This window comes from Saccostrea echinata, unplaced genomic scaffold (assembly GCF_033153115.1).
Source record: "Saccostrea echinata isolate AGI-Se365-2 ecotype Australia unplaced genomic scaffold, CSIRO_AGI_Sech_v1 ptg000013l, whole genome shotgun sequence".
In the NCBI taxonomy this organism is placed as follows: domain Eukaryota; kingdom Metazoa; phylum Mollusca; class Bivalvia; order Ostreida; family Ostreidae; genus Saccostrea; species Saccostrea echinata.
The window spans coordinates 6,729,597-6,801,685 of NW_026889762.1; the positions used below are offsets into that span (position 1 = coordinate 6,729,597).

The 72,089-nt window shown below is 34.4% G+C and overlaps 2 protein-coding genes, 1 long non-coding RNA gene and 1 pseudogene across 3 annotated transcripts; 2 read left to right on the top strand and 2 right to left on the bottom strand.

Moving 5' to 3' along the window:
- The first annotated feature begins 12,198 nt into the window (after positions 1-12,198).
- On the top strand, positions 12,199-22,283 carry LOC133186297 (uncharacterized). The gene is made up of 8 exons (XM_061321519.1): positions 12,199-12,294; positions 16,323-16,409; positions 16,773-16,859; positions 17,508-18,470; positions 19,118-19,345; positions 19,977-20,125; positions 21,159-22,177; positions 22,267-22,283. Exons 2-8 carry the CDS (start codon positions 16,389-16,391, stop codon positions 22,281-22,283), a joined length of 2,484 nt encoding a protein of 827 aa, XP_061177503.1. The 5' UTR covers positions 12,199-12,294; positions 16,323-16,388.
- A 52-nt stretch (positions 22,284-22,335) lies between these two features.
- Positions 22,336-24,589, top strand: LOC133186397 (uncharacterized). The gene is made up of 3 exons (XR_009721031.1): positions 22,336-22,639; positions 23,014-23,033; positions 23,090-24,589. It is a non-coding gene; the product is annotated as an uncharacterized LOC133186397 (long non-coding RNA).
- A 6,657-nt stretch (positions 24,590-31,246) lies between these two features.
- Positions 31,247-34,943, bottom strand: LOC133186298 (uncharacterized; annotated as a pseudogene).
- An 18,411-nt stretch (positions 34,944-53,354) lies between these two features.
- Positions 53,355-55,473, bottom strand: LOC133186299 (multiple epidermal growth factor-like domains protein 10). Its single transcript, XM_061321520.1, has 5 exons — positions 55,382-55,473; positions 55,228-55,292; positions 54,484-54,615; positions 53,601-53,659; positions 53,355-53,369 (listed from the first exon to the last, which is right to left on the bottom strand). Exons 1-5 carry the CDS (start codon positions 55,453-55,455, stop codon positions 53,355-53,357), a joined length of 345 nt encoding a protein of 114 aa, XP_061177504.1. The 5' UTR covers positions 55,456-55,473.
- Between the last annotated feature and the right edge of the window lie 16,616 nt (positions 55,474-72,089).

Sequence of the window (72,089 nt, forward strand, 5' to 3'; positions counted from 1 at the left end):
CCCTGGGGGTCAAATAGGGATTCATGAATCCACCTAGAACATGTATAAATTCAAGGTTATCTCGATTCATCGGATATCTCAAACTTTAATAGTGGTCCCATATAGTTTGAGATAATGAGGTTTGACTGTGTCTATCTTACTAACCATGACAACACTGTTCAACTAAATCTCTTTAAAGAAGATAAACAGAATTATGTATCTTAGTATAATCTACTTGTACAGTCTCATTCAAATTAGATAAAACGGTAGGAGGAGTAGTGCTTTGTAAGAACAACTTTGATTCCACACTATGTAATGAAGCTATCACAATAAGTTTCCATTGCTCTTGCCAAGTGGGTCTTGAAAAGTTTTTATTTCTTATACGTTCCAATGTAAAACTTTAATTGCCTCTTATGGCCCGACTCTATCCCTGGGGGTCATGTGTGGACAAATTAAATCTACACTATGTTATGAAGCTTTCAAATAAATTAAACTCTTCTGACTCAGTGGTTCTTGAGAATAAGACTTTTGAAATTTTCAGTCATCTTATATCTCCTTAAAATGAGCTTTACCCTTATTTGAACAAATTTAAATCCCCTTTACCCAAGGAAACTTTTAGGCGATTTTGTTTAAACTGGTCCAGCAGTTCTTGAGAAGATAATATTGTAAAACTTTTACGCCAAGGACAACAACAACAACAGAGATTTTAATCAGAATTGAAAGCTTATTTGATCCGTCAGATCAAATGAACTAAAAATAAAGGCTGTGGGGGGGGGGGGATTGGGGGGTGCAACATTTGCTTAACAAAATACTCAATATAAAGCTGTTCCCAAAATTTTGCATTCATAGGATATATATATGTTAGCAAACTTTTTCAAAGTGCCATGAGATTTGGTTCTTGTCGAAGGGAGGGACCAAATCGACGCAAGGAAATGGTTTAACAACATACAAAATATAACGTTTTACATAGAATTTAACTCTTTGTTTCTCTATATATTTTATCACACCTGTGTGTTTCTTGTTATTTTGATTAGAATAATGATGATTAATTGCTGCCTAGTCCAATTTTGTACAGGCCAATATGGTAATTATACCCTGTTTACCCGTCTGCACAAGTCTGGTGAGGGTCTATGTGAGTAATTTTCGAACATAATTTGGTTCATTTTTGCATACTCAAAATATGAAAACAGTCATGTATTTTGTAATTGATTTAAGCCTTGAACTCAGTTGTAGTTTTCTGTGTGACCAAGATGGAAGGAAAAATGATCAAGAAATTTATTTGCAGAGGTTTTCTATAAACTTGACCACCATCCTAGAAAATAAATGTTTGATCCAGGTAGGGCAAACGGGAGAAAAAATAAACCCTGGACAATGATTGTACAAAAAGAGTTTACTTTGACCTTTCATCTATTAAAATTAGAAAGAACGTTTGCTCTAGACAAGTATATGTTGATGCAAAGAGATTTTCTGACCTTCACCTTTCATCTAGAAAATTGATTCAATGTCACCGCAAAACCTCTAACCAAGAGGACTCTATGTATAAAGTATGAGCTCAAAAGAGCCAAGCGGGCAGAAAATATGCTCTGAACAAGGATTATACACAATGAGGTTTTCTTTACCTTGACCTTTGTTTGAAAAAAATGGCATTGAACACCCTCCGTCCATGAGTAATCTTTGAGTAAAGTTTGAGTTAGGTAAGGCCAAGGGGAGAGAAGACATACTCTGAACAAATTTTTCTTATGCAAAGTTATTTTCTGACGTTGATCTTTCATCTAGAAAATTGATTCAAGGTCACTGCATAAACTCTACCCAAGGACACTCTATTGTTTGAAAGAGTTAAATATCAGCATTATCAACCTTGCCTTTGAATAGTGCATTCAACCATGACTGAGGCAAAATAGGGCTTTCGTTTCCCACTGTCACATTTGGGTTGAAGGGGTACCATTAAGTAGTGTTAACGTTAAGGTTTGGAACCAAATTGTTAGCATTTTTTTCTTTGTCATCTTTGGATAACATTTAAAATAGCACTGCTATGTGTAGGTATTCTTATTAAGTATATCTTGTCAACTTTTTGAGGGATCTCCGGCTCTCTGGCCCTGGAAGGGACCAGTAGACTAAACCAAACTTTTTTTTACATTGCATTGTGAGATGAAGTGTAAAAACAACAAAGTTCAGGTTAGCTTACTGGCCGTTTTTCTTCCCAGGGACCCTTCAAAAACCTGGCGAGTTGTTCTGCCTAAGGTCCTTAACCTTTCACTAGTGTTACTTTGTTCTAGTAGCCAAGGTTGCTTTCAAAATGAATGCTTGAAATACGTCACCCACCCATGGCACCACTTGGTGGTACCACTACAGCCCCATTCTGATAGCGGGAAATGATAGTCCTCGGGGCCCTCTACCTTTCCCCAGTAATGATTTGAAGCACACTTCAAAGGTAAGGGGTATAATAGCTGACCATTAACCTGTATATTAAAACACAAAGTGAAAAAAATAACAAAGTTCAGGTTATTTTACTGACCCTTTTTCTTCCCAGGGACCCTTCAAAAACCTGGCAAGTGGTTCTCCCTAAGGTCTTTAACCTTTCACTAGTGTTACTTTGTTCAGTAGCCAAGGATGCTTTCAAAATGAATGCTTGAAATACGTCCACCACCCATGGCACCACTTGGTGGTACCACTCAGCCCCATTCTGATAGCGGGAAATGATAGTCCTAGGGGCCCTCTACCTTTCCCCAGTAATGATTTGAAGCACACTTCAAAGGTAAGGGGTATAATAGCTGACCATTAACCTGTATATTAAAACACAAAGTGAAAAAAATAACAAAGTTCAGGTTAGCTTACTGACCCTTTTTCTTCCCAGGGACCCTTCAAAAACCTGGCAAGTGGTTCTCCCTAAGGTCTTTAACCTTTCACTAGTGTTACTTTGTTCAGTAGCCAAGGATGCTTTCAAAATGAATGCTTGAAATACGTCCACCACCCTTGGCACCACTTGGTGATACCACTACAGTCCCATTCTGATAGCGGGAAATGATAGTCCTAGGGGCCCTCTACCTTACCCCAGTAATGATTTGAAGCACACTTCAAAGATAAGGGGTATAATAGCTGACCTTTATCCTGTATATTAAAACATAAAGTGAAAAACAACAAAATTCAGGTTAGCTAACTGGCCCCTTCCTTTCCCAGGGACCCTTCAAAAACCAGGTGAGTGATTCTCTTTAAGGTCCTTAACCTTTCACTAGTGTTACTTTGTTCTAGTAGGCAAAGATGCTTTCAAAATGAATGCTTGAAATACGTCCCCCACCTATGGCACCACTTGGTGGTACCACTACAGCCCTATTCTGATAGGGGAAATGATAGTCCTCGGGGCCCTCTACCTTGCCCCAGTAATGATTTGAAGCACACTTTAATGATAAAGGGTATAATAGCTGATCTTTATCCGTATATTAAAACATAAAGTGAAAAACAACAAAGTTCAGGTTAGCTAACTGGCCCTTTCCTTTCCCAGGGACCCTTCAAAAATATGCAAGTGATTCTCTCTAAGGTCCTTAACTTTTCACTAGTGTTACTTTGTTCTAGGAGCCAAAGATACTTTCAAAATGAATGCTTGAAATACGTCCCCCACCCATGGCACCACTTGGTGGTACCACTACAGCCCCATTCTGATAGGGGAAATGATAGTCCTAGGGGCCCTCTACCTTGCCCCAGTAATGAATTGAAGCACACTTCAAAGATAAGGGGTATAATAGCTGACCTTTAACCTATATATTAAAACACAAAGTGAAAAACAACAAAGTTCAGGTTAGCTTACTGACCCTTTTTCTTCCCAGGGATTCTTCAAAAACCTGGCAAGTGGTTCTCCCTAAGGTCTTTAACCTTTCACTAGTGTTACTTTGTTCTAGTAGCCAAGGATGCTTTCAAAATGAATGCTTGAAATACGTCCCCCACCCATGGCACCACTTGGTGGTACCACTACAGCCCCATTCTGATAGCGGGAAATGATAGTCCTTGGGGCCCTCTACCTTTCCCCAGTAATGAATTGAAGCACACTTCAAAGATAAGGGGTATAATAGCTGATCTTTATCCTGTATATTAAAACATAAAGTGAAAAACAACAAAGTTCAGGTTAGCTAACTGGCCCTTTCCTTTCCCAGGGACCCTTCAAAAAGTGAGTGGTTCTCCTTAAGGTCCTTAACCTTTCTCTTGCGTTACTTTGTTCTAGTAGTCAAAGATGCTTTCAAAATAAATGCTTGAAATACATCCCCCACCTATGGCACCACTTGGGGGTACCACTACAGCCCCATTCTCATAGCGGGAAATGATAGTCCTCGGAGCCCTCTACCTTGCCCCAGTAATGATTTGAAGCACACTCCAAAGATAAGGGGTATAATAGCTGACCTTTATCCTGTATATTAAAACAAAAAGTGAAAAACAACAAAATTCAGGTTAGCTAACTGGCCCCTTCCTTTCCCAGGGACCCTTCAAAATAGGCAAGTGATTTTCTCTAAGGTCCTTAACCTTTCACTAGTGTTACTTTGTTCTAGTAGGCAAAGATGCTTTCAAAATGAATGCTTGAAATACAGTCCCACCTATGGCACCACTTGGTGGTACCACTACAGCCCCATTCTGATAGCGGGAAATGATAGTCCTCGGGGCCCTCTACCTTGCCCCAGTAATGAATTGAAGCACACTTCAAAGATAAGGGGTGTAATAGCTGACCTTTAACCCGTATATTAAAACACAAAGTGAAAAACAACAAAACTCAGGTTAGCTTACTGACCCTTTTTCTTCCCCGGGACCCTTCAAAAACAGGCAAGTGGTTCTCCCTAAGGTCTTTAACCTTTCACTAGTGTTACTTTGTTCTAGTAGCCAAAGATGCTTTCAAAATGAATGCTTGAAATACGTCCCCCACCCATGGCACCACTTGGTGGTACCACTACAGCCCCATTCTGATAGCGGGAAATGATAGTCCTCGGGGCCCTCTACCTTTCCCCAGTAATGATTTGAAGCACACTTCAAAGATAAGGGGAATAACATGTGACTTTTAATCCATATATCAATAGACAAAGTGAAATACAACAAAGTTCAGGTTACCTAACAGGCTTCGGGGCCACCAACGCTGAGATTTTCTCAAATCTGAGATTTCTCAGAAAATTTGAGTTTTTCTCACTGAACTGTGCCACCAAACAAATATTTTCTCAAACTCAGACTAGCCATTTGAGTTTTTTCTCAAATCTGAGATTTTTTCTCACGTCTGATATTTTTCTCAAACATGCGTGCCACCAACGTTTTTTCCGACTCAGCTGAGAAAAAAATCTGAGATTTCTCAGAAAATCTTGAGATTGATGTATACCAGTCTCAAACAAAATCTCAAAGAATATTTTTATGGTAAAATGATCGCAAATGTTGTGACAGTGCATGTTTTAATCCATGAATACACGAAATTAACATACAAGCACAGAAATAATGTTAATTTCTCCCAAAACTTGATCATCCTGTGAGGAATGGGGGGGGGGGGGGTCTTAATTACGCACATGTTAATATTCTTATTATTTTAATATTGTCCACGCATGGAATCAAACACTTTAAACTTTACTAAAATAAAGAAAAAAAAACCAGAGAATAGAATATTTTAGTGGCACGTTATACATAACATCTATATCTTCAATTATTCATACAGGAATTAATGTATTAATTAATTCATATTTTAATGATCTATTTGTGACAAGACATTTTTATTGCATGTAATTCACGATGTTCATGTATATCAGAAAAGGAAATATGACTAGATAAAATATCAAACCTCCTCGTTCCCGTCTTTGTTTTTTCTCCGGTAGTTATATTTTACTGTTTATTCGTGTAAATTATACGAAATATTAAAAGAAATCTGTCTAAAATTCCATGTATGGTTCTTTGCAAAATCTATAAAAATCTTAATTGAGAATTTGGATTGACTTTATACTCACAATGTATTGTGCGTAAAATTATATCCTTGACCATTTATATTATTTTTAAGAATAAACTTCACTTATAACCATTCTGAGATACATGTATAAATCACAATAAGAACTGTATCTATTCAAATGTACTTGCTAGCTATAGTACTTGTAAGAAAGGATTTTTTTTAACAAACAGTATTTTTTAGTACGACAACTTACATTTTGAAGCAAAATAGTATGATCTGTAGTTTTTAAAAAATTTACATCACTACGCAGTGAAACTTTTATTTACGATATGATTAGAAATTAATCAGTTTCTCATTACTCAATGAGCGTGTGCTAGATTGATTTGGATTTCCAATGTAACGATGATTATTTGTCAAGTGGTGCTATATTCGTTATTATTTATCTTAAATAAGACTTTCCGAGACATTTTGTGACATTTTGTGACAGGGGATCATAGACAAATGCGATGTTTTACTTAGTCTGCCGTTTCCTATACACGCCCTTAGTTCCTTCTGGAGGAGGGGGGGGGGAGGGGGGTATGAACTGAAATTCACCGACAATTAAACAGTTCTTCGAGAAATTTCCTTCATAAATAATCCTGTAAAACTAAACATGCGTGTGTTACCCGCTCCCGGATATGTTCTCTGTTCATCGTATCACACTTATACACAATTATGGTGTACTCGCGAAATTTATTACAGCATGTGAGAAATTTAGCTATATACATGATATATTGAGCTTTTTTTTTTTTTTTTTTTTTTTTTTGATCTGCTAGCAAAAAATCACTCAGGTTTACTCTAACTTTAAATAGTCCCTATAGCTCAAATATTTTTTTTTTTTTTTTTTTTTTTTTTTTTTTGGTACGGAGAAAAAAAAAATAATACAGATATATCTAACATATAACAAAATAAAGAAAAGTGATTTATTTTAATCGGTCTGGGAAATATAGTCTTGATCCGCCTACCTGCTACACGTAACGTCACAATGGCGGAAGTGACGCCTCGTTGTATGTTTTTGTGTGTTTATGTCGACAGACGAGCCGAGAACTACAAAGTTTAGATATGCTTTTGTGTTATTCTTGTAGGAATTTTTTACGGGGGGTTCGATGAAGTTATTGTCGCAAATGTCGAAATGGAATCCTTTCTGTTGAATGACTCCAAACAACAAATAAAAGACGAAGGAAGTGTGGGATGTGTTTTTTTTTTTGCGATCTACGCCAAAATATTGCATAAACAACTGACTAAAAGGTAAATTCAATCATTAATTCAACAAATTCGTGCATTGTCAGAAAAAAGGTCGTATATAACAATGAGAATAAGTCTAAGATTTTTCTCAAATCTCAGCTTACGTGAGACGAATCTCGGAAATGTTGGTGGCACGGTGTTTTAAGAAAATCTCAGGTGAGGCAGAAATCTAAGATTTGAGGTTGAGATTTGAGCTGAGATTTTTATATGTTGGTGGCCCCGAAGCCAGGCCTTTTCTAGTCATTGAAACCTGTCAAAAAGTTGACAAGGGATACTCCCTAAGGCCCTTAACTTTTTTCCAGTTTAGTGTTAGTTTGTTCTAGTGGTCAATGATGGTTGAAAAATGAAAGCTTGAAATATGTTCCCCACCGTTGGCACCACTTGGTGGTGCCACTACAGCCTCATACCGATTGCGGGAAATGATAGTCCTAGAAATCTATCTTGCCACAGTAATGATTTAAAGCACACCACTCTTATAAGATAAGAGGTATGATAGCTGCTTGAAATATGTAATCCACCTTTGGCACCACTTTGTGGTACCACTTCAGCCTAATTTTCATGGCCGTATATAATAGCCCTGTGGACCCTTTACTTTGTGCCATTAATTGTTCGAAGCACATTTCAAGGATAATAACTTAAAATAGATTAAAATACCTTCAAACCCTTATCAATGTAAATATTAGGAGTAAGCAAATTCCAGGTTAGCCTTTTGGCACCATCATGTTCCTGAGACCCGTAAAAGAGCTTAAAAGGGATTCTCCCGGAAGTACTTAACCTATTTTCAATGTTGGTTTGTTCTTAAGTGGTCAAAGATGGTGACATTTTCTCTTTTTTGTGTATTTGTTTTGAAAGCGCATAATTTTCCTTATGCAGGTGAGCTTAACTGCCTCCAAGTGTTTGAATTATTAAATAATAAAGTATTGCATTAATTATCTAATTATTAATTATAAATTGTCGAAAATGAGGCATTAAACAGTATTGCGTCAGAGTACTCTCAGTCCTTTGATGAATTTCCTTATTGGCTGCTAGCTTCTACGGGCTTAATGGCTGCTGTTATTGGCTGCTAGCTTCAGTCTAGTCCTAAAATCGTTCGTCACAGATCTGCAAGAAACGTTTGGTGATTTCTAAAGGTATTGTATTATAATCTAGTAGGCTTCTGTCTAGGCAATTTATTCTCAGATAATTTAAACAATGAAATGTGAAGATAACGAACGGTGATCATGCTCTAAGTCCACTCAAACAATACAAATCATAAAAAACACGGACCTCTGAAAAGAGAGGTGGGATCAGGTGCCATGGAGGAGTGAGCATCTTATATTGACCAGTCACACCCTCTGTGTGTTCTTTCTCATGATCGGATAAACGAAAAAATCTGCAGACAATTCAGTGCGAACATAAGGGCCTACCAATTGTATGAAAGACGTCAGTTAACGTACACGATTTAAGTTTTGTGTTTTTTTTTCTTTCTCCGAAATATGCCTTAACATAGTAATTAAACATATTGCACCATTAGAAAACATTTAAAAAGGTCGCAAATATAATAACCTTTCTTCACTTAAATCCGAATTCTTTCCGTCTGCAGTATAGTCGTTGCTTTTCCTATGTTAATGAAACGTTGAGTGAAAAATTAATTTTTTGCATACAATACCTCATACATCATTACAAAGAAAACGGCATCTTATTATAGTGGTAACAGAAATTGACTTTGACTTAAATTGCTAAGTTGGAGCAGCATGGGAAATTTATTATCTGACCAATGATGACGTAGTAGGGTATTTCGAAAGACATGTATCCAGCCACAGCATATATATAATTGTATGACTGTACAGGCTTTTCGTTTTATTAGAGAAATAAAAATACTCGTTTTAGACAAATTTACTCTTTAAAGAAATGAAATAAATAATGTGGACTATACAAACTTGGGAATTTAGAGTTTAAAGACGTACAACACACTGGGGGAGATAACTCTTGCGATTTCAATAAAACGTTTAACATAACGTTAAATTTGACGTTAATTACGAAACGTCAAAATGACGAGCGATACGATCCCGATGTAATTAATGTAAAAAAAAAAATAGAATAGAGGTTTTTTATTGTGATTTCTTTAGGAATACCAAATCCTATCCTTGATCATTTGCGCAATTGCAATAAATCTCCCCCCCCCCCCATAAAAAAAAGAAAAAAAGGACAGGTTCCCTAAACTTCTTTAATTTAAATTTAGTTAATTAATTATTTATGATATACACTAAGGCATTTTTTAAATCTAAAAATGTTAATGGTACTCTACATTGCTTTTTCCCGTTACAATCGGCCGCATAACATTGAGAATAAATATTACCGGTATGTCTTAATATTACCATATTACGAAAATAAACATTTTCTTTCTTTTCTTTTCTTTGAAAAAAAAATGAAAAAGAGTAACCGTTTTCAGAAGGTCACTGATCAAAGAGAAACAACTCTAAAAATGTAGAGGTGTATGTCTTTCCTCCCCTTAGCTGAGTTATTCCTCCTGTTTTCCGACGAATTATGAGTTTTTTCCCTCACAAATACACAGATACATCAAAGATTTTACAGTGTGTTGCAAGGAACACAAGAACTAAAAGCCAAAGTTTATAAAATTACAGTAAGTATCAACAGTTTAAAATTATTTACTGAAATTAATACAACGGTTGCATCCCACTGAGAAAATCTTTTACTGTAAACAGTATCAGTTCGCATTTCCTCGAATAAAAACAAAACGATTGATACCAATGTAGATGATACCATTGTAGATGATTAACATGAATAATTTTAATACTGATAAATAATTTACAATTTGGTACGATTGAACTTAACGTGGACGAATACATCATTTCCATTCATTGAAACAACAGGAGGATACAATATCGGGGGGGGGGGGGGTACCCCTCTCGTTTGAAAACAGAAATAATTTAAAACCTAAATGTACATATATTCCATTTTCATCACAAGAGAGTTGTACATACACCACTGTTGGTTCACTTAAAAAAATAATATTCAATGCAAGTAGGTCATATAAAGGTTTGAAACTGCACCTGTGTGCATGAACTCCAAACCGGACACGTGGTCATAAAATCCTTAGAAAAATGGTTTTACTAAATATAAATACAAAAAAAAAAAAAAAATAGTATTTAGAATAACAAAAAATATTAGTAGTCAATATCTAATCTGTATACACGAATGAAGGACATTACTTTAGAAGTTCAATATGCCAATTATATTTATCATGCAGACGTAACCGATGTTTTTTTTTTTTCAAGATCAAATGTACTGCATTGCAGAGAAGAATGGAGGGGGGGGGGGTCTTAAATTTGCAGAAATTGCTTATTCATCTTCATTTAAATGCAGATGTAAAGTTTTATATTTGTGATAAATATAATGTACATTACATTTTTTAAGTAAAATATACTTTCCAGCTAGGAATTTTTATTTGTATTTGTAGAATCATAGCATTGTTTTCGTCCCAAGTCTGAAAGACGCTGTGAGAAATGTAACTTACGGAGAGAGGGGGAGGGTAGATTTTCCTCTATAAATTCAAAACGCGTCGTTTAAAAAATTTTTTAAAAAATTATCAAGAACATTTTGATCATCAGTTACAAGAAGTAATAATTTTTTTTCAAAATTAAACGACAGATTTTTTCATAAAAAAATATTTCATTTGAAAATCACGCATTTTTTAATGAGAAAATGAACCATAGTTTTTCAGTTTAAATTCTTCAAAATCGTTTTTCTCGAAGTGTACCTCTACAAATTCACTTTGTTTGTGTGTTTAATAGTTAAACGAACGATTCAGCAAATTTTGACAGCTAGGCTAACCTTAAATATTTTAAAATAAGGGATTTTATAGTTTCTTTGTTGAATTTTTTTGTACTCGTGATCAGCCAAAGGGGGGTAACTTTAGGAACTTCCTGTCCAAATTCGGCTCGAACGATTTTGACCAAAATGTACCTACACATAGTAGATATGGTCATGTATAAGATATACAAAAATAGCGAAAATTAAACGACAGGAAATTTTTGGGGTAGGTGTGTTCTACATCCTTAATTACCATTTTTTCGAGAGCTATAACCGCATGTCATTATCAATTCCTACTTATTTTCCTGAATTCTGATCCAGAATCATTTGCATGTGAAATTATATCTCCATCATTTCGTTCTTATTCACAATGAAATAACAAACACTTAAAATGCATATTTCCATCCCTAGATTCTGACAAAATACTGTTTACACTTGGAAGCAATATGCCCTGAAGGCGTCATAAAAAGTAAGGGTTGAAGAAAAAACGCGATTACTGTATCTCTTAATATGGCAGCATCCAACAGTGTGTTCAAACATAAGTTTCCTGTCTAATACCTATATATCTAAGTAACATCAATTGACAGTACATTATTCCAGGTAAAATTAATCAATGACCATCAGATGAGTGAAATATTAGGTCCCCTTCAACATCCTCTCTCGAAGTAATCTTAAGAGGCCGTGTCAGTAACCATTGAGTATTGTATATAAAATGAGTGGAATGTGAAAAAATTATTTTGCTTTAATATTTGGGTGCATGGAAGCATAGATGAATGTCCTTTCAAACATGAGTTATTTGGGTCACGTGTTTCTTGTTACCATAGCAACGGCGATTTAAATGCTTGAAAAGTGGGAAATTTGATTCTTGATAACCCTGTCAAAATTAATTACAGAATTAAACTATGTTTTTCTTAATTTCAATATATAAGGCAGATTTAATTTTTCCCATATTTATTTTAAAGCACTGGGGCCTACTTTGCTTTATTTCTATCAAATGCTGTAAAATCAGCATAATTTTTATAAATATTTTACGCAAAAACGCAACCAAACTCCATCATAATCATACATGCAATAGGAACTACGAGCTTTGCAGTTATAAATCCAATAATAAAAAATGGTAGTTGGATACTCTACAGCAAATAATTTGATTTAGAAAGTATCATAAATATGAAAGCGCGTAAGCAGATTATCCCCCCTTTGTGGAACTCTCTTGCTGATGACTAACAGAAAGTTGGAGTTGCAGCAGAAGTTGGAGAAGAAAAACACCATGTAAGCAGGTTTTGTGCGGTTACAGAGGACATGACTGCATCAAGCGATTGTAGGTGACTGAAATATCTGACGTTTTCCTGGCTTTCTGACTATTTTTATATTTTACGTGCAAGGACAACGTCAGAACCGGCGCCTTTACGAAAACTGGGAATTCCCCGCCTCCAACCAGAGGCGGCATTCTCGGGTTGATTTTCGATACTTGCAAAGCGAATGAAATGTCTAACTCACAATTTATCAATAGTACAATGCTTCTAGTACTCACCAACGTCGTTTTTATGGTTTGTTTATAAAATATATAATCCGATGGAAACATTTTATCTGACTGTCGAGATATGTTTTCATTTCGTGCATTTATACATTTTTTTTTCAAGTCCTGTATCGAAATGATGAGTGATGTTTTCTTTTCATCGATATTGTCGAGTACTAGAGGCATTGTGACAACGGCATTTACTCTGACTGGAGACGGCGAAATTTCCAGTTTTTGTAATTGCGCTAGTTCTGACGTTTTCCTGGCACATAAAATATCAAAAAGCCTGGAAAAAGGCCAGATATTTCGGACTGTATTATTTAGAGCATATTCATTAATCACTGATAAGGTCAAATTGGTAGATTTACACTCTGTATGTCTGTATGTTACTGTTCTTTTGACATGTAATATTTCAAACAATATTTCACAAAATTCATAGTCATACCCGGTATACCTCATTACCTGTACAGTATAGCATTCATTTGCATTCAACAACAGCAGTCTGTTATTCCAGATCCAGTACACCAAAATATGATGTTAAGGTATCAGCACCACAACAAGTTGACAAAACTTTAGGTGGCCAATATTGATTCGAAAAGGGGGAGGGCAACTAGGATAACAGACTCAACTCTGGTTTCAAAATTTGCTCTTGTCCTAAAAGTGGGAGGGGAGGAGAACCAGGATTTATAAGTGTTTACTATAGGAAATTTTGACTTCCCAAAAACGTGGGGGGAGGGGGGTGCTATTCCTCCTACGCCCTTGATCAGGTTGGGCACAATTGCTGAATATGAGACTATTCCACAAATGTGAGACTGTGTCTGTTTTGCAAGATGAATTTCAGCCATATTTGTCTGTTTTTCAAGTACTAAAAAAATAAATTTCCTAATTTTGATCTCAAAGTTAAAAGGGTTCATGTTTATGATATAATATTTACATTTGCAAATGTTTTCTTTTGTATAACACTATTAAGAGCAACGCGTATCTATATCCGTATAAACACGGTTCCTCGCGTCATAAACATTCGACGTAATTTCTCAGTGACATCATAAAAGGTCGACGCACAATCAGTGGATCAAATACGTGCCGTTGAGTTTGAAAAATAAAATATTTCACGCGTTAAATATTGTAATCAGGAAAATATAAAATATGAATAAGTCATAAATGTGAATATAAGTAATAATGTGACCAACCTGTATTTATATCCCGATAGATGTTTAAAAGTGATACATTATTTCTTAACTAAACAATGTTTACAAAAGAAGAACATTTGTAAATTTGCCGTTTTCGAGATTATAGCTGCAGAACATGTGCAGCTATAATCGCGAAAACTGTACATGAAATGCATGAATGCTTTTTGTAAACATTTTTCAGTATGTCCTAAAGATGAGCCTTTATAACTTAGAGAACAAAATTCGGACATTTAATTTTTTATTATAAAGCAGACAAATTTTGTTGAAATTCATCTTGCAAAACAGTGACAGCCTCGCATTTGGGATACTCTCGCATTTGTGGTGTTGTGCCCAACCTGTTGATTGGTTTCAAACAGTACAAGTAGATAGAACGTGCCGAGATCTATTAAATGGCATGTTCACTTCTGACCTTGACCTAGATATTTGACCTTGAACTTCTGAATTTTACATTTAGCTCTGTTGTGAGAAAACCATAAGGTAAATTAGTTTCAATTATCACATGTAAATAGATCGTGATGAAATCTACTGAATGGCATGATCAAATCTGACGTAAACCTTGGTATTTGATCTTTACCTTGAAATTCTGAATTATATGTTTAGGTAATTCTTCACTTCAACTAAAGCTTCACCATGGGCTATATCATCTTTAGTGGTTTTTTGTCACACATTCATCATGGGTGATGAGAGGAAGACATTGGTACATTTTGAGGTCAAAGATCAAGCCTCATATCACAATTAGACCTTGTCAAAAATCACATTCCACAAAAACTATACTTTGTTCTATCAGAAATTTTCCAATGGAGCCCTTCATGACTTTTAATATCAATGTTTTAGTTCACCGAATTTTCTTAAAAAATTTTTCAAAGGATTTTCAATTCAAATTTTGTAAAAATAGTTTATCTTCATCATAGTTGTGTATTGTTTTCTAGGTGTGACCCAGTTTGTGTGCAGTTTCAGATCATCATCAACCTCTGGATGTGGACTGATTGATTACAAGAAGACTTGGCCCGAAAAAATATTACCCTTGACCTGCTGCCAAAATTCTGTAGATTCACATCTACAGAAGCATTCCATCAATCGCAGAAGTATACAAAATGAATGTGACTTAATAAAGACGAGGGCAGGCCTTTTTAATGAGGACGATGAAACACTTACCATCTGCCCAAAACACAGGTATTACACTATACATTTGTATATGTTACATGTATTATGTATGTAATTTCTGGTAAATATACAAGCTTCTTGAGCATGCAATATATATTGTATTCTCAAACACTTGTTTATTTTATTTTGATATGTTGCCCTACATCAACATTATAATGATTTTTGCCTTCATAAAATGTCATATACTCAAGTGCATTCCAGATTGCTTGTGTTATTTATTTTTAAACTGTTCTTGAATTATAGATACATTCTTGGGGTTGGGTGGAGATCAAGCAAGATGTGTTCCTTAGGATGGAAATGTGCCAAAAAGAGCCGGAGCAATTCAAAAGGAACCATTACAAAAGAACAATCATTCTTTCTCAAGAAACATCATGATGTCCTTATACAAATTGGTTCAGGTTTGCTGCTGTTTTTCTTTTCAGTATAACTACACTATAATGCATTTTTATTATGCCTGCTGTTAGCCAGCAGAAGCATGTAGGGATCACTTTGTCTCAATGCTTGAGCATGTGTTTAGCAGGGTCATTCGTGTTCTCAAACACTTATTTTGATAAGAAAGGGATTTTATTGCAATCACCTTGTCTCTCTGTTCCTTTGTCTGACAGACAAGTGCATGCAAATATGTTGTATTGTGTATCTTGAAGCAAATTATCAGTTTGTATGTCTGTTTTGGTAAAATATTATTTTCTATCATATCTTTTGTTTGAAAGTAAGTAAATGTATTTCCTGGACTGTGCTGATGCAGAAAAAAGGGAGGCTCTGCTTCATTAATTTTTGTGCATGCATTCAAAATTTTTGCATTTTCATAATTTTTGCAGGAGTATGCACCAACTGCAGGAAAGAACTGGTACAAAAAATGGTAACAGCTTCTGCAGAAATGGAACAAGAAGAAAGTACAAAATGTAATGTAAGTAGTGACAACAAAGAGTGTAATATTTACACAAAACCAGGATATCCTTGCAATTTCTTTTTTCTCCAAAACAATGACACTTTTGTGTCTTCTGCAAAGCATAGCAAACTTAGTGAAAATTTTGTAAGGTGTCTGTCTATCAGTCCATCTGTCTGTCATACTGTAGATATCACAGCCCATAACTTTTGAATAAAGTGTGATTGGATACTTATATTCACATGTGTGTTGTTTGTGACAAGACCTTTCTGCAGTTACAAAATGGAGATATGATGTTCTTTTTTAAAAGATAACATTGACCATAACTTTTACATGGGAAGTGATACAGGGAGTTGATATTTCACATATTGATTTCTTGTGATAATATCTTTCGCTGGTCAAGGTAAATATTAGAGTCAATAGGAATGCAGGTGACACATGTACCTTTAACACTGTAGTTATTTCACGTCAACAAAGTTGAGAAGAACTAATTTGGAGTATCCCCTTTGTCCAGTTTAATGTCTTGTATCATATCTCAGCCACTATATGCTATAGGGTCAAGTAAGTTTGTAAACAGGTGTAAAATATTTTCAGGAGAATCATGATGATAATGAGTTGCAATGTGAACTACCAAATGACCATGAAGTTCAAGCAGATCCAATGGATATTGAACAAATAAAGGTTTGTGTTGAAATTTTTACATGTACTGAATTATTATGCCCAAAGAGCAGGGGCATATTTTTGTTTGTCCTGTCTGTGTATCTGTTGTCAACTTTAACCTTTGCCATGACTTTTGAACTGTGAGAGATAGAGACTTCATATTTGGTATGCATACTCCACTAATGAAGCTCTTTCAGTGACCTTGAGACCTTGACCTTTATGCTAAAACTAGCTTTTCTAAATTTGTTGCCGCTGGGGGCATACTGTTTCACAAACTTATCTTGCTTTAAATTACTTTTAGCATCAGCTTGTTTATTGTAAAGTATCAGCCACTATATGCTGTAGGGTCATGTAAATTTGTAAACAGATATGAAATACTTTCAGGAGAATCATGATGATGATGAGTTGCAATGTGAACTACCAAATGACCATGAAGTACAAGCAGATCCAATGCATATGGAACAAGTAGAGGTTTGTACTGAAATTTTTACATGTACTGAGTTGTTTAAAATTACTTTGAGCATCAGCTTGTTCATAAGAGCCCCGACTCAAAGATGCGGGAGCCCTATAGTAATCACTTTGTTCATCCATTTCTTTGTCAAGCGATAACTCAAGTGCTATTTGTCCTGGAAACTTCAGACTTGAAAAGCCATTTGACCTATGAACTTCATATTTTATACACAGACAAGAGGCCTAAAATGGGCCTATATTGCTCACCTGAGCTTGAGTCAAAGGTCGTGAAGGACCATGATATCATGAGGCACATTCATGTCATGTATGAAGCTGTTCTTTTGAGGCAGGTAGGAAATACATTTCAGACAAGAAAATTTCATTGAAGTCTACTGTGACCTTGGCATCAAAGTCTGACCTTGGGTTAGGGTCATGGCACACCACCTTATCATGAGGAGCATTGTATGCCAAGTATGAAGCTGTTCCATGAGGCATATAGAAATACAGACCTGACAAGAAAACTTCATCAAATTTTACCTTGACATTGAAGGTGTGACTTTGGCTCAGGGTCGTGAAACATTGTCTAAGCATGAGTAACATTTGTGCCAAAAATGAAGTTGTTTTAAATTAAGTTGTTAGTTGGATTTATTTTGTATCGTTCTTTTGTAGGTGGAATCAACTACAGACGACAACTTTTCCCAACCAACACCTTTTGGAAGTCAGTTATCATCTGAATGGCAGGATTCTCAAGAGCATGAAGATAGTCCATTACGTAAAAGGAAGGCCTTGAATACTTTTCTTGATGCCATAGGTGTTAGTCCAATCAAAAAAACACTAACTGTTGAATTTGAATCTGCATCAAAAAGGACACAGAATGATTATCTAAAAAAATCAAAAGATATTATTCACAACATCATTTCTATCATCGCCCCTAACCAAGAGGCTCTGTTAGAAAAGGCTATTTATTCAAGTAATCCAGACAACGAAGACACAAGCATTATTGAATCTATTTCAAAAGCTTATTCTAGCATGACCAGCTGGGGAACTCAGAGACAACTTCTTTCTTTATTGGTGGAGGACCACAGTTACAATGAGATTAAGGAGTACATACCATCTCTGTCAAAATACAAGTATACTGCGGCTCGTAAGCATGCTGCGATCAATGGCATTGGCATGCCAATAGAGAATAGATCACAGACAAGAGAAAAAGCTACAAAGGAGCAGATAGAACATTTCTTAGAGTTCATAATGTCTCCAGCAATAATGACTGATTCCCCATTTGGTACTTGTTCATATAAAATCTCTTCAGGAATCACTTTGAATGTTCCCAAAATAATTCTGAACAGTGTACGGACTAGAACTGTATCATTATATATGAAGTTCTGTGAGGAAGTAGAGTTTCGAAATGTTCTTTCTGAAAGGTCATATATGAGGATCTTGGAAGCAGTTGAACCAGGTATCAGGAAGTCAATGAGAGGACTTGATAATTTTGCCGCTGGTGGAAGCCAGGCTTTTGATGACCTCAAAAACGTTGTTAGAGTATTAGGTCAGCTTGGAAAAGGACACGAATGGTCAGAGAAGATGACTGGCATGCTTAATGAAGGAAAGCAGTACTTAAAAGTTCAATACAAGGTAATACTAACTTTTAAGATGAAATCGTAGATTTGCTGTAGATTCATTTAATTTTGGGACTACCAACATTCACCTAAACCTTCAGCTCAGGTGAGCTAAAGTCATAGCGCGTAGTCTGTCTGTTGTCTGTTATCTTTTCACGTTTTCCACTTCTCCTTTGCAAGTACCCAAGTCCTTTAAGAAGTTTGTGTTTTTTGGGCTGAGCCATCAACAGATACAGCTGCATGGCCTCTGATTGGCCGACACATTTTCAACTTCTCTTCTGCAAGCACTGTGACCCAATTAAGATTTCTATTGATTTTAGGGTCAGTCGGTCAAAATTCAAGCTCTCATTGTCCTTGTGTATGAAAATAATTTCTTGACTCAAAGTATACTTTGCAGTTGTTTTCAATATAGGATCAGTACATGACTGTGGGTCAAAGGTCATGGCCTCATTAACTTTTGTTGTGGCAGGGTATTTGTCCTGTGGGACAGCTCTAGTTTGATTCTGATAACATACAAAGACAAATGTGAAATGGTGCTCACTACATGTAAAGGTTTCTTGAATTGTCATAAATTTTTTCTGTGTGTTTTGATTTCTGTATGAATTATTATTCACTCACATATTCATCAGATGAAATTAAACATTTTCTTGTTGTTATTTTCAGTTGCACATCAGTGAGAACTCTGAAATACCTGACCACTGCTGTACTCATGCGCTGTCATCAGAGGACACTGCTTATTCAAAAGCATGTGACCATTCACATCAGAAAGTTTGTGATGAATGCAATGGCATCACCAGTCTATTGGATGAGTTACAGGGAACAATTAGTTGCCATGAGGTTAACTTCACTGATCATGACCAAAAAGATGACATTCAATATACAGTTGCAGAGGTATTTAAACCAGAACATAAAATCAATATTTGACTTGTACCGGTATTATTACGTACCTAGTTGTCAAGTGACCAAGTACGGAATTATATCTGGGTAGTAGGTTTCATCCTGTTCCTGGTCACTCTATGACTAGGTACCGATTTTACCCCACCGATGACCATTTTGACATTTACCATCTTTTAAAAATTTGTCATTGCTTCATTATTGCCGCCTGAAGTTTACCTGCTGTGACGTCAAATAAACAATGGAAATAAAGTGATGTCACAATATGCTCACAATTCATTTGAAGGTTACAGCTTATAAAGTTGAAGGTGACCAGATAAAAGATACACACTGCTTTCACGTGACTATTATGAACCAATCACTGACCGAGTTGTCACTGCAAACTAGTGAGAGGTGGGGTAAAACTTACAAGGTGTTTTTTACTGCTGAGTTTTATTTAAGGTATTAGATATTCCTGGAAAATTTGCACATCCATCCAGAATCAAACACCTAAGAGCATCCAGTGTTAGACATTCATTGCCTCTATTTACATTGCTACTGAATTTTAGATAACCTAATTTATATAAGGGAGATGTATGTTACATGTAACAACATCAAAACTTAATGTGATACACTTATCTACTTGCAGAGTGTGAAGTTGATTAAAGAATGGAAAATGCACATTATTCGCACAGTAAACCAAGACAGAGCAAGAACGAATATTTTGAAAAATATGAAGTCGGATGAAGCACTTCTAGAAAGAGATTGGGCTATGAAGTTCCTTCCCCTACAATACAGGTATTTTCTCAGGGTTTTGCAATACTTTTAGGCTGATTACATACCTTCACGTAATTTTTCTCTTGTAATTCATAGGTCACTATCCCCTCACAACAAGGTTGCAGGGGGATATTGTAATGTCAGCGTTCATGGGTTCTTGGATTTGTCTCTCTGTGTGTATGTGTTTGCATGAAAATACATTGTAAGCAGGATACAGGTTACAGTTTTGATCCAATAGATTTCAACTTCATATGAACACTGTCCTTGCCTCCATAGCTGAGCTGCCACCCCCATCACCAAATCTCCCTAACACTTATCATTTTGAATACGTGAGACTTCCCCCTACCCCCGCTTTCCTCTACTCCACACATGCTCATACTTTATATATATATATACATACATACATATATATACATATATATAAATCTATATATATAACTGAGCACCCTCACCCCTTTATAATTTCTAACAAATTGTCCCACTTTCATACCCACTTTCTTCTTATGGTCCCAACTAATAACTTCTAGTTCCACATGATAAAGCTAATCCTCAGAAATGAGTTTGTAATTGGAATGATATTCTTCCCTTCATAGACCAGGTTTTGTGTGAAAAATCTTCTCTATTCACAACTAACACACTTCAAACATGTATCCGTGTTTATTCTGTTCATTGTCAAGCAAGTGATCAGGTTTTCATGGAGTGAAGCTCAAAATTTGTTTTCAATCTAGAAGTAAGACAGTGCTTCATTTTATTACCCCCTCCCCCACAAACAAGTTTGGGGGTGGTGGTGTTACATTGAAATTACCATGTCTGTCTGTCTGTCATCTGTTTGTCCAGACCGTATCTCTGCAGTTGTAAAATAAAATTGCATCATTGTTCTCAGGATTATTGCCCAGGACCTAAGGGTGTGGGTTCCCATGGGCAACTTAAGGGTCTCTTGTTACAATATTTTAAGAAATTTTGAGATTTTGAGAAACATTTCAAGTGACAAACTTACAGTGTTTTTGACTGTAATGTAAATACATTGTAACTTAGTATTGCTCATTTATTTCAGAGAATCCCAAGCAAAATGGTTTGCTAAAAGAGGGCTGTCATGGCATATCAGTGTTCTGTCATGGAAAGAGGAAGCCTTAAGATCAGCTACCTTTGTTCATGTTTTTGATATTGCAAATCAGGATGCAATAACATCAGCTGCCATTCTGCAAGATACTCTGGGTCGAATAAAGAATCTTAATGCAGCAATACAGAATGTTTATGTACGGTCTGACAATGCTGGCTGTTACCATTCAGTTTATGGCATTGGAGTTGTTCCTTGCATTAACCAAATGAACAGAAATGATATGAATATAAAACGAATGGATTTCTGTGACCCACAAGGTGGTAAATCAATTTGTGATCGAAAAGCTGCTCATATAAAATGGTACATAAAAAGATTTGTGAATGAAGGAAATAATGTCTTGAATGCCAGTGACTTCAAGGCTGCTCTTGAAAACAAGATGAACAATGTTCAAGTTATTGTGTCTTTGCCACCAATTTCCAAATCACCAAAAGTGTTGCTGAAATTACAAAACATCAGTCAGCTTTTTGATTTCAGTTATGACAACAGAAATTTGACTGCTTGGAAGCAGTATGAGATCGGAAAAGGCAAAACAATAAATTATGACACTGCAGGAATTAATTTAAATTGGGTAATCCCTGAAATTACTCCTAAGTCTGTATCCGAGGTCACATTAACATGTCCACCCATGGAAACACAGACAAACGTAAATTCTTCATCACCCACATGTCAAGAACAAGATGCAACAGCATCCTCATGTATAGATGTCAGCAACCAAGAAATGGTGGAATCGTCGTGTGCAGATGACTGCAGCAATGTATTCACCTGTCCAGAGGATGGATGCATATCTACATTTTTAAGATACGGCCATTTGTGTAACCACTTAGATACAGGAAACCACACTTTTTCAGTTGAGAGAATGGACTTGCAGGATCGCTCAAGATTTTCGTATGCTATCCTAATTGAAAATAGACTTACTGGTCCAAATTTGAATGGATCAAAAGATGCTTCTTCAGGTGTGAGCACTTTGGAGAGAGGATGGGCTCTTAAAAAAAAGAGAGAAGTCAAAAGATTTACTGAAACTCAAAAATCCTTTATGACCAAGAAATTCAACCAAGGTGAATCAACAGGATTCAAATGTGAACCTGAAGAAGTGGCACGAGAGAAGTGTAAAAAATGACAATGGTGAACGAATTTTCCACTATGGAGATTTTCTCTCAGCATCTCAAATTGCAAGTTTTTTTAGTAGACTTTCGTTAAAGAAAAGGCAGATGTCTAACACTGACTATGAAGAAAATGACTTGACAGCTGAAGGGAACATGAACAATTTGAATCAGATTTCTGATGTGGCTCTTAAAGCAGTGAACTAAAATACATTTTCTAACTAAAATAAAGATTTTAATATCAAAGTTTTTGGAAGGGGATATAGGAATCACCCTGTTTGCTTGTCCATCTGTCTGTGGACAACACTTGGATACGTTCAGCGAATCAGTGTTTAGGTCTGTTCCTGCTTATGGCAAGTGGTATACAAACCAACCTTGTATGGATGGTTTGTCTGTGGATGGTGTGTCCATTGAATGCTTCGGATGCTGCAAGTGACCTACATTTTATGCTTTAGTGACTTTGGTAAAGTACAGCTTTTATGTCTGTTCCCACATTATTACAAGTGGTATATAAACCAAACTTGCTTGCATGGTTTGTCTATGACTGCTGTGTAAAATGAATGCTGCTAATGCTGCATGTGATCTTCATTTTATGCTTGAGTAACTGATTAAATTCATCATATAGTACTGTTGATAGTGAGTGATGTTGCCCCATAAGGGGGGGGGGGGGGGGGCATTTGTCCTGTTAGTACTGCTCTAGCTCTAGTTGGTTGGATAAACATGATAAAGAAAGAAATGCTTATGAAAGAATTTGCTTAAACTTAGACTAACATAGATAATATCTGAAATCGAATGTGTCATACTTCTTGTTTACTGTGCATAAATGTACATTGAAGAACATTTATAATTATTTCTAGCAAAATATCTCTGTAAAATATTTGACTGTACACTTCAGAAAACATTTAGTCTCAGAATCAGATACCAGATATGCTATAGTGGTGCCTAGTTGTGTCGCGTGCATAGCAAGGGAACACTTAGGGATCACTTCTCCATCGTCTGTCAGTCTGACCGTCTGTCCATCAGTCCATCTGTCTGTCACACTTTGAAATAAGTCATCCGCAGGAGACACACATATTCGATGGAACACTCTTGTTTTACGTTCATATCTGTGATACTTTTAGTGAGCATTGATATTTGAACCAGTTGATTGATCTTTGATAGTAAAACAAGATAAACTTTAATATGAAGTTGCTTTAAGCTACATTTTCACAAGGGAGCCTTGCTGATGTTTAGGTTTATGTTCATGTGAATAAGTATAAGGTCGTCTTGTGTTTCACCGACACTACCTCTCGTTGTTTTTAGGTTCATAACGAATAACAAACATGGTATAGCAATGAAAATTAGCCAGAAGATAGAGCTTTGGAGTCCCTTTGGGTTGTTGCGTCATTTTGACATATAATTTCGGTTTTCGTTATATCATATATGGTGAAGTTTTCGCGTATTTGGTCCACATTTTGACTATATTGTATGAGACATTGTACAGCAATGATACTTATTATTACTTATATAGGGTAAGTACAACAGGGTTGACAGTTGATTAGTATGCCATGACCCAAATATTCCACTTGAGAGGCTTTATTTTCCTGGGTATATGTTTCATGTTTTGCTGATCCCAGTCAAGTCGGTTGCTAGGGTATAAATTTCGTTGCTATGGAGATTTCTTTTCCTATTGTTTTGTAAAAAAAGTCATACATTTTGTGGAGATTATTGTACAGTACTATGTTTCTGTAAATTTGGTATCTAACTGTCAAATATCTGTTGTAATATTAAAAAAAATTGCCAAAACGTGCGAAAATCCATTGAAAGTGTTTTGAAAAAATTGCGAATTTTGATTTCTGAAAAAAAAAATTGGGACATCCAACTACCAATTTTTTTCATATTACTTCATAGTATTGGGATATATCTTTAACTTGATATGACACACAATATCTCGGGTTGTTGCGTTTTTAAGTATTCAACTTTTGAAAAACTTAATTTTCCACAGATATTCACATCATGAAAACCTTGTCATTTTTCGGTTACCATAGCAACCATATCAGAATTTCAAAAAATACTTACAGACATACAGATATTTTCTCCTTATGCATCTTTCATTATTTCAGTATCAAAAAACAAATTTAGACCTTCCAATTGTTCCCCCTCTGCACTTGAATATGTCTAAATTTGTATTATTTTACAATGTTTCATTGAGAATTTACTATGCAAATCACATTTGTTGCCATGGAAACCAATGATAATGAATAAATTTGTTAAATTTGTCTAAAATGTGTTTTTTGTTGTTGTTCAAATGTTTTAGGGTGGTTTTTGCCCAATTCAAAATTTTTGACTTTCCATGTAAAGCTCAATGGTTACTGACACGGCCTCTTAAACATACTGCTATCTGTATTGATAACCTACGTTAAGTTTTACTTTACATCATGCATTAAAGTTGGCAAGGACATTCGGCTTACTTCCTAAGTAAATACACACCAAGATGTTTCTGATAGGACATTCTCTTTATATCCAAACACAAATGCTCTCTAAAAGTGAGCAAAAAGAGAAAATTCGAATATTTATTTAGAAAGGTTGATACTTGAGTCTGAGTTTATGATTAGAAGATTCCTCTTTTTTCATTTTTACAAATTAAGCAATCGAGAAGATCGAAACAAACGAAGGTCTTTCGGAGTCGCTAAAATTAATACTAATATCGCGTTTTGTCAGAATTCGCTAAAAATCTAGCTTTTTCAGGGACATCGTATTTTATTTGAGAATTTTTTCCGTAGGCTGCTCTTCTTATTGCCAAACCTGGAAACCAAATCTCTTTTTCAAAAAATCTTTCTCAATAAAAACTAATTCTTATTCATAATTGAATTCTATGTATAACTGTAGCCGTGAGGTCGCTGTTGCTATAATAATTAAGTGGCTAAATTTGTAAGTAGATATATGGAATGAATATTTTAATATGAATTATTAAAAATTTGCAATCCCTACAGTTGAATTTAAACTTGAAACAGTTGTATTATAATGAATCGTTAACTGTTGTTACAGACCTTGTGTATGTTGATATGTTCTACAAACTTACAGTGTTTAACCAGATTAGACAAACACAAGAGAGAAAAAAAAAGAGATAATCATTATCACGGCCACCAATCGCTCTAACTTAAATCCAGTTGATATGAAAAAAAGATTTCGTTTTCGGGACTTCCGGATATGCGTTGGAGGGACTTTATGCATTCGCTTCGGAGGTTAGTTGAGCTCTTTTTCTTGTATTCTGACCATTTTTAACAAACAAAGAATGTGATTTGACCCCTTCGAGGTGCTCTGCTTCCATTTCCATCATGAATAAAAGAAGTGAATGTGATCATTTTATGTGAATTTGTCAGCACACTTTTTTTTCAGGGGGGTGGGTGGGTGGGTGGGTGTGTTTAAAATTATATTTTCACACCTTAAATTATGTATAGTTCCTATATTTAATACATGTACAAAGGACTGTATGCAGAAAAATTGATTAAATTTTTAAAAGCTTGTTCATCCATAAATCCGTATTCATCATGTTCATAAATTGACATTTTCTCTTTTGCAAGTTTATTATTACTCTGTATACAATTTGTACTTCGGGTTCGTTGCCACGATGCTGTCAGTGGCGAATATACACATTTTACTGTTTTACTGGTAAATTTGTTAGCACACATTTACTAACAGTCTTTCGATATATATAAATATATTCACAACTTCTAGTGTTATCAATTGCTTTAGCATTATTTCCATGCCCATTCACATCAAAAACATTTTTATTAATCATCCCTCGGGCTGACTTTTTACGTTGGGATGAAACTGCAAGCGCGCTAAAGAAACTCGTACTATTTCCTCCAACCAGAGGGTGTGCTTCTTCATGCACTCTCCGGTTAATGTTAGATGAAAAACTAGACCTCGATGTACGTATCAACTGCACTGTTCTTCGTCCTCAACGAGAAATTTAAGACATACATGTAGATTGTTCTAAGTTGGAAATTTGTACTGTTTTATATGGATTCGGAAAATACTTCAGGGCTTCTGTATATATATTATAGAAGATGAGACAGTTTATATCTAGAGGCAAATTAAACACTTGATATATAGACCCCTCGATCGCTGTTGCAAGTCACGGCTTTGTGTGTATTCCTCTGAATACGTGATGCAAGACTCCCTCGATCAATACCTTGCATCAGGCATCCAAGGGTCGAAATTCACACAATAATCCACTCCCCACAAATGTCCCCCAAAACAGTGAAAACAAGTTGCTGTCCTTTAAATAAAGACTGCAATACATGGACCATATGCATGTGTTTCTACACGAAATTCAAAGAAAATTTCTAGATTTAGTGATTTTACAAAGGTGTAATTAAATTTAATTTTTTTACATGCATCTTGTAATTTTCATCGTTATTTAAGGCTGTAATGATAAAAAAACCATGATGTTGAAATTATGTGAATATGAAATGTTGATCTAGGTATCTATCACAACTGTAAACACTGGTAAAGTACTAGTAGCCTTTAAAATTAACAACAGAATTAAAAGAGGTCTAAGCATGCAGGTGTCGTAAGGGTTGAATTGTAACTCCGTTGGCGGATCCAGGAAAGGGCGGGGGTCGGATGTTGTAACCCCATTTATTTTTGCAGAAAGAGGAAGAGAGAGTGTTTTTTTTTCCTGTAATATAGATATTTTTACGTCTAGTATTTTCAATAAAATAATTGAGTACTTCAGTCTCTGCCCTTTCTGCTCTCTAGATAGAGTTTTGCTCATTGCTTTTACTTGTACTTTCACAACCCCGGCCCCGGGCCTCGACCACCCACACACGTACGTTACATGAAAGATTTCACTTCGATATCATCGGAAGATTCCGGCGAACGTACACAGCTTTTTTGGACCATCTTCTGAAGTAACTTACTTTGAGAAGTATGCATAAAAAGTCATGAAAGGGAGTATGTATGAGAATATTTTTCTCCTCATATATTATGGGGATATTTTAATCAATAAAAAGAAAGGTTCAAAATGTCCCCGTAGTATGTTGAGGAGGGGGCTCACTTTTTCTTTAAAAAATAATTTTTAGTTATAATTTGAATATATAAGTTTTGATTTGCATTGGAAGCTCCCCCTCACTTTTTGTTGCGGGAAGGTTCAAAATAAATGTACCGAAAAGTTTAGACGAAGCCCACCTCCCCCAGAAATAGGATTTTACAGTGTGTTGCACAGGTTGTTATTTTAATTTATTCATTTATTGTTGCTTGTCAACTCTTTTTTTTTCAGGTTGCCCCCTTTGAAAACCGTTGCTACGGACTTGAATATAAGTGTCTGCAGTGTGACCTAGAACCCCCCCCCCCTTTTCAAAAACTGCTGAATCCGACCCTGTACTGGAGCACTAAAGGGTCTCGGCACCAGGGGGTCCCGAGTTATCTAAAACGATGCGAGGTTATCGATTAACTCGATCAAATTAAAAACACACACACAAAAAATTAATTTTGTGTAGGTTTTTTTTTCTCTGTCCCTTTTAAATAACGGAATGGTTAATATACAACACCTGCAATTGTAACTTCTCGGCAAAACAACGTGTTTTTCCGAGCTCGCCAGAAGATCTGAGAAGATGCGATTGACAATCTCATCGCACGTATGTAGACCTATTTGGTCTTGCAAACACAGGTGTGTGCACTGTTTGCTAGTGACGCTTAGACTGGTGACGGTATTTGCTATGGACATGGAGAACTATACACCAGTTTCATAACATTTCTAGTGAAAATTGGAGTAAATTAAAATTTTAAGTCGAATATCCTGGATATGGGGTAACCCATATCCTGGATATGGGGTAACCCATATCTATTCTTGTTACAACGACCGTCAATGCATCCATGGACGAGTTCATTGGTTACTCTGAAAGGTGGCACAGGTCAACCTTTCGTTAACATTTTCTACAATGAACGGCCTTCTTTGAGTGATTGTACTTTCATAGCAAAATTGTTAAATTTTATTCCCGATTGGCCTATAGTTTTGTCATTAAAAAATCGGGCTATTTCGATACATGTATCAGTGTAACCCATAACGGCTGGGACTTGACATATGCACAAGATTTATACGGAAGATATCCTATCATTGGAAAGAGAGATGGTACACATGTAGCACAGATATGTGTTTCTCCATCTCCCCCAAATGGAGAAACGTAGCTACAGGCCTTTATCAAGCTATATTTGGATTGCTGTCAATCAAATTATTTTGCGAACCTTGATGCAAAAAACTAATGCCGGTAAATCTTTTAAAACCTAGTAGTTGCATTAAGTTTTTAATTCAACATGTTCAAGCTGTTAAGCTATCTATAAAAGTTTTTCCTACTTATTTAAAAAGCTTGTTCCATAGAATTTAATTTGTATATAAGGATATATGTATTAAAGAGAAATTCAGATCTTGGTTACGCCAAAGAATAAATAAATACGATGTGCAGATTTTAGAGCGAGGTTTGCCAATGATTGGCATATTCTAATTCGAAAAGGGCGAATTGTTCTAACTACAAATTGTCTTTGAGGCGAACTCTCTAGCATTCTCGCGCATGCGTAGCCTGACGTAAGCCCATGGCATCCGGTTTAACTCCACTTATATATTTTCTGCGTGGACCTCAGGGTCCACGCAAAAAAGAATCTCTTTTCAGTTAAATGATGAAAGTCATGAAAGCATCAGAAGATCACTAAGACAGTAAATTCTTATAATTTACATGAGAACAGTCTTGTAAGTGCCGCTTGTGATCGTGAAGCGCGCCCACAGGTGAGAAATTGACCACAGTAGAACTCCGATAGTCGAGAGATTCACATGTGAAAAACTGCGCGGATTTATAGACAGGGGCGAACCCCCCTCCCCAAATGACGGAGAGAGAGGGGTGAGAGAGAGAATCCAGTATGTTAATCTAGTTTTCTTAGATGGTAAACGTCATTGGTTACATTGTAGAGTATACGTACTACATGTATAAAATATTTTGAATTTCCATGCAGTTTAAATAGTTTTCCATGGCTTTCATTAGTTTATTTTGAAGGCAATTCCTTTTTAGCTCACCTGAGCACATTTTCTGATCACATTTTGTCTGTAGTCCGTCTGTCCGTCTAGCTGTCCGTCTGTCTGTCCTTCCCTCTGTAAACTTTTAACATTTTCGACTTCTTCTCAAGAACCACTCGGCCAATTTCAACCAAACTTGCCACAAAATATCCTTGGGTGAAGGGAATTCAATTTTGTTCAAATGAAGGGTCACGCCCTCTTTCAAGGGGAGATAATAAAGAATTAGTGAAAAATTAATAGCATCATTTAAAAATCTTCTTCTCAAGAACCACAAAGCCAGGGAAGATGAAACTCATGTGGAAGCATCCTCAGGTAGAGTAGATTCAAATTTGTCCAAATCATGACCCCCGGGGGTAGGGCGGGGCCACAATGGAGGATCAAAGTTTAACATAGAAATATATAGGAAAAACCTTTAAAAATCTTCTTCTCAAGAACAGCAAATCCATGATGAGTCATATTTATATGGAAGCATCCTCAGGTATTGTAGATTTAAGTTTGTTCAAATCATGACCCCCGGGGGTAGGGCAGGGCCACAATGGCGAATCAAAGTTTTAGATATAAATATAAAGGAAAAACCTTTTAAAATCTTCTTCTCAAGAACAGCAAAGCCCTAATTGGTCATATTTATATGGAAGCAACCTCAGGTAGTGTAGATTCAAGTTTGTTCAAATCATGACCCCCGGGGTTAGGGCGGGACCACAATGGAGGATCAAAGTTTAACATAGAAATATATAGGAAAAACCTTTAAAAATCTTCTTCTCAAGAACCACAAAGCCATGATGAGTCATATTTATATGGAAGCATCCTCAGGTAGTGTAAATTCAAGTTTGTCCAAATCATGACCCCCGGGGGTAGGGCGGGGCCATTATGGAGGATCCAATTTTTACATTGAAATATATAGGAAAAACCTTTTAAAAATCTTTTTCTCAAGAACAGCAAAGCCATGATGAATTATGAAGTTAAACGAGACTTACCTGGAAGGTGAAGTTTGACTGTAATTTTTCCACCATTGAGAGACGTAGGGATCAAATGAGATGAAGTTCAAGGTCACGTAATCATAATTCAGAGGAGTAGTAATAAATATTGGGGCATCAAGTTAATACAACAATAGGGTGGGACTTGGAAGAGAAAAAAATTTTAGGGCTGGGCATTTGATCCCTACGTCTCTCAATGGTGGAAAAATTACAGTCAAACTTCACCTTCCAGGTAAGTCTCGTTTAACTTCATAATTTTTCCCCATTGAGAGCCTCAGTCTCAAATGAGCCTTCAGAGTTGATGACCCAATAATAAAAACATTACAAAAACCATTATTAACATTCTAAATAAGTCTCAAACAAATTTTTGAATTAACTTTATTTTCGCCAAGTCAGAACGATGAACATATTTACATACTAGTATATAATATGCTACAAGTTATCCTTATGAAAGTTGTCCAATAAACCATTGCTGAATTCACAAGACAGTTTAACTGGTTTATTATAAAATTTTCTAAAGGTACTGTCACTTGTCCAACCTGCTGTTCTAAGAATTGTAGCAACATACACCTTCGCTTTTGATGCAGCACTAGTTGCTGCTGATCGTGTACTATGCGGTGAAAAACAGTTCATGTCTATTCCAGCATTTGTCATAACCGACTTGATCCAGCGACCAACAGTATCCACAGAAATCGAACTGTGAGGCTTTTGAGTACTTATAAACAGTTTACATTCTGAACCTCTCAATTTTTCAGTTCTATGAATATATTCCCTATATACATGCACTATACATAAATCTGTGTCATTTGGATAAGCAGCAATAAAAATTTCATCTAAATGATGCCCTGGTCTTGATTGCTTCATTTGTGTCATTTGGATAAGCAGCAATAAAAATTTCATCTAAATGATGCCCTGGTCTTGATTACTTCAGCATGTCACCATATCTAATGATTAACATATTATCTCTTACAGAAATATTTCTAACATCTAAAAGATGTAAACCTTGTTTTCGCTGTCCAGATAATAAAGCTAATAACATTGTCAATTTCTTTGACAACTGAAACAAAGACAAATCCTGTACAGGAGACAGTGTCTTAAGATATCCTAAAACTTTATTTACATCCCATGTAAAATGATATTTGGGTAAAGTTGGTCTTGACAAAAATACACCCTTCATAAAACGTTTAACTAAAATATGATCACCTAATTTCATACTAGAGTGCCCCAAAAGAGACAAAAATGAACTTAACGAGCTTCTTTCCGTATTTAAAGCACTGTAACCAAGATTTTTCTTATACAAATCTGTAAGAAATTCTAAAACTAAATTAACATCTGCTTTAAATGGATCACTCTGTTTTTCACAACAAAACTGCAACCATTTTTGTTGATAACCCCTATATTGTCTCTTTGTGGATTCCCGCCAAGATCCGCAGATAATATTGACAGTGTCTTCTGGTAACTTTCTACTATACAAGCATTGCCGGACAAACTGAATGCACCCATCTTCATCTTTGTCAAAGGATGTCGTCGTTTAGGATCCTTTGGCAATTTCAAGAGGATCTCTGCTTTCGGAAGAAGATAACACGGACCTGCAACTTGATGCATCAACTGCGGAAACCATGTCTGTGTCTTCCACACTGGAGCTATCAACAGAGCAGACTTCACTTCTTCCTCCTTGATTTTCTTCAAGACACTGCTTATGACACTAAAAGGAGGAAATAGATAACAGTCAATATTTCTCAAGAGTGTGCAAAAGCATCAACTCCCACAGCATTTGGGTCTGATGTATATGAATAATATTTCTCTAACTGATGATTGTCCTTAGATGCAAATAAATCTATATCACATTTTCCACACAGATTTGTCAGTTTATTAAAAACCACTTCATCTAACTTCCATTCCATGTCTACATTTTTGCGAGATAACGAATCAGCTATAATGTTTGATGCACCCTGGACATGTTCTGCACTAAGCCAGATGTTTCTAACTATACACCAAATCCATAATTCACGAGCTAGTTCATTCAATGTTGAGATCTTGCCCCCTTGCTTGTTTACATGTGAAACAGCTACTGAATTGTCCATACAAAGCCTAACATGGGAGTCTCTAATATTCTCTCCCAACCCTTTAAGAGTATAAAACCAGCCAAAAGCTCTAAATAGTTAATGTGTGACTTACAAATATTCTTGTCCCATAATCCACTAATTGCTTCACCTGAATCTTCATTAACTCCACCCCATCCAAACTTGGAACTATCACTTTTGAAAAGAAATTTTGGAGAGTTTCTAGTTAATGATTTAAAAAATTTACACACATTCAGGGACCACCAGTTTAGTAATGTCCTATTCTGATGAGAAATAGTCATATGGGCTTCAAAATTACCTCGATTAAGTTTTAAAGCCAAATCTTTTTTCAATTTCTAGGGTCTTGTAATAAAGTCTGGCATATTCTACCCCTGGTTCAGAGGCTACAAACATGCCTACAAGCTGTGCCACCTGTTTTATTGTCACTTCATTCTGATTCAAAACCATATCACAAAAATCTTTAATAGATTGCGCTTTGTCTGGTGTAAGTCTAACAGTCATTGTAACCGAATCTAATAAAAATCCCAAAAAGACAACATTCTGGCTTGCATAAAACTGAGATTTGTCTGGATGAATGGTAAATCCAAGACTATCCAAGGACTTAACAGTGTCTCTTAAATTAACTTCACACTCATCTTTTGTATTGCCCAATAACAAAACATCATCTATGTAAATAACATTCAAATGACCAAATTTCCTAAGTTCAGAAAAAACAGGCTTCATGATTTTGGTAAAAATACGTGGAGCACTAGCTAGTCCCATAGGTAAACAGGTGAACTGATATGTTTTACTTTCCCACTTGAACCTAAGATATTGTCTACTACATTCATGAATTTTCACGGAATAATAAGCATCTTTGATATCCAGTGAACTAAACCAACAATTTGGTATAATTAAAGATAATGCGGACCTTAAAGTCTCCATCTTGAAATGATGATTGTCAACAAACTCATTTAAATTCTTTAAATTCAGAATTATTCTAAAAGACCCATCTTTCTTGGGACGCAGAAAAATATTTGAATAAAAAGAATTCTCATATAAATTCTCATTCACATGAACTCTTTCCACAATTTTCTTCTTCAAAAATTTTTCTACTTCTCTATGAGCAGCTTCATATTCAATTTCAGAAAATTTTAATGAATTTGGCACGTGAAATTGAAAAGGTTCATATTTGAATTCTATCTTGTAACCTTTAACAACATCAATAATCCAATTATCATGAGTCAATCTACACCAATTATGTAAAAAAAAATTTGATTTTGCCTGCAGTAAAATTTTCAGGCGTGTTCTTCAATACAAACTGATCTACAATTGTACAAATATTAGACATACTAACATCATGTGTAACTACTGATTTGACTCCCCCTTCTTCTTTTTCTTGTTGAAACTGAACTGTTTGGCCAAAAAATTGCTCTTTCCGGCCCCATGCCTTGGCTTCTTCCCGTAGCTATTGGAGAATTTGGGGATCCTGTATTTCCCACCATAATCTTTGTTCGATATCTTTTGTGCAAGTTTATTTGCCTCTAGAACATTCTTCACTTGACTGCCCAAGTCATCTCCAAATTAATTTTCTGACGAGCTCTCTGCGGAACATAAACTAACAAACTGTTTGTTTTTCTCAGGCTGGATAATTTATTCCCGCCTCTTGTAAGACAAGTTATGGAAAACACATTTCTGAAACTTCAAGATGTCACCACACAGCTGTTTTGCCTTCTTAACATCAACCAACCCTTTTTTCGAGTTGCAATTAATGAGCATATCAAACAGGCTCAATGTCGGAATCATGGCTTTTCCTACAAGATTCTGGGTAGTCTGTAATTTAATGTCACTTGCTCTGTTTTTGGATGACATGTTTTCCCATATGACTTTGTTGACTTTTGGTGCAGAAACATTGTTCATGTTTTTTGGCCTATCATACTTGCTGGAGATTTCTTCAATTTTCTCCGAGTTAGTTTTGGTCATGAACATTTTCTCCATTATCTTTGCCAGTTCAGAACTTAACGGCTCGCTTGTCTTATCTTCATCACCGAAAAATTCTGACAGTTCATTAAGAAAAAGACTTCATCATCATCTGATGAACCATGAATACTATCGTCTCCCTCAATAAGGGAATTGAGTGCGTCATCGGCTTCCGACTTATCTGAATTCTCTTCATCAGATTCATCATCGCTAAGTTCGTGAGAAGGCCGATTACAAACTTTAGACAGTTTTGTTTTCTTGCGAGGGGGTGGCGAACTACTCTTGTTCAGTCCGCGTTTCTTCGAATAGTCCGGACTTGTATCCACTGAGGACCGATCAGACTTCAAAGCAATAAGTTCTTTTTGAATTGATGACATATTCGTTGACATATCTGCAAAGTTACGCATGAACATGTCGAACATACCATTCACAGAAATATTACTCTGCATGGCAACTGATGTCGAAGAATTCGACTTCGATTGCATCGTGTGATCATTACGAGCAGCATCCTCGTCAACTTGATCTACGAAGTCCACCGGCTCATTAGCCATGACGAAAAAGAAAGAATACAGACAGTAAAAATCTGATTCGTTTAAATGCTAACTCCACACCACATGGCATGTAAAAGCAAATGGCGCAAGGGGCTAACAGTCCCTGCATCAGTGACGTCACTGAAAACAAGTACTGCACATCGTGATCAACACGTGTTGAACAAAATGTGCAACGCTAAAATATTCCCACATGGGAAAAAGTGCAAAAGAACATGTGTTCTGATTAGCAAAATTGCTAAAATCCACCGGTTACAAAACCAGTGAAAAATTTAATTGATAAAATCCGAAAAGAAGGACCTAACATAACTCGCGTCTGAACTATGAAAAGACACCAATTTCTATGATTACGTGACCTTGAACTTCATCTCATTTGAGACTGAGGCTCTCAATGGGGAAAAATCATATTTATATGGAAGCATCCTCAGGTATTGTAGATTCAAGTTTGTTCAAATCATGACCCCCGGGGTTAGGGCGGGGCCACAATGGAGGATCAAATTTTAACATAGAATATATAGGAAAAACCTTTAAAAATCTTCTTCTCAAGAACAGCAAAGCCATGATGAGTCATATTTATATGGAAGCATCCTCAGGTATTGTAGATTCAAGTTTGTTCAAATCATGACCTCCGGGGATAGGGTTGGGCCAAATGGGCGATCAAAGTTTTACATAGAAATATATAGGAAATTTTTTTAAAAATCTTCTACTCAGGAACAAAAAGCCCTGATTGATCATTGATTTATCTGGAAATATCCTCAGGTAGTGTAGATTTAAGTTTGTTTAAATCATGACCCCCTGGGGGTAGGGCGGGGCCACAATGGAGGATCAATGTCTGAAATAGAAATATATACAGGAAGGTATCTTCTGATGAAGAACAGCAAAGCCATGATTAGTCATTTTGATATAGAAGCATCCTCAGGTAGTGTAGATTCAAGTTTGTTAAAATGATGACCCCCGGGGATAGGGATGGGCCACAATGGGGGATTAAAAATTTTAAATAGGAACATATTGGAAAATATCATCTTCTCAAGAAATGAAAATCATGTTTAGTCATTTTGATATAAAGCATCCTCAGGTAGTGTAAATTCAATTTTTGTTCAAATGATAACCCCCAGGGGTAAGGTGGGGCCTAAATTGGGATCGAAAGTTTTACATAAGAACACATAGAAAAAATTATTTCTTCTCAAGAACAGAAAAGCTATGTTTAGTCATATTGATATGGAAGCATCCTCGGGTAGTGTAGATTCAAGTTTGTTCAAATGATGACCTCTGGGATAGGGAGGAGCCAGAATGGGGGATCAAATTTTTACAAAGGACTATATGGGAAAAAAGTTAAAATCTTCTCAAGTACAAAAAAAGCCATTTGTTATATTGACATGGAAGCATCATCAGGTAGTTTAAAATCCCCCCCCCCCCCCCACCGGTAATCTTTTCAATACTGAACTGATTTGTGTCTAGCCAATGTGCTCAGGTGAGCGATGTGGCCCATGGGCCTCTTGTTTTCCTAATAACACTAAAATGGATGCTTAAACTTAGAAATTGATTTAAATATACATGCAGTATAACCCCCCCCCCTCCCAACTCTCAAACATTTGTTCTTTCTTTCTTGTTTGTTTTTTTCTTTATCAATTTTTCATCGGCAAAATGTAAAATACTTGCATTCAGCTTATACACAGACATCTTAATTTTGTTAGAGAAAAAATTGTACTTGATACTTGTATTTCGTAATACATGTAGTATATTAATATCTGTTTAGAGTGTCATAAAGGTCCGATATGCCTGGTGTTTGTATGAATTTATTTTAACATGCTAAATGCATTTCACTGATAAATCAATTCCTTGCTAGTCTGCATTTAGAGAACGACTTTATAAGATTCAAAAACAAAATAATTTTTTTAAAAAGAGGAAAATGCATGCAAATAAATTTCATCCGTTTTTAGTGTTTAGGATTGATGTTATCCTAAAAATAACAAATGTGTGTGTGTGTTTTTTTTGTTTTTGTTTTTTTGTTTTGTTTTTTTGTTTTTTTGCTGTAATGAGCAAACACGGTGCATTATGCATCTTCCCTTCGTTGCAAATTTACGTGCATACATACAGCCTTTCAATTTTTCGGCTTAGCAATTTACGGTTACTTTCATTTTGCATGCCATATCTTTTTAACACTGAATCATTTTGATTAACCATTAGTAGTTTAGTATCATTTTCAATATAAATTATTCCATGAATTTTGCATCACATTTATTATGTTTTATAAGTTTGTTCTTATACATTACACATATAATCAGAGCAGAATTCAAACTTATAATACTCTGGGTTCATACAGTTACGATAGTACAATTACGGACAATAACACGTACTTTCTACACTTCGTACGGACTTGATTCTATTGATATTTAGTAATTTTCAGAGAAATAAACGGGAAGCAATGCAACGTCGCCTTTGTGACGTAACTGAAGTCATAATCAAAAGTGCACAAAACAACCGCTCGAATCGTCGAAATTGTGTACCAAAATTGATGACAAAAGCAAACCCGCGACCTACCTTAAAAGTAAAATAAAAATGTATACATTCATCAATGTTCAACGATTGGAATCTGAGTGGCTTTGGTCATTTCTGAGACGAACTTTCTCTGATATTCGCGCCCAAAAGGAATCAGAATGATCACGATGCAGTTTAACTGAAAGTTATTCTATGCTTTATTATTTATTTTGTACAGCATTATATTACAAATAAGAAAACGATTAGGCGAATTTAGATTAGATTACAATGACTTTTAAGGAAAACAACATGAAAAACAAAACAAATCATATACCATTATAAAACATGAAAAAAAATTCTGTATTCCACTGGCTGACTCTCAGCTTTTTAAAAAAAGCTAACCTTGTAGCCATGTAGTGTTATTCTTTAAACATCGGATTCGATGCCATCTGATGGTCTAGAAATTTCCGTGAAGATATAGAGGTATAAAACTAAGATAGGATACTGGCGAAAACGATTTGCACATTTTGTTTTTTAATTAGTAATCTTAACTAATTTCTTCTGTATAACCTAAATCAAGTTTTTTACTGAATAATTCATTAATGACCTAATAGTTGATACATGTATGTATCATATGTATAAGTCTCTACCTATGCATTAATTTTGCAACAAGGCCAACAAAATCATATCGTAGGTTTCATTCACAATTGTGACCATAAAATTGATATGGTCACATACACAGAACAAGATATGAAAATGGCAAAATAGAAATGCATAAATTTCTTTTTAATTGATGATAAGTTGTAAATACCACAGTGAAATGTTCTGAAGATTTATTAATATCAGCTTAAAGCATAGATATACGTACTTGCATGATCAGCTTGGTACTGCTAAAATAACTTCTAATTATGTTTCAACAAAAAAAAAACATGATCATAAGGCGACTATATCAAGATTGTATAATTAACTTTTAGAATCAAATGATTATTAAAACTGTAAGATGTCTCAATCAATCAATCAATCAATTTATTCTCTAAAAACATTGTAAATGGTACATTAATTACATAAACATATAAAAACATATATACATATAATACAATGGGTCAAGCAAAAAAAAGGGGGGGGGGATAAATTAAGCTAGCTAAGGAGAACAGACCATACTATAAATTATAGAAATAAATGTACTTCATTTTTTTTCAAAGATTCAACACCATTTGGCACATGACTTCACAAAACTTCACAGTGTGTGGGTTAGGACAAATTTTTTTGTAAAAAAAAACTTTCCGGTGGTTAAAAGTACTACATTCTAAAATATAGTGATATTCAACTACTATCTGATTACTATCGCATCAGCTATAAAATCTTTCATTTCTTTGAATACCATTCCGTCTACCCCTTTAAATCTAAAGATGGTGGTTTATGGTTCTAAATTTTACAAAGTTTTTTTTTTCTATATGATAACAGCGTTAGATATTTTTCACATTCAAAATTGGTTTTAAAAATTCTATAATTTTACTTTAAGCTTTTTGGAAGATTCTTGAACTGCACTATTCCACTTTTGAATGTATTGATCTTCAATCTTTGTTTGACTTTTACAGTTATCCAATTTACATTATAGAAATACTACCCGTACCATATATTTGATAAACCACAAAAATATTTAGCAGAAAGGAAATGCAGGAGTTTGTCATTTGTCCTTTATCCTATTGCTTATGTTAATACATATATAAAATTCTTCATAATTTGTTTTCTTTTCAATACACAAGTTTTGCCTAATATATTTTATAATTCTTAAGTATATATTTATTTATAATGGAAGCCGTCTAGTTTTTCAATAAACATATAACATGGAGTGTTACTTTTTGAATTCAATATTTCAACAAACGTAGTTGTGCTCGATCAATAATATCAATATTTTCATAACCCCATATTTCACAACCATATAACAATACTGGTAAAACTATTTTGTCAAACAGATAATCTTGAGATATTTAGTAGAATGAGTTTGTGTTATTTATTTATTCATTCTTTTATTTTTTATTTTTTATCATTATTATTATTATTATTATTATTAAGGTCTTCCGTTTTAGACGGAAGACCTTATAGTAATTCTACTGTTTCTTCTTTATTATTATTATTTTTTTCCCCTTTTCTTTCCGGGGCGATTTCTCAGAGATGGCTGGACGGATTTTCTTGAAATTTTCAGGGATGATAGAAAATGAAAATACCCCCAGGCGTTCTTTTCATTTTTTCAAAATTCACTTCCGGTCGTCAGATATGTCCGATTTCCGTTTATTTCAAAAATATTTTGTCCCAGTCATATCTCAGAAACGGTAAGAGATTAAGACACCAAACTTATATGGTTAATAGATCTTGAGGAGTAGGCAAAACCATTTGGGTTAAGAGCGTCAGCCGTCACTTCCGGTCGTCACAGGAAGTGATCAAAGGAATCGAAATTTTTAACTTTTCTTTTTTTCTTTCATCACATTGTTGCATCTAATTTGCAGATTCGAAATATGTTGGTCCTACCGGAAACAAAAACGTCAACTTCCGGCTATAAGCGAAAAACTGCATCATTTGAGTATTTTACTTTCCCATAAATATTTTTTTATAGATAACGTATTTGAACTGATTTTTGAATATGTTATCAAGACTGCAAATGTCTAGAGTAACGTCAAATATCTTTGTAAAATTCACTTCCGGTCGCGCATTTAAGTGTCCGCAAAATGAGAATTTGTCCGAGTGAGATCTCAGAAACTGTATGAGATTTAGACACCAAACTTATAGGAGTATTAGACCTTGAAAAGTAGACAAAACTATTTGGGTTAAGAGCGTCAACCGTCACTTCCGGTCGTCACAGGAAGTGATCAAAGAAATAAAAAAAATTATTTTTTCTCTTTTTGAATAAGACTTGCATCATATAATTGTATTTTTTTCACAGTTACGATATGTTTTGGTCCCACCTGAAACAAAAAATGACAACTTCCGGTTATAAAAGAAAAACTACATAATAGGGTTTTTTAATTTTCCCATACATATCGCTTATAGATAGAGTTCTTTAAATGTTTTTTATATATGTTATTGAGACTGCAGATGTCTAGAGTGACGAGAAATATCTTAGTAAAATTCACTTCCGGTCGCGTGTTTTCTTGTCCTCAAAATGAAAAGTTATTTCAGCGAGATCTCAGAAATGGCATGAGAGTAAGACACCAAACCTATAGGAGTAATAAACCTTGGTGAGAAGGCAAAACACATAGGGTTAAAAGCGTAGCCGTCACTTCCGGTCGTCACAGGAAGTGATCGAAGAAATCAAAAATTTCAACTCTTTTCTTTTTAAAATTAAAACTTTCACCACTTTATTGCTTCTCTTTCGCTGTTTTCGAATATTTTAGATTCCACCGAAAACAAAAACTTTAAATTTCCGGTTTTAAGAGTTAAACTACGTTATTTCGTGGTTTAACTTTCTCATAAATATCACTTATAGATAAGTATTTGAAATGTTTTTTTACATATGCAATGCTGCAGATACTGCAAAAGTCAAGAGAAAATTCAGAGATTTTTATTCAGTTCACTTCCGGTCGTGTGTTTTCCTGTCCTCAAAATTAGAATTTGTTCTCACAATTGTTCGGCAACAGTAAAAGACTGAAGTCTAAAACTATCAGGACTTATAGTCAGTCATCAGTTCATTTGCATCGTGTAAAAATCGTGTGTTCTCATTACTTCCGGTCGTGACAGGAAACGAAGCAAAAGAAAAGTAATTTTTTAAGTTAATTTGTTTCTACATAAGATTAAGGCTAATACCGAAGTTGGAAAAGACATGTTCATGCAAACAGGAAGTAGTATAACGGAAGACCTTCTCATTACTAGTAATGAGCTTCTAGTATTCTTAATATTATTGTATAGACGAAATTTTGTAAAGGACTTTGTCCGCTCCATTTCTCCAGAACAGCTTAAGATATGAAAGTTAACTTTGTCAGATATCATAGATAATGACTTGTAGATGTCACCATGGGTATTCTTTCCGTCGTCAATACTTCCGGTCGTCACAGAAATTGGATTAAAAGGTCGATTTTTTCTATTTCTTCGTCTTTCTAACTTCTTTTTTCTGTAATATTCATAGGGTATGTAAAGGCCCCTCTTTGACGATTTTACGTATTACCAGTTTCTTGATAGGATTAAGAAGGAATTAAGAGCCATTCTCTGTAATGACTTGAACTTTTATATAGGAGATGTGGCACGCATAGTCTCAGAATTTCTCCAAACTCTCTATGATAAAAGTCTTTGATACAGTAAACTCAAATCAGGCAAAAATTGGTTGCTACGTGTCATGGTTACCATAGCAACATGTTGTAAAGTTTGAAAAATGTCATTTTTCAACATGTTCAGAGTCCCACAGTTAACGTTTGCAGCAAAGCAAACAAGTGGCAATGACTGTTTCTGAAAGTTGAAGGTCTGATGTCTTAAATGCATGATAAACATGTTTGGTAAATCAACTATAACATACGTTACTATGGAAACAAAGTATTCAAAAGTAATAATTTTGTTCAATTAATTTTATAAAGTCATACACTTAAGAATAAACACAATTATAGGTTGAAATGCAAGCAAATAATAGACAAGAGATCCTTGTAACATATACCAAGGACAAAATATGATATTTCTTATAGGTTGGCAATGGTTGCCATGGTTTTAATACCATGAAGGGATTTTAAATTTACTCTCTTAGTGTTTTAATCTTATCCTATCTTTTTAAAAAGCATATTTCTATATAACTGATGATCAATTTTTAAAGGCCTTGGTGTGACCCTAATTTTCACATTTCAAAAAATTCAATTTCAATTCTTTAAATAGTGCGTTGCTATGGAAATAAAGGCAAAAAAAACATTCATAAAAATCTGAAAAATACTCTGTTTCCTTGGATACGTACCCTTGTATGTAGATTCCCAAAACTTTTGTGATTGATATATGTGAACAACTAACCTGACTTTCAATTTTGACTACCACCCAATCTCTAACAGGATGCAAAAAGCTGGCACATAGGGTCTAATATTGACATAAAATTAACAAAATCGAACATTTTCTCTTCTTGGTAACCATAGCAACAGTGTTGTATTTTTCAACAACCTTTATCAATATATGATATTCAACTTTAGTTCTATGAGATAAGTACTATTCAAGGTGATTCAAATAATATATTTCTTGATTAAAAGGTTAGTAAATTCCTAAGGCAGCAAAAAAATATCACTTTAAACAACTAGTACGTTGTTTCCATGGTTACACTGCAAAGTAACAATTAATCTCACTTTTTCTTATGTTGTCGGTGTTGCAAGGTCCTAAGGATGTATATGTGCCAGTCATGAATTTTATTGTTTTTCCTCAAGATAGTAGCATTAATCCAATCATAGCAACAGATTTTGCATGGTGACACTGTGTTACCATGGCAACCATGAAAGTTATTTTTAGAATAATACTGGCAATACCTAATTACATAAGGTAAATATTTTTCATTGCTTTTCTTTAAGGTTTTTGATTGAGTTTGATTATGTAACATCTATCATTTGTGAATATTGAGCGTTTTTCAGCATTTTTCAGCATCTAAAATGTATTCCAAATGTACCCATGGTTACCACTTACTTAGAGATAAATTCTAAATAGTTTCTTTATAGCATAAGTGGCAACAAGGTGTCATGTTTTTGGGAGAATAGTGTGTTTGTTTTTCTTAGTCTTTATTAAGGCTTAATAAAGATTTAAAGTAGCTGAAAATCTCAATTTTTTCAACTTTTCTGGCTGTTACCATGGCAACCAAGACACATAGCAACGAAATTTTATTTGATATATGTTTCTGGTGTCAAGTTGTAATAATGGGTAAAGTTTCATCAAAATCGGTGACCATGCGTGGCAAAGAAGTTTAAGTGGTTACAGAGAATCGCTATTAAATATCTTTAAATATTTTAGCATTTCCGAAATCGTAGGACCAACGTTTCTTAAACACTACAAAATATTGATTTTTCCCCCGTCTATATAGTTTGCGGGGACTGCTCAGTGCTCATTCACGTAGGAAGTGGTGTACAGTTAACACCTACCTGGTGATTGGGATAGGCCAGAAAAACCTTCCTGTTGCTATGGAAACGAGTTTATATTAAATAAAAATGGTTGTATATGATATGTGTGGGCATTTTATTCGCCCCTATTTTTTATCAACTGTAGGAGACATTATCATCTTTACCCTCCCCTTTTCTCTTTTTCGCTTTGATGTTTTGCATTCTTTATAAAATGACCTTGACCTTCATATCACAAGCAACTCTTCTTGACGTTTTCAAAATTATAAGCTTTAATTCTTTCTACAAAATAATGCTAATTTACATGTTTATGTTCAAGAACTCCCCCCCCCCCTTTCCTCGAAGCAACCAGGTAGAATACACAGATATAAAATTCACAACTCATAAGGAACTTCTTAAGAGTTTAATTAATAAAATTCGATTCCCCTGATGTGATTTGATATTTTGCTACCATTCATTCTTCTTCTGTTTTGTCTATAGAATTTATAATTATTTTATTTAGAATTAATTTATCTTTAGAAAGTAGTGATTGTCAGCTACATTCATTAGCATTTCGCGTTTTCTTCTATATCTATTACTTGCATATTAATAATTTCATTAAATAATATTTTTTAAAATATTAAAACTTCATTTCTATTAAATTTTATTAATTTGTAAATCCTTGGATCCGCTCCTGCAGGTGCGCGAAAGCCTCATCACTACTGTAAAAAAATTATTCATCACGCCGAAAATGTTCATGATTCCGCTAAAGTAAGAAAGTTTACACATAGTTTTTCATCTCATAAACAACCATCAGCCCTGTCCAATGCAGAAATGCTCGAATTGAAGGGGAAAATTCAGGAATTGTTTTGCGTCAGCCATGTTTTGACGTGAACCTTACACGGCATTCTGTTATTAAGGTCTTCCGTTTCAGACGGAACACCTTATAGTGATTCTACTGTTTCTTCTTTTTCTTTTTAAGGTCTTCCGTTTCAGACGGAAGACCTTATAGTGATTGTAGTGTTTATTATTAGGGTCTTCCGTCTCCAACGGAAGACCCTTCTATTATTCTATTGTTTCTTTTTCACTTTTATTATTATTATTATTATTATTATTATTCTTTTTTTTTCTTTACAATTTTTGTGCAGAAGATTTCTCGGAGTTGGCTCGATCGATTTTCTTGAAAATTTCAGGGAAGATGTATCTTTGTCTGAACCTTATACGTTTTTTTCATTTTTTTGAAATTCACTTCCGGTCGGAAGTTATCGCCCTTTAATCAAAATTCAGAGGACCTCCTTGTCTGCAATGGAACTCAAAAACGATTAAAGCTAGAGGGCTGAAATTTTCAGCGATGATAGAGGACATGTTGCCATTGATCACCTGGGTTTTCAAATCTTCCGGAAGTGCCTAGTATGGAAGCTCGGTAGGGGTCAAAATTTAGGACACGAATCATGAGTGAATTTTAGAGACATTTCTTACGATAACTTTTTAACTATGAGTATTTTGTTAAACCATATTGAACAGAAATTGTGTAGAATTACAAGATCTTTTATATGATATCAAAGAAAAAGGGCTGACTCATCACATTAGGGGCTGAGAAGGGCCGAAAGTCTTTAATCTATAACTCTTTAACGATCAATATTTTGTAATGCATTACTGAAGCAAAAATGTTTATCTCAACAATGTACGACTATATATTGTGATATTCACATCATATGTTACATTATTAGGGGCCATAAGGGGCCAGAATGCTAAATCTTTGACGCTTCATATCTCAAAAGTGGGAAATATTTTGATAAGCAATATTGAACAAAAGATGTCCAAAATAATGTTCTAAACAAGATGCAACCTTTCATTTTTTGCTAAACGTCCTCATTAAGGAGTTGAAGGGCCGGCCCCTAAATACTTCTTTTGCAAATATCTCAGAAAGGAAAAAGAATTTCTGACTAGTTGTTGAACAAAAAGTGTTCAAAATCATGAGAGCTTTAAAGTGATATGAAGAAAAAGGGGCTGGACCCTCACAATAGGGGCTGAGAGGGGCCGAAAGTCTTTGAACAATAACTCTTTAACGATCAATATTTTGTAATGCATTACTGAAGCAAAAATGTGTATCTCAACAATGTACGACTATATATTATGATATTTACATCAAATGTTACATAATTAGGGGCCATAAGGGGCCAGAATGCTAAATCTTTGACGCTTTATATCTCAAAAGTGGGAAATATTTTGATAAGCAATATTGAACAAAAGATGTCCAAAATAATGTTCTAAACAAGATGCAACCTTTCATTTTTTGCTAAACGTCCCCATTAAGGAGTTGAAGGGCCGGCCCCTAAATACTTCTTTTACAAATATCTCAGAAATGAAAAAGAATTTCTGACTAGTTGTTGAACAAAAAGTGTTCAAAATCATGAGAGCTTTAAAGTGATATGAAGAAAAAGGGGCTGGACCCTCACAATAGGGGCTGAGAGGGGCCGAAAGTCTTTGAACAATAACTCTTTAACGATCAATATTTTGTGATGCATTACTGAAGCAAAAATGTGTATCTCAACAATGTACGACTATATATTATGATATTTACATCAAATGTTACATAATTAGGGGCCATAAGGGGCCAGAATGCTAAATCTTTGACGCTTTATATCTCAAAAGTGGGAAATATTTTGATAAGCAATATTGAACAAAAGATGTCCAAAATAATGTTCTAAACAAGATGCAACCTTTCATTTTTTGCTAAACGTCCCCATTAAGGAGTTGAAGGGCCGGCCCCTAAATACTTCTTTTGCGAATATCTCAGAAATGAAAAAGAATTTCTGACTAGTTGTTGAACAAAAAGTGTAAAAACTCATAAGAGCTTTAAGGTAATATCAAGGAAAAGGGTCTGACCCCTTAAATAAGGGGCCGAGAGGCGCCGAAAGTATACAATCAATAACTCTTTAATGATCAATATTTTGTAATATATTACTGAAGCGAAATGGTACATCTTCACACACTTTATCTAAATAACATGATGATGATATCATATATTACGCAGTAAGGGGTCTTTAGGGGGCCAGATTGCATAATCTTTGGCGCAATATATCTCGAAAAGGAAGAATATTTTCATAAACAGTATTGAACAAAAGACGATCAAAATAATATTCTGAACAATATGCACTCTTTGAATTTTTGCTAGACGTCCCCATTTAGGACTTGAAGGGCCGGCCCTTAATATTTCTTTTTCATATATCCCGAAAACAAAAAAGAATTTCTGACTAGTTGTTGAACAAAAAGTGTTCAAAATCATGAGAGCTTTAAGATGATATCAAGAAAAAGGGGCTGACCTCTCACATTAGGGGCCAAGAACGGCTGAAAGTCTTTAATCTATAACAATTTAATGATCAATATTTTGTTAAACATTATTAAAGCAAAATTGTTCGTCTTAACAATTTATTTATATTATTATATTTGAACAAAAATCCCAGTCAAATTCTTATCTCATCTTATCAAAAATCGGACGGAAGACCCACTCGTTGCTCGCAACGAGATCTCATCTAGTTATTTTTATTTTTTTCCCCTTTTTCTTGCCCCCCTCGATTTCTCAGAGATGGCTGGGTGGATTTTCCTGAAATTTTCAGGGGTGATAGAGAATGAAAATACCCCCAGGCGTTTTTTTCATTTTTTCAAAATTCACTTCCTGTCGTCAGATATGTCCGATTTCCGTTGTTTTCAAAAATATTTTGTCCCAGTCATATCTCAGAAACGGTAACAGATTAAGACACCAAACTTATATGGTTAATAGATCTTGAGGAGTAAGCAAAACCATTTGGGTTAAGAGCGTCAGCCGTCACTTCCGGTCGTCACAGGAAGTGATCATAGAAATCAAAAATTTCAACTTTTCCTTTTTGTATCTTTTTTTGCATCACCTTATTGCACTTTATTTGTAGTTTCGAAATATGTTGGTTTCACCGGAAACAAAAACGTCAACTTCCGGCTATAAGCAAAAAATTGCATAATTTGAGTATTTTACTTTTCCATAAATATTTTTTATAGATAACGTATTTGAACTGATTTTTGAATATGTTATCAAGACTGCAAATGTCTAGGGTAACGTCAAATATTTTTGTAAAATTCACTTCCGGTCGCGCGTTAAGATGTCCGCAAAATGAGAACTTGTCCGAGTGAGATCTCAGAAACTGTAAGAGATTTAGACACCAAACTTATAGGAATATTAGACCTTGAGGAGTAGACAAAACCATTTGGGTTAAGAGCGTTAGCCGTCACTTCCGGTTGTCACAGGAAGTGATCAAAGAAATCAAAAATTTCAACTTTTCTCTTTTGGAATAAGACTTGCATCATATAATTGTGTCTTTTTCACAGTTATGATATGTGTTGGTATCATCCGAAACAAAAAACGACAACTTCCGGTTATAAGAGAAAATCTATATAAAGGGGTTTTTAATTTTCCCATAGATATCGCTTATAGATAGAGTTCTTTAAATTATTTTTATATATGTTATTGAAACTGCAGATGTCTAGAGTGACGTGAAAAATCTTAGGAAATTCACTTCCGGTCACGTGTTTTCTTGTCCTCAAAATGAAAAGTTATTTCAGGAAGATCTCGGAAACGGCATGAGATTAAGACCCAAACTTATAAGAATAATAAACCTTGGTGAGTAGGCAAAACACATAGGGTTAAACGCGTAAGCCGTCACTTCCGGTCGTCACAGGAAGTGATAAAAAAAATCAAAAATTTCAACATTTCTTTTTAAAATTTAAACTTGCATCACTTTAATGCTTCTCTTTCGCTGTTTTGAAATATGTTAGATTCCACCGGAAACAAAAACTTTAAACTTCCGGTTTTAAGAGATAAACTACGTTATTTCGTGGTTTAACTTTCTCATAAATATCACTTATATATAAGTATTTTAAATGCTTTTTACATATGTTGTAGATATTGCAAAAGTCAAGAGAAAATTCAGAGATTTTTATTCAGTTCACTCCCGGTCGTGTGTTTTCCTTTCTGAAAATTAGAATTTGTTCTCACAATTGTTCGACAACAGTAATAGACTGAAGTCTAAAACTTTCAGGACTGATAGTCAGTCATCAGTTCATTTGCATCTTGTAAAACTTGTGTGTCGTCATTACTTCCGGTCGTGACAGGAAACCAAGCAAAAAAGAATTTTTCTTAAGTTATTTTGTTTCTGCATAAGTTTTAGGCTAATACCGACGTTGGAAAAGACTTGTTGATGCAAACAGGAAGTAGTATAACGGAAGACCTGCTCATTACTAGTAATGAGTTTCTAGTTATTATTATTTTTTTTCCCCTTTTCTTTTCGGACGATTTCTCAGAGATGGCTGGACGGATTTTCTTGAAATTTTCAGGGATAATAGCGAATGAAAATTCCTACAAATGTATCTTTCATTTTTTTCGAAATTCACTTCCGGTCGTCAGATATGTCCGATTTCCGTTTTTTTCAGAAATATTTTGTCCCAGTCATACCTCAGAAACGGTAAGAGATAAAGACACCAAACTTATATGAGTAATAGATCTTGAGGAGTAGGCAAATCCATTTGGGTTAAGAGCGTCAGCCGTCACTTCCGGTCGTCACAGGAAGTGATCAAAGAAATCGAAATTTTCAACTTTTCTCTTTTGATTTTTTTCTTTCATCACATTGTTGCATCTTTTTTGTAGATTCGAAATATGTTGGTCCTACCGGAAACAAAAACGTCAACTTCCGGTTATAAGCGAAAAACTGCATAATTTGAGTATTTTACTTTCCCATAAATATTTTTTATAGATAAAGTATTTGAACTGATTTTTGAATATGTTATCAAGACTGCAAATGTCTAGAGTACCGTCAAATATCTTTGTAAAATTTACTTCCGGTCGCGCGATTAAATGTCCGCAAAATGAAAACTTTTCAGAGTGAGATCTCAGAAACTGTAAGAGATTTAGACACCAAACTTACAGGAGTATTAGATCTTGAGGAGTAGACAAATCCGTTTGGGTTAAAAGCGTCAGTCGTCAATTCCGGTCGTCACGGGAAGTGATCAAAGAAATCAAAAATTTCAACTTTTCTCTTTTTGAATAAGACTTGCATCATATAATTGTATCTTTTTCACAGTTACGATATGTGTTGGTCTCACCAGAAACAAAAAACGACAACTTCCGGTTATTAGAGAAAAACTACATAATAGGGTTTTTAATTTTCCCATACATATCGCCTATAGATAGAGTTCCTTAAATGATTTTTATATATGTTATTGATACTGCAGATGTCTAGAGTGACGTGAAATATCTTAGTAAAATTCACTTCTGGTCGCGTGTTTTCTTGTCCTCAAAATGAAAAGTTATTTCAGAGAGATCTCGGAAACGGCATGAGATTAAGACACTAAACTTATAGGAGTAATAAACCTTGGTGAGTGGGCAACATATATGGGGTTAAACGCGTAAGCTGTCACGTCCGGTCGTCACAGGAAGTGATCAAAGAAATCAAAAATTTAACGTTTATTTTTAAAATTAAAACTTGCATCACTTTATTGCTTCTCTTTCGCTGTTTTGAAATATGTTAGATTCTACTGGAAACAAAAACTTTAAACTTCCGGTCTTAAGAGATAAACTACGTTATTTCGTGGTTTAACTTTCTCATAAATATCACTTATAGATAAGTAATTGAAATGTTTTTTCTTACATATGTTGTAAATACTGCAAAAGTCAAGAGAAAATTCAGAGATTTTTATTCAGTTCACGTCGGTCGTGTGTTTTCCTGTCCTCAAAATTATAATTTGTTCTCACAATTGTTCGGCAACAATAATAGACTGAAGTCTAAAAATTTTAGGACTTATAGTCAGTCATCAGTTCATTTGCTTCGTGTAAAAATCGTGTGTCGTCATCACTTCCGGTCGTGACAGGAAACGAAGCAAAAAAGTAATTTTTTAAGTTATTTTGTTTCTACATAAGTTTTAGGCTAATACCGAGGTTGAAAAAGACATGTTGGTGCAAACAGGAAGTAGTATAACGGAAGACCTTCTCATTACTAGTAATGAGTTTCTAGTTATTATTATTTTTGTTCCTTTCTTGTTTTCACGATTTCTCAGAGATGGCTGGACGGATTTTCTTGAAATTTTCAGGGATAATAGAGAATGAAAATACCTACAAATGTATTCTTTCATTTTTTTTTCAAAATTCACTTCCGGTCGTCAGATATGTCCGATTTCCGTTTTTTTCAGAAATATTTTGTCCGAGTCATATCTCAGAAACGGTAAGAGATTAAGACACCAAACTTATATGAGTAATAGATCTTGAGGAGTAGGCAAATCCATTTGGGTTAAGAGCGTCAGCCGTCACTTCCGGTCGTCACAGCTTCTTTCATCACATTGTTGCATCTTATTTGTAGATTCGAAATATGTTGGTCTCACCGGAAACAAAAACGTCAACTTCCGACTATAAGCGAAAAACTGCATAATTTGAGTATTTTACTTTCCCATAAATATATTTTATAGATAATGTATTTGAACTGATTTTTAAATATGTTATTAGGACTGCAAATGTCTAGTATAACGCCAAATATCTTTGTAAAATTCACTTCCGGTCGCGCGTTTAAATGTCCGCAAAATGAGAACTTGTCCGAGTGATATCTCAGAAACGGTAAGAGATTTAGACACCAAACTTATAGGAGTATTAGACCTTGAGAAGTAGACAAAACCATTTGGGTTAAGAGCGTCAGTCGTCACTTCCGGTCGTCACAGGAAGTGATCAAAGAAATAAAAAAATTCAACTTTTCTCTTTTGGAATAAGACTTGCATCATATAATTGTATCTTTTTCACAGTTACGATATGTGTTGGTCCCACCGGAAACAAAAAACGACAACTTCCGGTTTTAAGAGAAAAACTACATAATAGGGGTTTTGAATTTTCCCCAACATATCGCTTATAGATAGAGTTCTTTAAATGATTTTTATATATGTTATTGAGACTGCAGTTGTCTAGAGTGACGTGAAATATCTTAGTAAAATTCACTTCCGGTCGCGTGTTTTCTTGTCCACAAAATGAAAAGTTATTTCAGCGAGATCTCGGAAACAACTTGTAGGAGTAATAAAACTTCGTGAGAAAACAAAACACCTAAGGTTAAAAGCGTCAGCCGTCATTTCCGGTCATCACAGGAAGTGATCGAAGAAATCGAAAATTTCAACTTTTCTTTTTAAAATTAAAACTTTCATCACTTTATTGCTTCCCTTTTGCTGTTTTAAAATATGTTAAATTCCACCGGAAAAAAAACTCTAAACTTCGTGGTTTAACTTTCTCATAAATATCACTTATAGATAAGTAATTGAAATGTTTTTTCTTACATATGCTGTAGATACTGCAAAAGTCAAGAGAAAATTCAGAGATTTTTATTCAGTTCACTTCCGGTCGTGTGTTTTCCTGTCCTCAAAATTAGAATTTGTTCTCACGATTGTTCGGCAACAGTAAAAGACTGAAGTCTAAAACTTTCAGGACTATAGTCAGTCATCAGTTCATTTGCTTCGTGTAAAAATCGTGTGTCGTCATCACTTCCGGTCGTGACAGGAAACGAAGCAAAAAAGTATTTTTTTAAGTTATTTTGTTTCTACATAAGTTTTAGGCTAATACTGACGTTGGAAAAGACATGTTGATGCAAACAGGAAGTAGTATAACGGAAGACCTTCTCATTACTAGTAATGAGTTTCTAGTTATTATTATTATTTGATTTTTGAGAATGGCACGTATCCACCTTTAAACTGAGAGAAATGTAATACACATGTACATTCGAACATTGTACATCTACATGTACTTATAAATATAGATAAGGTACTTGTTACGAACATTTTTTCACAATGAAAGCTCACACAGTTATAAAACTGTTATATTACGTTATGATAGATTTAAAAGTATTATAACTAACCCTTTTTCGAAGAGTCCTTCAAGATGATAATTGATGATAAGAAACAGTCAGATAACAGTTAGCCAATTACAGGTTATATTGTTTAATATTCTGTCTGGAAACATTATATAAATGACACAGAAAAAGATGTATACCCAAGTTATCTTTTAAAATAAAGTACTAATTCGCTAATAGATAAAATTAATCTTAGATTTGCATGTATTTAGGATTAGAAAATCATTTTGCAAGCAATTCTACTCATTTAACAGTTAAGTACATTAAAAGTCATTGTAAAATTTGTCTGATTTATCTGAAAAGTATCGTTATCAATATCTTACAGAAAATGCAAATGAACACATCAGATGTACACTGTGACAAAATGAAAATAGCTAAAGGTCATCGATCTCATAAAAATATGCATGCAAATATTTGTGAACAGGGTATAAAACACGGATCCCTAGAAATTCCAGAGGAGGGATGAGGTTCCTAGGAGGAGTACGCATCCCATCTTGACCGGTCACATCCACCGTGCACAGTTCAAATGTATGAATCTAGCCTATTTAGAAAAAAAATGTCTTTAGCCTCAGTATATACTCTAATGACGTAACTCCCACTAACGTGGGAAGAATTACCCAAAAAATACAAAAATCACAGAAGCTTAGACATATGATGGTATTGTTGTCCTACAAGTGATAGATCTCCTTCAGTGATTTTTTTTAAACTTGAAATTGCTTGTAGCCCTCTTTTTCGAACAATCGTTTGAGGCGTCTTAATATCTATTTCATCTTTTTAAAAGGGTTTTTTCGCACCTCGAATTCAATTTAATTTGAACACTTTTAAAAGAAAAAGGGGATATTTAAGCGTGTATGAGAATAAATATTTATTCTAATTCATCCAGAGTCATTTTTGGTGATTTATAATGTTGTCATCATATCATCCCGGACCTCTTGGCGTCTTTAAAAAAAGAAGAGTAAGTATCATTTACCAAGTTTGTTATGTAATGTTTTTTATCAGTCTGTATACAACTATATACAATAAACACAATTCAACTATAAATTTTCAAGCTGTATATTTTTTTGTGTCGTTGTTCCTTACTTCAAAAAGCATTTTTGATAAATTGTCAAGACACACAATAGAATCAAGGAAATTATAGCGATTACAATCAACGCATAAATGATGTAATGTATTATTGAATTTCCAGCAAATATTTCCTCTTCAACAATTAGCGATGTCGTTGTTGTCACGGCTGAACTAACTTCCCGTGTCATAGATTTTGAAGCTTCTCCAAAGTTTCTTAAAGTGTCGATCTTCTCTGCTGTAATCAATAAAATGCATTTAATTATGATTGTTGCGCAGAAAAGCCTTTCTAGCGTCTAAATGCTTTCTATAACATATTATTGTTGCCTATTGTTTTGAAAATGAGTTATGTTTAATATATGATTCTTCAATATCCTTAAAAATATACAATGGAATGCAAACGATCAGAAATAAAATCTCAATAAATTTTCATGTTTTTCTTTTTAATTGTTAGACTGCCTTAGTACTCATAGAGACTTAAAGACATGTACGTGAATTCCGAATTGGGACTATCTCTGACAAATGGAACAAAGGAACGAAAAAATGTACTGCTACCCGGGCAATATTTAACTCCCTTGTTGTTCAGTGCGCTGTCTATTGAAATGTGAACTTGACGGACACATGTTCGAGTCATGGGTAACAAAACTATAAAGCTTTGAAGTATCGCAGTCCTTATCCTTTGCATACAACCGTGCCTGAAGGAATTGATTACCAAGAAATAAGCAAAATAGCTCTATTTTGACGCAGGAATTTGATTTTAAATTTCTTACCCAACGTTTCCAAATAATTATAACATCCTACAAATCAAATGATTATGAAAATATTCATACGAGTTTGACTTTTTTATATCTCTTAATTTTACGTCGTTTTTGTTAGATTGGTGTTTTGCTTTTAATTTAGAGGACGTGCTTGTTTACTTATAACTATGTATCTTTTAGGATACATACAAATTAAGCCCTTTTTTATCTGCAAAAACGTATAGAGTGTATCTGTCATGGAACTGTTGAGTTTTTCTAATCGTATCTCAAAAATAAAGCTGAGTATACTCTTATCAAAACTTACTTGTTTGTGGACATCCCTTTGCAAAGTGACAAGAAGTGTTATCACAGGAACAGTGTTGTTGACAGTTGTCACCAAAGCTAGGATACAAACATTTATCCGTACAATTTAGACCAAAATAGCCAGTTGAGCAATCTAAGGAAAAAAGTACACATTTTAATTATATGTAGATGTATATATTTAACACACACACACACACACACACACTAGATATCATGTACTAATGATAATATTTCAGTGTATGCATAAAAAAAGATAATTTACATAATCAGATATTAGGAAAACCAATGCATTTGATCGTAGCAATTTAATTTTATGAAAATAACAAGCTATGTTAAAATGAACCGTGTGTTATTTCAATTAAACCTATCATATGAACGTGGTTTTAATATGTATTTCATGGTCATCATTGAATTTCATTGATCAAACCTCAGGAAGACTTTGCGCTTTGTGATATTTATAAGTTCAATCATTATCATCATTAATCCTGATATATTACGTAAAATTAAGGATTCTTGATTACCTCTAGCAAGAGGTATATACCTTACCAATAGACTGTGTTTAACAGCAAACAAAATTTTTGAAACAGTTTATGGACATTGTATTCTTAATTATTCAACCAAAACCACCTAACACAACCCTGTGGCATCATCTTAGGAAGTGAGAATCAAATATGATGGTGGATTATTTATACCTTAATAATTATAAGCAATAGAATCGTCAAAATATAACAATAATGTTACTTACTTTCGCATCTATTCAGTGCACTATTTAAAATGGTACCTGCACAACAACCACGACTTCCATCTATCCTAAATTTTCAAAAAGTTGCATAGGTTTAATGTAGTAAATATCTTACTGCTCAATACAATTGCTTTTCCTTCATTTAATCAATCCATACCGTGTACATAGAACATCTCGACCCGTCGTAAATTCCTTGATCCCAAACAAGAGCAATATAATTATCCTTTTCATTGCGTGATTACTAAAGAAAACTAGAGTAAACTATGTGCTTTCTAAATATCACCCAAAATGGAAAGAAACTCCAAAAAAAAAAAATAAATAAATAAATAAATAAAATAAAATAAAATAAAATATGATATAATATAATTTGATGAAGACTTTCCTGTTCTAATTATAGCATGCAAATATTATACTTTTAGATTTTAACACACTCAGCATATTAAATTGCACTTATATCCTGGAAATAAAACAAAAACAGAATGATATTACTTCCTCATAACTTATATGGACTCCATTCCAGTTGTTATTTAAATGTTTTACACAGCTTTTCTTCTAGGAACAATGCAATTGTTTATGCGCAAACGGGACGTTATTGTTTTCGAATTATTTTTGATGCAATTTCGATGTTCTATAAATGCATTACTGAATTAAATTAGTTTAACATGAAGATTTATTTATTTAGAAAATTATTTATAAAATTATTTATTTAGAAAAATCTAACCTATTCTATCTTGATCATAGGCCCAGGGCATGATATAGGCCATAAGAGGTGATAGGTCTAAACAATGGGAAAGTCAGAAAATCAAATTATCTGAAGTTACAGAAAATTAATATGTTTGCATGTTGAAGTAGAAAACTTGACATAAAAGGATATTTCTCATTAAGTTTTCCTGAGCTAAGGTATGAACACCTGGTGTACAAATAAAGTCCAATCCGTTAATGACGTAGGCCTAGCGTACAATAAGGGTAAAAAAATTAAAATTATGTCGGATATATTCTATTCAGCATCAATAATCACATATAAAAGACACTATTAATTACGCGAACATTAAGGATGGATCAATTAATGACCATTAAGGTACATGTAGGGTGGACCACGGAAAAAAGTTATTTTCATCTTAATGTTTTAACTAATCTACACAAAATCTGTTTGCTAGAAATATTTCCGTACAGTTTATGTGATTTTTTTCGTATCCAAAGATAGTTTCCATTGTCTAGAGAGGGGCCAACTAGGTGTGACAATTAAACATGATAATTAAAGGACCAGGATAGGATTTCATGTTTTGAAGGAAAATAGATTTTAGGGATAGTGAGATATTCTGTTGATATAGGGATAGTGAGATATTCTGTCGATAGTTTACGTTAGTTGATATGTTTCTAGTTTCAACAGGCATTTTAACCCCCCCCCTCTTTTTTTGCAAATAGTTATCTGAGTTAAACAAAATGTAAAAGGTGAAGATAACGAACATTAATCAATCACAGAATTTTTATCCAGTATAAAATACAAGTTATGAGCAGGGCAAAACATGGATCCCTCGAAACACAAGGTGTGGGATGAGATGCCTAGGAGGAGAATGCATCAATATCAACCTGTAACACCCGCCATGAGCCCTCTGTATTGATCAGGTAAACATTCGTAGTCAAAAAGGTATGAAAACAATGGCCTTACAAGTGGTGGGGAAATTGTATGTCTAAAAACAGTAAAAAGGATATATTGTATGTACAAAAAAGGTCAGTATAACCACAATGGAATTTGCGAAACGCTGTCTTTACACGAAGCTATTTAAAATCCTGTAACATCAACTAATTTGTCTGTAGCCTGCCGCTGTTTAATAATTTGATCGTACTCGTGCTCTCGAGTGTCGAATCAGTTAGGGGACATAAACAACATATGCTTGAGATTCTAGATTTTTACTAGTACATAATAAGGGAAATCTGACAATGAAATAAACTATAATTAGTAAAATATCCAAGTATTTCTGTGGCTAACTCAGTGTTGTCCTGTATTACATGTTCACTGGGATATATCGAGTTGACATTTGAATGAAAATAACTTTTGTTTTTGATCAAACGTAGTCGATATATCGAAATGTTGAATAAAGTTACCACAAAAGTTTTCTTTTCATGTAGAAGTTCCTGAATAAATTTTGCTTTATATAGGTCGGCTGATAAAGGAGCACAATTAGTGTCCATCGAAACATATTGATGGAAGACCTGTCATCCAAAGTTCATATAGATTTACTTACAACATACACAATTTAGGAGAAATATTGCTGACTCGTAATACTCAATCAATCATAAATTTCGGAAATATGTTTTTATCATTTCTTTAGTTTGATCTTTTGTAAGCAATAATCATGAATGGATCTTTGTTGAAATCACCAAAACAATTTGCAAAATCTGAAAATGTATATGACTTTAATTTATCTTAAATGAGTATAATTTACATTGCTCTTGCAAAAACATATTAAATACATGCATACAAGGCGGTCATAAAAAACCGTAGACTTTTGTCATATCTTTTTAACGTCATATTATAACCGCATTTGGTTGACAAACTTTAACTATAAATTAAAGTAAATTGAATGAAAAAAATACAGTTCCGTGTATAATAATTTATTTCAAAGTTATGTAAAATTTAAGACTGCAAAAATTAGGGCCACTAATTACGGTCCATATGTTTTGGAAGTTCGTGTTTGCTCTGCTACTGATTTGTATAGTTTGAATGGACTTATGAGCTTGAATACTTTTCGTTATCTCCGTATTTCATAATTACAATACACCTAATGATGTTTCTAATTAATACAGTGTTTCGTTAAAGAGAGATCAATTTCAAGACAGAAAGTCTGCTTTGAAAAAAAAGCAAGAGAAAGATGACTTTGAAGGTCTTAAATGAAAATGCTTAAGGGACCAGAAAAGAACTATATACGGTAAGGGCGTATTCCTGCCCCCATAATAGTCAAATTTTGAAAATCTCTTGAAATGAGAAAAAGTGTATGTATTGTACAAAATAATCCAAATGAAGACAATATATAATGAAATTAGAAAAATTAGTTGGCTTTTCTTGTCTCTGTGACGTCACAAACTATTTGGATTTCCGTTATTTTTTAAATAGAGGCCAAAATGCACAGAGTTTGTTCAATTTTGACTATAGTATTTATAGAGCGCAAGCTTGCTCAGGTACCATATTTACATATTTCATTAATATTATCATTCTACACATTATATCAAAAGATCTAGTCTGAGCAGACCTGCGCTCGATAATTTCTAATCAAAATACCGACGTAAAATACACTATTTTCTCTCAAAATCATTGCAATTTGGAATTTACGTCATTTTATTGACGTCATATCTAACTAATGATGTCATAGTTGATAAAAATATTTAATGCTTTGAAGTCTGCAAATATCCACCTGGTTTAGAACATAATTAAAGATTTCTCCATCAAAGTTTTATTTTGGGGGCAGATACTGGCCACTACAGAATATAGTCCTTTATCAGAAGTGAGTCGTGCATTTGTAAATAAATGGTCAATACAGTTTTAGACTGGTAAAGACAAGCATCGGACGATGGATGTCTGTGAGAAAATAGATTATCATTAAAAATCTGTTAAAAAAAATTAGTAACGTCATGGAAATACTGTTTCACTGTTGTAGAACTTGTAAAAGCAGAGGTACGCGGTATAGAATTTGAAAACTTTGACAAACTAACTAACTTATGCCACTCGAACAATTGTTGACTACGAGACTACGTGTCAAGTGTTACGGAGACGTTTTAAATGAGTTGGTAAGGCGCTGTAGACCCTGTAAGAAATGGTGAGGGAGGGCAATTTTGAGTAACTACTTTTACGACGTTGATTTTGACGTTACAATGTTGTTAAGGGTGCTTCGTGATGACAATGCATTTACTTTAAAATTAAATAACTTGAGTTCCATTTATTTAATGGAATGAAACTTAACACATCGACAAAATAAATGTTTTAAATTTGAAAATGTTTTGATCATCTTGTAAAAATAATATAATGGCATTGTCTATTACACAGTATTTTTTTTTATTGACACACATATATCCTGCTATCCAGAACTGAAGTTTAATTGACCTTCCTTTTGCAATTGAGCTACCCACCTAGTCATCCCCCACCCTAAAAATATTAATATTAGTGGAAGAATACCTCAAAAATTATAATTATCTTGATAGAACATATTGAATTTTGATGTTGGCACAATGAACTATAACTTTGTAAATTGCTATCGATACTAAGTAATAAATATTGAATGGAAATGCAAATTTACTTTTAAGATTCTTGACTAAGAAAAAATTAAAATGGAAACTTTGAATTAGATAAGTAAAGGAGCTTAGGGCTAGAATTTCTGAGGTGCTGAGATGGGGACTTAGCCCATCAATAATACAATCATGGATATGCCTCGATCGAGGATGGTGCCATGTTTGAGTTCATTGGTAAAAAGACAGATTTAAAACTACTGACAAAGCATGGGTGGTAGGGTAACTGTAAGACAGCCAATACAATGTCCATTATATCCTGGACTATTAATACCCTCGGAGTATAAAATAAACTGTTTGCCGGAAAGGGCTTCTTGGTTTACGTTTTTTTTTTTTTTTTTTTTTTTTTTTTTTTTTTTTTTTTTTTGTTTTTTTTTTTTTTTTTTTTTTTTGTTTAATACATTTTTTAACTCTTTTTTGATTCTAGCTCTAAGCTTTTGAATATTTTGGACTTTTGACAATTTCGGATTTATTTTAAAAACTGTTGTATAGACAAATTGTGTTGTTCTCTTTTGATGTCATTCCATGAATAAAATGAAAAACTCTTTACGATCAGGGTGAATTAATATTTTTGAAAAAAAAAAGATACGAAATCTTGTTATCAGCTAACATAAGGTATACGCTATCACTGTATTTAGATTGTCGTCAAGCTATCCTGGAAAAGAAAATAGTTCATTTGGAAAATAAATCAGCACTTGAAAAAGCAAGAAAACTTTTTTCTCATTTTATTTCATTATCGTAATTGTGTATAGCATGTTTCATTATAACCAGATAGCACACAAGATAGGCCTGTTCAAATTCTGTTTACAATGATTCTCTTGTAAAACTTGTTTGCTAGCCTGTTTCCTGGACAAATGTATGATTCAATTTTTTCTTCAATACATTGAGGAAGACAAACTCCCAAAGTGGAAGGTAATATCAGTCTAGAAAACATGGATAAAATTAAAACCCCTAAAACTTAATATTTAATTGAGAAAGTTCTTATACGATTATTTTAATATAATTGACCCATGATTGTACAATACATTCTTATATAATTCAACATCAATTGTACTGGTTATTGGCAATATTCCTGTTTGAATTCTGTATTTTCTTCCTTTTGCAAAAAAAGTATGAAATAATACCTATATACATACTCGAACATGAAGACAAAGTCCAACCTTTCTGTCAAAACAGTAACACATTGTCATATATCATATGACATTTGAAATTATGGTGTGGGAAAAATCAGGTAAACAATCCTCTTTAAATGATATATTTGGTTATTTCCTACTGAAACCTTGATCATTCTAGTACATTAACCTCATTGACACAGATGGAGTTTCAGTAAAACAGCAACAATTTGCGGCTGTGTTAAGGTTTTTTTCCCAAGTACTTCCTATTCAGTCACTTCTCTGAACTACAAGATATGACGTCAAAACGGAATATGACTTCATGCCATTGGAGACTTGGAAAATACCATAAAAGGTCCATGAAATATTTCGTACACAAGTTATAATATCGCTCACCCAAAATACTTTTCAGGTACTTTAGAATACAATAAGTTGACCTCTGTACAAAACAAATCTAAATAAAAATTGAATTCTGCATTTTATGTGCAATACTTGCAAAAATCATATTTGACCGTCACGTGATCAACGGGGTCATGTGATATCGATTCAAATGTGTTGATATGCAGTTGAGAGATCACATCCTGCAAAATATCTGTATTTATGTTCATAGTCTACATATTGAAATCAAAACCAAGCTGGAAATGTTATGATAAGCTTTGAAGGCAGCCTTAACATAGCTGCGAATACATTTACTACCTCGGAAATACTGTGCAAGTAAAGCATATGTTGCTTGCAGGTTAATATAATATTGTAGATCATGATATATTTAAATAATGATATTAATACTTAGAACCAAAAGTAAAACTCCTGCTCTGTAATTTATATACTTATAGATATGATTAAATGTTTTAAAATATTTTTTTTTTCAATTATTGCATATAAAATATGCACACATGCTTTCTATGCTACATATGTACTCTGTGAATCGTCAAAACAGAAATACAGACAGAAAGACAGACAGACAAACCCTAGACAGAGTGTTTCATTCTACAGTACGTAGGCTATGCACTGCAAACTATACCAATTTAAAGAAATTTTCAGATGTAAAATTAACGATAAAAATGCATACACGTACATGTATAACTTTTCTCAGTGTGAAGTTTAAAGTGCTATACAAGACAATTATATCTACTTCGTAAACACGTTAGATTGAGTTCTTCCCAAACTGATTTTAAGAGTACATAATGTTGTTTGAGTCCCTAAATGTATAGTCGAGCAGACAGTGATACATTGCAGTATTGCTATCTATAATGTAATAAGCATGCTGGATATTTGATGGAAAGCCACAAGGCTTAGAAGATGTTGAAAAAAAAAACATTTCATTTCATTAAATTACGTCATAGGTAAGAGCGTAACAAAAGAGTTCAAGTCTGAAGCGGAATTTTCACTTGATTTTATTGTAACAATCATTTTCTATAATGCTTTATTAACAACGCATTAGGAAAAATAATTAAGCTCTATTTGCTTCAATTATGAAAGATAATGAATCACAACTCAATTCCTTAGCCGTACTTATTTTCATAGTCAATAATTATAGCCAAAACAAGACAATTTCAATTGAGAAAAACAAGTTTAAAAAATGATCTATGTTTTTTTTCCCCTCAGTCATCGGTTTATTAAAATGGGGATAACTTAAACGGATAGTAGCTTTGATTTTCAGAGGAAAAATGTTAACATTTTTATTTTACAAAATAAGGTAGGAAATCATTATAAATGTGGTAAAAGTGCTTTTTCTGACTGATCTTTATCACTAAACTTGAGAATTTCGTCAATCTATTAATGAAATTGGATTTTTGTCTGGAAGACAAAAATTAAAATAGGTTGCTTTGTATTCATATGACCTTTCTTGGCCTTATTCGGCAGCCTCAATAACGCATGCATATAGAGCAAACAGAAAGAAAACATGACAGACGGTGGTGTATGAACTCGAGGTCGCAAACACGTTCTTACAGATTCAGGCAGAAAGCGTAATCGCAGGAAAGTCATGCAGATATGACCAAAGTTTTGTTAGGTAAGTAGGCACACTTATCCAGCATTACTATTTCGTTAATTTAATTTTATTAGAAAATGTGTTTTTGACGATAATGAACGATTTCATACAAATCAACGCGTTCATAACACATTATTTATATTTTGTCATGAAACACTTTTACCGGTAAAATAAGAGATGCAAAAGAGCATGGGGTGCCCCATGAGGTATATCTTAAAAAAAAAAAAAATACTGAGTCCTCTTTTTTGTTTGTTGTCGTCCTGTCACCTCTTATCATTATACAATAAATTCATGTTTTTATGGGTATGAAATGTATATGAAAGATATCAGGCCTTGTGACCATAAAACGAAGAAAATTACAGACAAAATTTATTAGCAATAGGGTCACTACTTTCAACAAAATATTGTAAGTTGTCAAACGTCCCGTTCGAGAATTTTTCACTCGTACAGAGACGTTACCATATAACGGTGAAGGGCTTCAAATTTAGACCTTTACTCGGCACTCAGGGCCATTGAGCAGTGAGGGTTCTTTATCGTGCCAACGCCTACCGTGACATGGGGCCTCGGTTTTTAAGGTCTCATCCGAAAGACGCGAAACTTTCACTTAAAAGGCGAAGGAACAATTGTTACCTTTTTTTGTCGACTTAGGTCAGTCGCGGTCGTGATTCGAACACACGACCTTCCGATCACGGAGCGAGCGCTCTACCGACTGAGCTCCCTGTCGGTCCTTTCAACAAAAAGAAAGTAAATCTAGAGCAATTTGGGATTATGGAAATTCAATTTCAATTTCAAATAATATTATTAAAAAAAATAATGTAACAATTTTAGCTGGTGAATCGCACAAGAGAGGAAAATTGGCAGTGTTAGAGAAGGAGAATCTCCTCGTAGATAACCAGCAGCTTCGCTTAGAAATTCAAAAACATCAGAGGAAATATGAGCTCTATGAAATAAAGAAAGAGATGCTAGCTTTTAGGAAAACAAAATTAGAATGTAAAATCCAGCCCAACTATCTATGGTTTGTGAAAACCCAGTAGGGTTACAATTAGAACATGCTGAAATTTGATGTTTATGTGTAAGGTTACTGTACAGATGAAGAAAAAAAAAATTATGAGAAAGAAATTTCTGTTATGGAGATTCTTTTTAAGAGGAGTCATTTTGTTCTTTAGTTACATTCAGGCAAAAAACAGCTGAGCAATTTTATTCCTCTTCCTGCAACCATCGTTATAGTTGGAATTCGATCTACATTTTTTTTTTTTTTTTTTTTTTTTTTGCATTTTTGTGTATGAAATATGTGGGGATAACAAACAGTATTCCAACTCAAAAGTACATTCCAACAAAACCAAATCAGGATCAGAGCAACACGGACCTCTAAAACATCAGAGATGGGATCAGGTTCCATGGAAGAGTGAGCATCCCCTGCCGACCGGTCACGCTCCTTGTCATGATCGGGAAATAACGGAAAAATCCGTAGACAATTAAGTGTAAATAATGGCCTAACAATAAGTATGAAAAACGTCAGTCAGCATTTGACTTAATGATAGTTTGAGAGATTGTATTCAATTGCTGACAAGGTCATTGTATCGACCATAGAACTTGTGAAATTTCTTTAAACGAGACTGTTGATATTCTTGTTTCATCAACTTGCTTTCAATACATTATATCAAAATCTGTGAAATTGCTGTTTATGAAAATATCTAATTTTTCTTTCCCTATGTTGTGAAGAATAACACAAGCAGTAATATAATTAACCGCTTGTTCAGGTGAACATCTCAGTCAGTAATGAAGACAGTGAGATCGCTTCTTTAAAATTCCGTAATCTATGTTTGTTCTATGAGGACCAAGGTACGACACAAAGTGCTGTTAAAATTTTCCCGTGCTTGGTTTGAAGGCACACTATAGCATTAGGTTGTTATCAGATAATGAGTGCAGGGATATCCAGAGTCAGTTTATTCAATCGAACATTGTCACACATATTACATATACAATGCATTAGCGCATGCGCGAATCTACGGGGAAGGGTAGCGTGACCCTCTCCTTGAGACTTTCAGTATTAATTTTTATGCAAACCACCTATAAAAATGGTAAAGGGAGTCCTATATTTGTCCTAACATCCCAACCCAAAACATTTTTTTTTTTTAAATATTTTTGGCAAGTTGTTTATGTATTTTTAATTTTTTTTTTAATTGTAAAAATATTCTCCATGTGTATTCCCCTGGAAAAATTCCTGGATCAGCGCATGCAATATATAATTCAAAGTACCTTTTGTTGATTCCGACATTTTTATTATTTCTGATTGCTTGCAAAAAAATGAATTCATTAACACGTCAATTTTAGATGTTCACGACTTAATTTTATCCTTCCTGTCTCAAACTGATGGCATAGTGCAGATCACCTCTATACTCTACTGTCGTGTGTTGATCCGGACCATCTCGCACACACTGAAATTAAACGAAAATTGGTGTAGCAGACCATCTACATATAAGTATGATATTTATTTTTTTAATATACCTATTTAATATAGCTCAGTGCTACTTTGAAGCAAAATATGCGAGAACGATTTTTTAAGCCATGAAAAACTTGGTCATCATTTCTGAAAAAAATATTATCAAGTTTGTTCCCCCCAATATAAATTTCATAATATCTGTACGTTCAAAGAAAGATATCCCCTTCTATTTACGTGGTCCATTTCGTTTTCTGATGGCGTCATTATTCGTAAAAAAGTACCATCTACACATCCGAGTACCTGAGGGAAACCTAAACAAACAAAACAAACTAAATGAATCTTTTTAAAATAAAATACCTAAGAGAAACCTGCCAAATAAGAATTGGATTGTATGTTGTTTAACGTCTTTTTCGAAAAATTTTCGCTCATATGTGACGTCACCATATACCAGTGAAGGGCTTCAAATTTAGACCTTTACTCGGCGCTCAGAGCCACTGAGCAGTGAGGGTTCTTTATCGTTCCAACGCCTGCCGTGACACGGGGCCTCGGATTTTAAGGTCTCAACCGAATGACCCGCAACTTTCACTTCAAAGTGCCGAGCGATTGGCGAAAAAAATAGGTTGCTACCTATTTTTAATCGACTTAGGTCAGTCGCGGCCGGGGGCCGATCACGGAGCGAGCGCACTACCGTCTGAGCTACGGTGAGAGTAAATAAGAATTGGATAATAATTTATTTATCCATAGGGCCACTTTGAGTTGTTTACAAGATCGACAGAACCATTTCAAGAATACTTGAAAGTTTTTATACTATATAATTTAAAATGGATGCTCAAGATGTGGGATCCTAACTTTAACAACGGAAATTTAACTAGTTGAAATAGCAAATTGCAATTTTAATTTTCTTTTAAATTTAATGTTTTAAAAGGAGACGCCCAAGATAAATTTCAATTCTTACTTTTTTATTGACCCTGATTTAACCAACCGACCAAATTTTTAGGAAAAAGGTATTGAAGAACAACTAATAATATTGTCCTAGATAAGCAAATGGATAAAACTTTACTCTCCAGATAACGATTCCCATACTGTCCCACGTTACTTCTTGATCATGTTTCTACAATATATGACAATAGAATGTGTAAATTCCTTAGAATATATGAAAGAAATGAGGGGTGAAGTTTTAGGTGGCCATAGTGTAAACTTTTATCTACTAGGTTAATTTTCTCACAGGGGCCAACTTATTCAATTCTTATTCAAATCCACAAGAGTTTTGAGTTCAATCTGACATATTTAATTATTTATTTGAGTACCAGTTTCCCTTAATGGTACCTCGTTACATTCACCAATGAAATCTTAGGTGACAGTCCCCGTTATATCAACAATAAAAGAGCAAATGTAAGTTGTTGTTTTTTTTTTATTTTGCATTATACTACATTTGCAACACTTTATAATTCGATATTTTTTTTAATTCATTGACTTTGTTCAGCATTTTTAGAATATATTATATCTTTTAATCCAGTTGGCGCTTTTGTCAATCTTGAGCAAAGCGATTTAGAAATCATTCCTTGGTTGGGGTAAGTTCTAGTTGTGATGTTTCTTAAAGCAGATTGACATATCTGCAAATAATGAAAGGATGAATAAGACACATAATAAATACCTGCAATTCGTAGGTAACCTCTCCGATGGGAAAGGCAATGAACCTTCGGAAAATACGGATGATTAAATAGGTTACAGTCCGAATTTCCCTTCCGGCAGCATTTCTAGAAATATTTATACTGTCTACTATGAGAAGATGCGTTGTACCAGTGGCCAGAAATCTTAAGCACAGTAAGATGGATGGAATTGGCGAGAGGGACATGTTCCTGTGCGTATCTCTTTCCAAAGTTCTTCTAATCTCGTCATGAAGGCTCAGCTATATAGCTTGGGTATTGTCATGTAAATTAAAAGTATAAAATGGTCTACAGAATAAAATCATTGCAGGTAGACAGAATTTTGAAAAAGCAGTAGGTAGTTTTTGTATGTGTTATAGATGATTTCCGAAGTTTTCAATAATATTATTATTCTTATTTCCTTTTCAGCTATCTGTTTTCGTCTGTCGTCGTTCGTCGTACGTCGTTCGTCTGTCGTCGGTCGTAAAATTTTGATCATTTTTAGTTTTTTCTCTGGAACCACCGAACCAATTTCAACCAATTTTGGCATATAGCATCCAGGGGTAAAGGGGAGTAAAATTTGTGAAATTCATGGCCCCTGCCCCCTTGGGGCTGAGGGGCGGGGTTAAAACAATCAAAAATCTTCATTACTCCCGGACAAGCAGTCAAACTGTGGCATAATTGTAATAAGCATTGAGCCCTCTACCAATATTGTTAAAATTCATGGCCCCAGGCTCAGGGGTTCTGGCGCTAGGGCGGGGCTCTAATGATTATATAGTAAAAATGTAGTAATTTTTTAAAAATTTTCTCTTCTGCTCCTGGGAACTAAGAAGATATTTATGATGCGGAAGAGTGCTTCTTCCAAAATTGTGAATTTCGTGGCCCCTGGGTCAGGGGTTCTGGTGTTAGGGTGGGGTTTTAATGATTATATAGTGAAAATGCATTAATTCTTTGAAAATTTTCTCCTCTGCTCTTGGGTATTGAGCCGATGAACTAAGTACTTAGCTATGATGAGGAAGAGTGCCTCTTCCAAAACTATGAATTTCATGACCTGTGGGTCAGGGGTTCTGCTGTTAGGACGGGGCTCTAAAGATTATATATTGAAAATGCATTAATTCTTTGAAAATTTTCTCTGCTGATGAGTATTGAGCCGATGAACTAAATACATAGTTATGATGAGGAAGAGTGCCTCTTCCAAAATTGTGAATTTCATGGCCCCTGGGTCAGGGGTTCTGGTGTTAGGGCGGAGCTCTAATGATTATATAGTGAAAATGCATTAATTCTTTGAAAATCTTCACTGCTATAAAAGTTGTAATTGTACATAGTTTGTTTACACTGTGGTGATCTGTTTGACAGTAGATAAGTTATTGTCACTGGTAGAGTCATGGTTGACAAGAGACTGGACAAAGTTGTTTAATACTCTATCAAAGTGAAGAGCCACGGTGACTTATTGTAATTAATGGCAAGAGGCAAATAGCCACGTCGTTTACCCCAGTCTGTGTGTATTGAATTGTAGCACAAGACGAATGAAAAATATCTGTATATATTGAATACCTTACACAATAGACAAGTGCCCAGAGTATTTGTATATTTTGCATTCATTATCATCCCTGTAAGACTTGGGAAAACCAGGTATGAACCCAAGGAGATAACTACGGTCTAACAGGTTATGATAAGGAAGGGTATTTTCACCAGATTTTTGAAATTCTTGGGCAACATTGCTTCGTCTATCAGTTAATTTTGTTTTATACTTCTATGGATCCTTTACAGTGTTGTATTATACTCAGGAAGGATTTGAGAATGCAGAGCTTGATTTCAATCCTGGTCCTTGCCACTCACGGTAACCTAGTGGCAGAGCGTTCCCTCCGTGATCGGGAGGCCCGGGTTGATTGTCCTTCGCCGCGCCGTGTCCAACCTAAGGCGTAAACATAGGTAGTGACTGTTCCTTCGCCAAACTCCCGGCAATAGAAGTGAAGGTCAGGGGTCTTTTGGATGAGACCTTTAAAACCGAGGTCCCGTGTCACGGTTGAGGTTGGCAAGTTGAAGAACTCTCACTGCTCAATGGCCGTGAGTGCCGAGTATAGGTCTAAATTTGAAGCCCTTCACCAGTATTTGATGACGTCTCTATATGAGTGAAAAATTCACAAATGAGACGTAAAACGACATACAATCAATCAATCAATTATTCCAGGTCCTGGTTGTGATTGTGTGAATACGAATGAATATATACAAGGATTTTTGGTTGATTATCCTGTTTGAGTATATTGCAAACAGCTGCTTAATCAAGCAACAACAAATATACAGAGAACTTGTTCTCATAAAGGCTGTGGATTGGAAGTTGAAATAAGGAGGGAAGTTACTGCATCGGTCCTTAACCTGAAATGGTTGTGTACATATGTATACAATGCATACATACATACATTAAATTTACTTTGTGTGCTCATTATTGAGAAGCGCTTATTTTCATTGGAGTTTAATGAATTGCTTTCGTGGTAACAGAAGAAGTTGTTTAAAGAAACCCACGAATTCATGCCTAAAGGAAATGTCAAATTTTATATAATAAAGAGCTCAACATTTCTTCAACCATGAAATCAAATCCCCATGAACTAATTTTTGTACATCAAACCACAAAACTTGACCCCATTAAAATAAATGATTATACAGTTGCATTCAACCTTGGAAATATCAAATTTTGCTATATTAATTAACATTGTTTTATTTTTTGTATTGTAGATTTGTGTGGATGGCCACACACTTCATAGATGGTGCTCCAGTCTTGAATAGAGGTGTACACAGTGGAGACTTGATGCTAACTACAAACAGTATTCTTTTAGGAAGTAATTTCCAAAACCTTTCACTGTTGGTCAAATTTTTGCAACTTCCTATTCTTAGCAAGAGTACATTTTATAAAATATAGGGTCATTATGTGGCCCCTCTGTTGATAAACACTGGATAAATCATCAGGATACATATTAGAGGATTTCAGACGACTTGATTTGGTTGTTCTTGGTAAACTTAATTTCTTTACCTACAAAACCAATTTTACCAATCTAAAGAGACTTAACTGTTCCAAAATGGAACTGTAATATTTTTTAAATGTAAACAATTATTCATTCTTTTTATTTCTAAAATTCAAACAATTATGCGTTCTTTCATTTATAGGAGATGGCAGACCTAGGAAGAAACAAGACCTTTCAGTTAAAACTGAATGGCGGCCTTCAGTGACTTTTCAGTGGCCATTCAGTCACTGAATGGCAGGTACATTTCAGTGACCTTTCAGTTACCTTTCAGACACAATTCAGGAACCTTTCAGTCACCATTCAGCAGACACATTTCAGTTATCTTTCAGTGACCTTTCCGTCGACTTTCAGTGACCTTTCCGTCATCTTTCAGTGACCTTTCCGTCATCTTTCAGTGACCTTTCAGTCGTAATTCAACTACCTTTTCACCGGCTTCTCATTAGTTTATCAGTAATTATTCCTTAAAAATCTTTTAAATAAAATTATTCACAGCTTTAAATGTGTTTTGTATTCTTATTGAATATAAAATTCAGATAAGTAGAATTGGTAATGGTTAGATGTTCAATTGTCTTTAAATTGTTTACTAAAATGTAAAATTTTGATTATTAACTATTCAGCATTTATGTCTAAATATAATTTTATAAACATTGAAGATTACAATTCAACTGTGGACTCATAAAATTCAAATTGATTTTCAAATTTCTAATTTGTTTCATGAAAATTGATCTAGAAAAAGAAAATAATTCAAATGATGAAAAATAATATTCGTATCAGAATTTATTTAACGGGAAATGAATTGTCTTATGTTTTCTTTCTGTAAAATCTCTAAATCTGTTATGAATATTTTCACAAGCTTATTCAAATTGATAAGTTGTTAAATGAATAAACAGACAGTCAAAAAAAAAAAAATAAATAAATAAATAAATAAATAAATAAATAAAAATCGAGGATAACGGTCAAAATGGTCTCACAATAAACAAGAAAAAAAAATTCTTATTTTTTCAGCTCTAAAATAGTTTTTCATTATTTTTATATCCATCTATCACAGTGTATAATGCGGTTAGTTTTCATGGAAAATTAATTATTTATGCCTTTTCTGGTTAAAGTTTAATACTTTAAATTTTGTTTCTTATTTGTTAAAATCGCATAATATTTTAGTTTCTAAAGGATATCGTTTTAAAATTATTTTACATAAACAGAATTAATTATGCCTCTTGTGGAAGAACCTTACTTAATATTGTAAATTTTGTTTCTTGATTTCTAAAATCGCACGAAAATTTAGCATGTTAAAAGATATCCTTTTAAGAATTTACAATGTTTTCCGAGGTGAAGATCCATCTTGAATCGTTTCTTTGGGAAAAAAAAAAAAAAAAAAAGGTGTCCGTCGCTGAAAATTTTCATCATCCCGATAAGAGATGTTTAATTAATTAGTCAGCCCCAAAAATCCACGCAATTTACATAAAATATACAAAATGTATACAGGATATATACACATTGCCCATCTCCTCGATACAACAGGTAAACTGGTTGTCCCAATTCGATTTGCACAAATTAATGTAATTGATTTAAAATTACGTACTATTCTACAAGACGCCGTGGCGTAATGGATAATGTCACGGACTATCAGGCGGGAGGTCGCGGTTCGATCCCGGCTTTCGGCAAGATTTTTTTTTTTTTAGATTCACTTGTTTTCATTTTTTTAATTCGAAAATAGATTAATGTAATACCATTATAATACGAAAACGTGAAATAAAATATCTATGTTAAAAATAAGCCGATTATTCAATAAAAAGAAGCAACTGAAAGATAACTGAAAGGCCACTGAAATGTGTCTGCCATTCAGTCGACTGAATTTTAACTGAGAGACCAGGGAAAAGTCACGGGAAAGGAACTTTTCAATGACCTTTCAGTGACCATTCAGTGGCCATTCAGTTACCATTCCGTCTACTGAATGGTGTAATTTCGTCCTGTGAGAATGGACAGTCCTGGACATTTGGCCTAGTACTGCTCGTATACATTCACGGAGTACTACACCAAAAAGATTCTTTGCATAACACTCGACTAAAGACTGACGGAAAGGAAAAAAAATGGAAAAAACATGCTTTATAAAAGGGCTAGAGTTTCTCCTTCATAAAGGGATGAAAATTGTAGAAGTCGTTACTGATGCACATATGCAGATTTCATCCCTTACATGTATAAGTAAGTAAAAAAAAATCAATAAATGCCTTGGATTACCACTGTTATCATATTATGATATGCTAGAATAGATTTCATTAATTTACTTGCAGCAACCAATAATACAAATGAAATTAGTCTTACTTTCTTTTCCTTTTAAATTATGTCTCTAAAATGACCCATTGATATTTTCCATCG

Coding starts and splice junctions, on each gene's coding strand:
- LOC133186297 (XM_061321519.1), top strand. CDS start 16,389: ATGGATATTGAACAAATAAAG. Junction 16,410..16,772: donor TGGATATTGAACAAATAAAG/GTTTGTGTTGAA, acceptor AAATACTTTCAG/GAGAATCATGATGATGATGA. Junction 19,346..19,976: donor TTCAATATACAGTTGCAGAG/GTATTTAAACCA, acceptor ATCTACTTGCAG/AGTGTGAAGTTGATTAAAGA.
- LOC133186299 (XM_061321520.1), bottom strand. CDS start 55,455: ATGAAAAGGATAATTATATTGCTCTTGTTTGGGATCAAGGAATTTACG. Junction 55,293..55,381: donor CGAGATGTTCTATGTACACG/GTATGGATTGAT, acceptor TTGAAAATTTAG/GATAGATGGAAGTCGTGGTT. Junction 53,660..54,483: donor AAAGGGATGTCCACAAACAA/GTAAGTTTTGAT, acceptor TATTGATTACAG/CAGAGAAGATCGACACTTTA.